Source organism: Rosa chinensis, chromosome 3 (assembly GCF_002994745.2).
Source record: "Rosa chinensis cultivar Old Blush chromosome 3, RchiOBHm-V2, whole genome shotgun sequence".
NCBI lineage: Eukaryota > Viridiplantae > Streptophyta > Magnoliopsida > Rosales > Rosaceae > Rosa > Rosa chinensis.
In genome coordinates, this window is record NC_037090.1 from 20,490,303 (window position 1) to 20,551,250 (window position 60,948).

Below are 60,948 nucleotides of genomic sequence, written 5' to 3' on the forward strand. Positions count from 1 at the left end.
ATGATACGAATTCGATCCACATAGCAGATGTCTCAATCATATGAGCGTGCCTAAGAATTATAGGAATGGCTAGGCTCCCCACAGTTGATGCCCCAGTCAAAAACTTGGCAGCATTTATCCACCTGCAATATAAGGAAGAGGGTGAGGCAGAGGTTATTTAAGGATTTGGCTAATGGATATTTTCCGTAATCAGAACTCATGAGTTATGCAAGTTCCATGAGCCAATAGTTGCAGCTTTTACTCAAGGGCTGTCACTCATTGTAAAACTAGACATTAAATGTCTAAAATGAACAATATTGCACTCAATAGTTTAACAGAAAAACTAATACTCCCATAAATATAACATTCTCTCCTATGTGAAATTTCTAGGATGAACCATATTTCCCTCATTAGTTTGAAAAAAAACAACTTATAGTACCCATAAATACTGCATCATCTCCTCCCATATGTCAACTATCCCTTGTGATAATTTAAATTATAACAGCACTTTTGGCCTTAAGAGTTTTGTCTGCCGTAGTAAGTCATAAATAAATCAATTTTAAACTCAAAATTTACCAGTCCCATAGTATATGTCAATGGAAAAAGCATTCTTGATGCTTTCAGTCGCAAACAATGACTTTAGAAAAAGCTACAATTGACTGCATTTTAAACTCACACCAATTCAACTATTTACCTCAAGAGTCACGACGCGTATTAGAACATCACTCAATCGTGACACAGAGTAAATAACTTTTATATGAGCTAGTTGCAAGGTAGAACAAAAGGTCTAACAAATCATACATGATAGATGTAAAAGTGTATAAAAAAAGATCTATATAGAAGGGCAAAGTTGCAACAATATAATAGGTAGTGTGTGTGTGTGTGTGTGTGAGAGAGAGAGAGAGAGAGAGAGAGAGGAGAGAGAGAGAGGAATAAATTTTGGGGAAGTATAATGCTTGGAAAGACGTACCCATCACTCTCCCTCGTAAATAAAACCTGAGTAGAACCACCACCAAAGAATAGACAAGGCATCGGTACCAGGACGTACATGAGAGCTAAAACAACAATCAGATAATTACATTTTTTTTAATTCTCAATGCAACTGTAGGTCCAAAGTATAAAGAACTTAAATTATCTGCTCTCACCAGACAACATAGGCCACCAATTGTTGTATAATGCACAAGCCTGCGGCACATTAAAAATGAAAAACACAGTAAATGAGTATGCACATAAGTTATTTGAAATCCAACCGGCAGTTAAGTTCTTACAAAAAAAAAAGTAGCCAAGTTCTAAAACCTCTCTCTTGGACAAGCATTCAATTTGGTGATGTAGCTCTAAGCATTATTAGTATGATGTCAAGGAATACAAATCCCCTTTCAGATGCAGGAGATTTGAATGAGTAGAGTTCTAGCTTTTCTATTGGTAAAGCTCCTCTGCCCATGCAGCTGATGAGTCTCATGGTATTATGGGTAATTTGCATCTGAATATTTACTGATGTAAAAAAAAAAAATGGCTACTCTGCCCATCCATATAAATGACGTCTCACTAGCTTCAGCATCATTGAACATAGAAATCCCTAGATCAAATACATTATGCGATAGCGCCTGGGAGTCCCATGCCTAACATGTTTTGGGAGCTCAATAGAAAGCATAGCATACATCAGAAAGAGGAATAGGCAGAGTACCATAATGATTATTAGTTGTGTGTACTGGCTGATGCAATATTACAGAAGTCAATCTTGCGCTCCCATTCAAATTTGAAAAACATCTTCCATGATGTTGAGCTTTCCACGAGCTATTTTAGGAAAAATATTCTGCCCCCCTTCTGTATTCACTAGTCATTAAGGATGGTGGCTGGTGCATGGTTTTGACGGTTTCTGTGGACTTTCAGACAAAGGTAATTTGGAGCAGAAGGAATTGTGTTACCCTCTATCAGTCTACTTCAATAATAGTTTCTGATGCAAAATATGTCTGTGCCCATGCTCTCAGCCTTAGCTTTTGTCAGTTCTACTAATTGGATTGCAGCAGTACGTGATTTTATTTTAGGAGGTGAAAAGTAATAGATTATGATCCTGACGTGTCCGAAAGGCCACCCCTTTGAAGCAAGAAACATAAGATTCATAAAATAGGTTCAAACAATCACTTCAGGCAACGGAAATAACATAACTTGTCCTTCTTCATACTTGGGCTGTAGAACCGATTCAATCACACCCAAATTGATTATACAGAGTCTCTAGCATTTTTTGGATCCTGCTTGTTTCCGGCAAAGCTTCTAGCAGTCTAGCACTAGATACTAGCCATTTCTTGTACAGTAAAATATACTTATATAGGTCGACCACTTCAACATAGGAGACGAGGAAGCTGTATAAAGGCAAGCAGCCCAACAGCAATAGCAAACAAGGAAGGAAAGACTGTGAGAACACCCACTATATAAAAATACTGACTCTCCAATGGCTGACATTTAAGGTGATAGGTCGCACCACAGGCCCCAGGGAACTATAGCATTTGTGGGAAGGGGGAGAAAATCTAATCCTTTTCCAATTAGATGTCTTAAATGAGACTCAGGTTATTCCTCACAAAATCATCTCAGTTCCTATCTGAACATGTCACCATCATAATACTCATTCAGACTGAAGCCTAACTTTCCTGCAGTCCCAACTTCAAGCTTAATTTTTAGTCTAAAGTGAAAGAATAATCATATTATTTACATTGCTCCAAGAACTCTACCATTCAAAAGCCTAATGAGAGCTTGAAATACTAAAGTGAAGGAATAATCATATGAAATGTTTAGTTTCAGAGAGCACCTTTTACATTGTTTTTGTTTAGTTGAACAAATTTGTTGAAAAGCAACAAGGCAACCCATCTGAATGGGGTGCTGCATAACATAATTAGAAGTGTAAAAAAACAATGGATCAACATATATCTATATACCATCTTCCTTACTCAACATCAACAGTACTAAATAGTAAATACCAACAAAATACGAATACACTCCCCAAAAACAAGCATATGGGTCGTCTTACATAACTTTTAACAGTTTACTTACCAGAACCTGTAGCAAGATGCTCGCTGAAAACATAAAAGCAAGTCCTGCAAGCCTGCACGTTAAGAAAGAGACTTCATAAGTATGCTTCAGAGAAGCTGAACAACACAGCCAAAATCACAAAACTAGATTCTCACTTACACTGCAAAGAGCACGAAGCGTCAACAATTTGTGGAGCAACAATGCACCAGAACAGAAAATAGTTAGCAACCAATGTCATGAAAATATGACTGAAAACTGAATAACAACACAATCACACATCTTCTCTTACATGTGTTCACATGAATTATCATCATTGCATATAAAAAGTCGAACAATGGAACCCTTCTCTTTCTGAGCCAAAGTGTCTTATTTACATGATCAAACAAAAGAAATTAGAACTCCCCACTTAACGTTTCCATCAAACAAACAAAAAAAATGCCCCTTTTGAGCAATTTTCTTTGCTTAAATCTTTCCAAGAACCAAAGAGCAAGATACCCAAATACAACAAATAAAATTAGATCCCACGACATGAAACCCTAAACCAAAACCCAGCCTTTTTCGCTCTAATTGACCACAACTCTACAACTTTCAGCTCAATTTATCCAGTTATCAGAGTTCTGCAACGGAAATCGATGAAACAGAATAGCTTAATTCAACCTCTCCTTTATTTTCTAACTATTTGTCAAACCCAAAACAACAGTTATTGAAGAATCACGATCAGAGTGCATCAAGAATCGTACGTACCTTCTATGGTCATCGCCATTGAAGAGAAGAGAAGAGAGGAGAGCTTTCGGTGTTGCTGGGGTGAAGGTCGATGGGGTCTCTTGAGCGAGAAGAAGTATTGGGAGTTGAGAAATTCCGAAAGGGTCAGTAATTTCCGGTTCAGGATTAAATAAAATAAATCAAGTGGTGTTTTGGTATTTTTGCTGCTGAATTTAGCGGGCACTAAACTGTTAAAACTTAAGAGAGTCGACTCTAGATGAGAAATATCTCGTAGTTTACATGTCCAAGTAGTAAATACTCGATTGTGGTATAGATGAAGCTGGAAACATCTGTAAAAGTTTATGGAAGCAATCTCTAGACGAAGATGCTTACTGCCTATGCTGAAAAATTAGGATTAGAATAGAGAGTATAAGTGCAGTTTACACTAATAAGAATAGATGGCTGGATAACATTAAATATATTATTTTGTTATTAAAAAAAAATATTGTTTATAAATATCAACGACTGAAATCTTCTGGATCCGTTAGTTCACTTACACCGCTAGTAAATGTTAGAAAGGTTTTCAAATTATAAAAAAGAAAGAGAAGTAGAATTTGAATTGCTGTATAAATGATATATATACAACCAAGAGGTGCGTATATATAAATATCACCAAAATATTACAGATCTCTTCTGCTTAAGTATTTCTTCCTATAAAAAGGCGTTCTCTCTCTGACGAACGCGGCACCCAAAACCCTAATATGGAGGTTTTAGCATGGAATTGTCGTGGATTAAACAACCCGGTGGCGGTTCAGGCATCGAAGGTTCTCATTCAACAGCAGCGTCCTCCCATTATCTTCATCTCTGAGACCAAAGTGGATGATTGGGAGTACATGAACAGTCTGCGACTGCAGCTAGGGTTTCGCAATTGCGAAGCGGTTTGGAGTGAGGGGCAATCAGGGGGGATTGTTATGTTCTGGGCGGATGATTTGGATGTTGTTCTTCGCTCGAAGTCTGCCCACCACATCGATGTGGAGATTAGGGCTACTGACGGTTCGAGTATAGCCTGGAGATTGACTGGTTTTTATGGACATCCGATGACGGCTTCTCGTCATCTCACGTGGAATTTGCTTCGCTCTTTGGGTGAGGAGTCTGCCTTACCGTGGGTGGTGATCGGTGACATGAATGAATTGTTACATGCATCGGAGAAGGAGGGAGGGGTGGTGCGACGTGAAAACCAGATGCAGCCTTTCCGGGACGTGTTGACTGAATGCGATCTGATTGATCTAGGGTTCACTGGTTCTCCTTTCACCTGGAAGGGGCCGGGGATGAGAAGCAGGCTGGACCGTGCAGTGGCCACGACCACCTAGTCTGACATCTTCCCGGCGGTGCGTGTACGTCATCTGGCGCCGATCCATAGCGACCATGTTCCGCTCCTGTTGGGTGCTTTCCAAGTTCCGTCGAGGCAGGTGGTGAGGCAGAAGTATTAGTTCCGCTTTGAGAGCTGCTGGACGCAGCGTCCAGACTGCCTGGATGTCGTGCAGGAGGGGTGGATGGTTGATGTCCCTGGTTTTCCTATGTTCCAGGTTTGTAAGAAGATTACACAAACCCGATTCTTTCTGAATGACTGGCAGAGACGGGTCTTTGGAGTTCGTAAGCAGGAAATTAGGATGTTAAGGGATAGGTTGCAATTCCTACTTTCTCAGCCTCTATCTGAGTCAAATCAATAAAAGAGTATCCTGTTGAATTCAAAGTTGGATGCTTTGCTCGAAGAGGAAAATGCTTATTGGCGTCAACGCTCTAAGGTGACTTGGTTAGCAGAGGGGGATAGAAATATGAAGTACTTTCATCGAAAAGCTTCGAACAGGAGAGCGAAGAATCGATTGCAAAGGCTTTTTAACCACAATGGTTTGTGGCAAGAGTCAGCAGAAGGGATGGAGTCTGTTGTGCTTCATTATTTTTCTAAAATGTTTAAGGCAAGTGAAATTGATTACGGGCATATGCATTCTATTATTGATCTTTTGCAACCTAGAGTTACGGAAAATATGAATGTCGACCTTTGTGCCCCTTATACGGCGGTGGAAATCAAGGCGGCATTGTTCCAGATGTACCCTACCAAAGCACCGGGTTCGGACGGTATGCCTCCTCTGTTTTTTCAGAAGTATTGGGATGTTGTTGGGGGAGATGTTGTTGATGCGGTGCAGAATTTTCTTCATTCTGGGCAGCTGTTAGGTGAGGTCAAGTTCACTCATATCTGCTTGATTCCGAAGGTTAAGAATCCTCAGTCTGTTTCTGATCTTCGTCCCGTTGCCTTGTGCAATGTTGTGTATAAAATATGTTCTAAAGCTATAGCTAATAGACTTAAGAAGATTTTATCTCAGATTATCAGTCCCTTTCAGAGTGCTTTCATTCCTGGGAGGATGATTACAGATAATACTTTGGTGGCAAATGAGGTATCACACTACATTCACAATTGTCATTCTCGTACAGATGGTGTTTTCTCTCTGAAATTGGATATGAGTAAAGCATATGATCGTATGGAGTGGAGCTTTCTTGAATCTGTTTTACTCCGTTTGGGTTTTGATGAATCTTGGGTTGCTTTGATTATGCAATGTGTTACCACCGTTAGATATGCGTTCTTGCTGAATGGGCAACCTAGAGGGTATCTCACTCCTACTAGGGGACTTCGTCAAGGGGACCCGCTATCACCTTACCTTTTCTTACTTTGTGCAGAAGTATTTTCTGCTTTACTAGAGCGTCAAGTATTGAATTGGGAGTTGCAAGGTATTAGTGTCTGCGAAGATGCGCCTGTTATTCATCATCTATTATTTGCAGATGATAGCTTGTTATTTGGCAGAGCTAGTGTAACTGAGTGCTTTCATATTAAGAAGGTGTTGGAGGATTATGAGTTGGCATCCGGTCAACAGATTAATTTTTCTAAAAGCAGCATTGTTTTCAACAAGAAAGTTCTAGAGGCAGACAAACAAGCTGTTAACGTTAGTGATCCATGGGATCTCTAGTTAGCTTTAGAGAGAGAGAGAGAGAGAGAGAGTGACACAAGGTGTATAGTGGTTCATCTCCCGCCTTAGCGGGAAACTACGTCCACTTGAATGCTACACTAGTGTGTTGAGCCTTGCGGCCCAAAGGGGATTACAAAAGATGTAATGGGATCATGAGTAAGTGGGAAGGAGTCTCCTTTTATAGGGGAAGGAGGCTCCCTCATTTACATTTTCTTAGATGTGGGACTCAAAGTTATTATTCTAGTCTAAAAAAGCATATTGTGGAGGCAACTTGGCAAGGCCGGAAAGGTGGCTTCTCGGCGACGGATTTGTGACTTCCGGATACCGTAGCGTAGCTTGAACATAGGGCTACAAGATGCAAGTAGCGGTTGGGCCTCATCATGGCTTGTGGGTGTCCCAAAGAGCGTGTTACTTATGCTTGGTGAGATAGCAAACTAGTCTTGCTAGTAGAGGTATCTACAAGTCCCCGAAGTCCCCAAGTAAGAGGAGTTTCTTGGTTGAGGAGTTATAATCATGAAGTCATCAAGCATAAGTAACCGGGCGGCACGGAGCCCCTACAAGTCCCCGAACTCCGTAAGCAAGAAGGGACTCTTTAACCTGCAAAACAAAGACAAAAAACAGGCATATGTAGGATGCACATTGCATTGGGCAACAAATGTGAGTTGCACCGATATGCGTTGGCATATATGAAAATACGGGGTGCGTGATACATGTTGATGTATACAAGCGAATGGCGCCGAGTACAATCGCTCATGACGTACAAATTCGAGAGCGCGTATGGTCGTGTGAGCATATGGATTGCATATGATAAATGTAAGTTGCATGAGCGCTGCGAAGGTAAACGTTTGTAATTCGTGAACGCTTGTGTTTGTTTGGTTGTCTCGTATTAATGGAACGCGAAAATAATTCAATTTGTCGCAAGCGACAAATGGTAGAAGAATTCAATGTTCCATTAACGTGTGGTGTGTCGAGTAGACATGTGTAAAGCTCGAGGATTGCCAGGAAGGCATGAGCGGTAATCTCGGGGGTGCCGGGAAGGCATGAGCGGCAATCTCGGGGGTGCCGGGTAGGCATGAGCGGAAGCTCGGGGGTGCCGGGAAGGCATGAGCGGAAGCTCGGGGGTGCCGGGAAAGCATGAGCGGTAAGCTCGGGGGTGCCGGGAAAGCATGAGCGGTAAGCTCGGGGGTGCCGGGAAGGCATGAGCGAAATCTCGGGGGTGCCGGGAAGGCATGAGCGAAAGCTCGGGAGTGCCGGGAAGGCATGAGCGGTAAGCTCGGGGGTGTCGGGAAGGCATGAGCGGTAAGCTCGGGGGTGCCGGGAAGGCATGAGCGGAAGCTAGAGGGTGCCGGAAAGGCATGAGCGAAAGCTCGGGGGTTGCCGGGAAGGCTTGAGCTGTAAGCTCGTGAGTGGAAGCTCGGGTGCCGCAAAGGCGTAGCTCGTGGGTGTCGTGAAGGCGTGAGCGGTAAGCTCGTGAGCGGAAGCTCAAGGGTGCCGCGAATGCGTGAGCGGAAAGCTCATGAGTGGTAAGCTCGTGAGCGGAAGCTCGTGGTGCTGGGAAGGCATGAGCAGAAGCTCGTGAGCGGGAAGCTCGGGGGTGCCACGAGGGCGTGAGCTGAAGCTCGTGGGTACCGCAAAGGCGTGAGCGGTAAGCTCGTGGTGCCGCGAAGGCGCGAGCGGGAAGCTCGGGGGTGCCGCGAGGGCGTGAGCGGTAAGCTCGGGTGCCGCGAAGGCGTAGCTCGTGAGCGGAAGCTCGGGGATGCCGCTGGGGCGAGAGCATGACAACTCGGCGGTACCGCTGCGGCGAGAGCGTGAGAGCTCGTGGATGCCGCTGAGCCGAGAGTACAACAGCTCGGCGGTACCGCTGCGGCGAGAGCGTGAGAGCTCGAGGATGCCGCTGAGGCCTTAACGGGTAGCTCGAAGGTGATGCCCTGAGGCATGAGCGTGACCGTTGCTAATTATGCTGGGCTGTATGTACAAGTCCCCGAAGTCTCCAGTCAAGGAGGGTGTTCTTGCAGGTTGATACCAAAGCGTAGCTTTGTGCCGTATATCAAGCATAATTAGTGCAAGTGCGTCGTCCATCTAGAATTGGTTGGAGCGAATGCTTTTGCCCTTTCGGGTGGGCCCTTGCTAGGCCCGCCAGGGAGTCCCCCACTCCCCAGCCACGACGGACCTCCGGATGGTCGGTAAATTGTTTGTTGAGGGGGAGCTGCACGGAGCAGAAGGTGTTAGGTAGCGAGCCCAATCTTTGGTACCTAAGCGTCGGGGTTAACTGCTGGATCAATGGCTGCCGTGGGCTGTGTTAACTAGTCCCTTTACTATTTCTAGGAGGAGAAACTTGACTGCAATGCCGCGTAGTGGTCATTGTCATTATGAGTCGTTGCCTTACCGCCTGGCGGTGACCACTGACTCGCAAAGTTTGTACTTGTATGAAACATGACAAACAAATAGAGCAAGTAATAAAATTTTGTTTGAGTGTTCCATGTTTATCTAATTGAGTTGCAATTAAAATAGAAGCATGGCATATCTAGCATGTGAGGTCTAGAAAGTGTTGCCAAATCTACGAAATGTTGTTGGCATGCTCAAAAGTTTATGGAAGCATGTAAAAGCATATCAAGTGTGATATATTGTAGGCATGCTTAGAAGTAGTAAAAGCATGGAATTGGCATTGCACTAGCTCAAATTGAAAGAGCGTAAAGGAAGATAGTTACTTATCTTATGCCGATTTGGTGGCTAGCGGAGTTGGCCGAGCATGGCGGTCCATTGCTTGTGGCGGATAAAGTATTCCGATAATGGACGTCAACTCATAGTTGTGGTTGAATGCTCAATAGAAATAGTTGAATTTCCTTGAAACAAAATAGATGATTAATATGTAGATTTGTAAAATCAACATAAATAATTTACATGTGAGTTTTGCATATGTACTTTGATAAAATTGTAAGCAAAGTATATAAGCAAATGTAGTTTTTGATGCCAAATAACATGCATATATATCTATTTTGAATGTGGAATTTGCTGAGAACATACAAGCTCTCATTATAACATAAAAATGCATCGTTTATATGATGCAAATGAAATAATCACATAGCATAAGTGTGATGATTGGATACATAGCGGCAATGTGTATGTTTGCTTTGATAATTACAGTACGTAGTTGAATATGCTCATTTTTGGACATGTGAATGTGTGAATCAGTAGCCCTAAGTGGTCACAAAATAATGTAAAGATGGAGCATGCAAACTCACATCTAGCCTCACAGTCTGTGATCAAGTAGAGATGGAGCATGCAAAATCAATATAATTTTTAATTTGGACACGAAGGTATGCAATACTAATATTTCTATTGATGATGCCATGTGCCAAGATGTATAGCCGAGCCCGGAGGCATATAGTTGAAGTCAACCATGCAGCTAATCTAGGAGATAAGGAATTTAGTCAAAGCACCAGCATGTTATCATATTACATGGACAAACCGGCATGGTTTTGAGCTTTTTGATGGTTGGTTTCAAAGACATGTAGCATAATTATGAATATCCAATTAACAAGCATGCAAAGCATGTGGCCGACACAAGCATAAGGTGAAAACATCACATTCTTGATCTATGACCATGCTCAGTTGATCACATAGGAAACATGCACACGTCTCTATAGTTACATGCTGTCGTGGGCTTGTAACTGCCATGCATTTGGAGGCATGTAAGGGCAAACTATAGGATATAATACAGCGTGTGTATATGATAATCAACCAGAGATAATGATTTAAAGAAAAAAAAACTTATCTGGGTGGTTGGAGCGTTGCCATAGAGTTTAATCAACTGAGAGCTAGTGGACTGATAGGAGTCAAGCGTCCAGCTGCGATGAGTTGATGGAGGTCGAGTTAAGTTTCGAGTTTTGCTTGCCAAGAGTCATCTTGGCTGGTTACTGGGACCTTTGTCCACATCTGTTTGCCCTTAGTATGGGTAGCGGAAGTTTGGGCAGTGGAGTGGAGCTTGGCCAGCGAAGCTGAGTTTTGGTGCTCAGTGGAGGTTTGCCCGGATCGAATTTCTGGGTATGAGGAGGTTGCCCAGCGGAGAAGGCTTTGTCCAGCGGTGGTAGCCGGCGGAGGAAACCTTGGTCGGCGGAAAATGTGGCCGGCGGAGAGGAGCCTTGGCTAGCGGTTACTCCTAGCGACATGGTGGCTAGCGGAGGAAACCTTGGTCGACGAAAAATGTGGCCAGCGGAGCTGAGCCTTGGCTAGAGGTGTTTAGATGGCGGAACTTTTGGCCGACAGAGGAAACTGTGGTCAGCGGGGGATGCTGGAGCGTCGGAACTTTGCTAGAGGGAGAAGCGCCGCTGATGGTGCTTAGCGGAGATAGTCCGGCGGAGCAGAGCATTTGGCCGGTGAGTTGGGCGGTGGTTCCGCTTGGTTCCCAGCTGAGGAAGTTGGGCGGTGTAGCCTAGCAGTGGTTGCTTGACGGAGATAGTCCAGCTGTGTTGCCTGGCGGAGGCTGCTTATCGGTGTTGCCTAGCCTGCCGGCGGAAGTGGCTAGCGGTGGTTCTGGAACTCAGCGGAGGCCGGCGGAGCGGAGCCTAGTCCAGCGGAAGAAGATGCCGCTGATGGTGCTTAGCGGAGGAGAAAGCTCAGAAGCTCAGTGGAGCGGAGGTGATGATTGCAGATCGAATGGGTGCCCAGCGTGGATCTCTGGGTGTCCAGAGTAAATTGGCACCTGCAAAATATATATATATATATATTTTTTTTGGTTTGCCAGCTTTGACTTTTTTGAGTTGGGCGTTGACCAGCCTTTAAGGTGCAAGTTTCTGCACATTTCTGCTCTAATTGTACCGCTGGAGTAGTGTTTGATCATGCCTTGGCAAAAGTTGCCGCCAAGAAACACAAATTCAAACATGAACTCACTGGGAACCAATGAAGACTCAAGAATGACTAAAGAGAAACGGTTGACCAATGAATTTGAAATGGCTCAAAGAAGGAGGGAAGAATTTCTTTGAGTTCCCCTAAGCAGACTTAGCTCATGGTAGGTGACGAAGCCAATGTGTTGGCTTCCCACAGACGGCGCCAATGTTAACGTTAGTGATCCATGGGATCTCTAGTTAGCTTTAGAGAGAGAGAGAGAGAGTGTGACACAAGGTGTATAGTGGTTCGTCTCCCGCCTTAGCGGGAAACTACATCCACTTGAATGCTACACTAGTGTGTTGAGCCTTGCGGCCCAAAGGGGATTACAAAAGATGTAATGGGATCATGAGTAAGTAGGAAGGAGTCTCCTTTTATAGGGGAAGGAGGCTCCCTCATTTACATTTTCTTAGATGTGGGACTCAAAGTTACTATTCTAGTCTAAAAAAGCATATTGTGGAGGCAACTTGGCAAGGCCGGAAAGGTGGCTTCCCGGCGACGGATTTGTGACTTCCGGATACCGTAGCGTAGCTTGAACATAGGGTTACAAGATGCAAGTAGCGGTTGGGCCTCATCATGGCTTGTGGGTGTCCCAAAAAGCGTGTTACTTATGCTTGGTGAGATAGCAAACTAGTCTTGCTAGTAGAGGTATCTACACAGGCTATGGCTGGTTTTTTGGGAGTTCCTATTGAAGCTAAACATGAGAAATATTTAGGCCTCCCTACCTATTTGGGGCGTAACAAAACTGAACCTTTCTCTTATATCAAAGAAAGTTTGAGTAAGAAGTTGGTAGGTTTGCAAGGTCAATTACTAAGCGGTTCTGGTAAGGATTTGCTGATAAGGGTTGTGGCTCAGGCTCTTCCCTATTATGCTATGAGTTGTTTTTTGTTACCAAAGGACTTTTGTGATTCTCTTCATCAGATGTGTGCCCGATTTTGGTGGGGGAGTAAAGCAGATAACCGGAAAATTCACTAGATGTCTTAGGAACGCTTGTGTAGGCCCAAGGATGCAGGAGGGATGGGGTTTCGAGACTTGGATGCGCATAATTTGGCTCTATTAACTAAGCAGGGCTGGAGAATTTTGCGTAACCCTAATTCTCTGGTTGGAAGGTTGTTTAAAGCTCGTTATTTTCCTCATAGTGATTTTTTATCTGCTTCGTTAGCTCGTTCTCCTTCAGCTTGCTGGAGGGGAGTTTATACTGCCCAGTCAACTCTCAGGCGTGGTGTGAGGTGGCAGGTTGGTGATGGTGCTTTGATCAGGATTTGGGAGGATGCCTAGCTCCCTAGACCAGCTCTATTTCGTCCTATACGACATGGCAACTCTGCCTTGATTTTGGTTAGTGAGCTATTGCGTCATGGACAGTGGGATAGCGATTTGATTGCGGCTAATTTTGATGAGGGTGATGCTTCTCTCATTATTTCTATTCCTCTTAGCTCTAATCATGTAGCAGATAGATTGGTTTGGCATTATGACATGAAAGGAAGGTTTACAACCAAAAGTGCCTATAAACTGGCAGTCAGTTTGCTGCACCCTAATGTCGCGGCTAGCTCTAGTTCTATGGAGTCCACTCCTATCTGGAAATCAATTTGGGCAGCCAAGATTCCAGGTAAAATTAAAGTTCACATTTGGAAAGCTTGTGCTTCAATTTTACCTACTGTTTCTCAGCTTCAAGATCGTAGGGTTTACCTCCAGGATGGTTGTTATTTCTATAATGACGCAGAGGAGTCTGTTGCACATATTAGCAGGGAGTGTGCATTTGTGAAAGACCTGTTCGGTCTATTTCCATCTCTGCAGCCAGTTATGGTGGCACCAGTGAGCTCTATTATTGATTGGTTGAGCTTCTGTCTGTCTTGCTTGTCGCATGAGGACTTCGAATTATTGCTTATGCTTATTTGGGGAGTTTGGAAGGAAAGAAATCAGAGAGTTTGGTTTGGGAAGTCTCATTCTCTAGCTCAAGTTCAACTCCACGTGTTGTCTTTATTTCATAGCTTCAAGGCAGTTAGTGTGAAGAGTAGATTCAAATTGGGTAGGCAGATCAAACCTTGGTCACCTCCTTCAGCTGGTTGGCTAAAAGTTAATGTTGATGGTGCTTTTGACGAGAATCTGCACAGGGGAGGACTAGGTGTTGTAGTCCGTGATTCCTTGAGTGTTTTTGTTGCTGGTGCTTGTTGCCGATGTGATTATGTAACTTCTCCCTATATGGTGGAGGCTTTGGCTGGTCGCTTGACTTGCCAAATAGCCTTAGAAATTCATTTGTCACCTGTTACTATTGAGACTGATTGCTTACAGTTGGTTCAGGCTATTCAAGCAGAGGGTGAGGATACTTTTGTGTTTGGGAGAGTTATTGATGATATCTCTCTGGCTTTGACCTCTTTGGCGAATTCTTTCTTTTGTCATGTTTATAGGGAATCTAATAAGATTGCTCATAAGCTAGCTCATAGTGCTATGATTTAAGGGTTGCAAGTTTCTTGGAGTGGGGATGTCCCTCCAGCACTTGATGAAATCCTTTGTAACAATTAGGTTTTATCAATAAAGTTTGTCGTCCTTCCTTTCAAAAAAAAAAAAAAAGAGGTGTGTATATATTAAAAAGGTGTTTCAAATTAATTGCTATTGTATATGCTGATTTTGAACTCAATTCAAATTGAAAATATGACTGTTGGCAATTATACATAATTCTTGGTGAAGAGATATGATATCATTTCAAAAGGCATGACTACTCCTGTGTATATAGGGGATAGTTCTCTGCAAATTAACATATCAAGCAACCTTATTTTCTCTATTCACTACTTGTTTCTTTCAAATCATTCAATCAATCTTCCTCTCTCTTACACAGATAAAATCTAGAAATTATAAAACTGCAGATATAGTTTCTAGCAACCTTGAGCCTCTTGAAAACCTTTGATCGAGTGTTGGGTTGATCTTCGTAAATGCAAGATGCCGATCAACAATAGCAAGATTGCTAGGCTTCATTGTATCCACAAGGGTTATTTGTTGTTACAATGTGCCTTGAAGCGATAAGTTTTCTTAATTTGCCATAACCTACAGATCAAGATTCTTACTTTCTCCAACAGTACATAGAAGAATTTAATGGGAAGAGTTCATTTCGCTTAGGATCAGAATCTGTAGCCTCATTTGCATCCAGAAAATTTTTCTTTCTTACCTTTGGTCTTCTTATTTCCAATCTCAGTTCTCTTCTTCTCGGCTTTCTACTTCTGCATTATGTTGGGTCATAATTTATATCCTTACATAATAAAATTAATTTATGTCTTTGCTTTACTAAACACACCAAAACTGTATATTTATCAATACTCAAGCAAGATGGAGGATGCCAATGGACTACCTGGAACTTTGTTGGCAGTCTGGGATTTGAGGGATCAGCTATCGATTACAAGTTTGGAGGGTGATCGTTTTCAATTCCTATTCTGACTGAAAGAGGATGGGTAACGTGTTTTGCATGGAGGCCCGTGGCACTACAATGGCTACATGTTGCTTTTGGTGAAGTATGACAGTCTTGGATGGTGGAGAAGGTGTCGTTGCATTTGCTAAAGGCATGGGTGGTGGTGCACTAGTTGCCTTCGTTGCTGCTTATGGAAGAGTCGCTGCTTCTGATTGGCTCCTCAACAGGGACATAGCCAGGAATGACAGAAGGGTTGGGCTAATTTTATACATATAAAAATTTTGCCAAGAACTCTATTTTTTTTTATTTTTATTTTTTTTAGGTTTGGAACCCAGTATTGCACAGAGCACCTGAGTAGACCCAAGAATATTTTGAACTGAGATTGACAACTAAACAAGCCCAAATTCAAAACTAGTTGGTGACTTGGTGTTGTAAAACACCATTTTTTTGAAAGAAAAAAAAATTCTAATCAGCCCATTCGGCCATTCCCAATTATCAAACATCATCAGGCATCAGCAATGACAAATTGACAATCAATTATCAAATATCAAGCATCATCAACAAGTCAACAACCCATTCCAAACCATTACCAAACATCATTGTAGCTGGACAACCCATTCGGCCATTCCCAATTATCAACCCAACATCAACAACCCATTACCCATCGACAATGACAATCAATTATCAAACATTCAACAAGACAACAACCCTTTCCCACTACAGCAAATCAGCAATGACAATCAATCAACCAAAAATCCAAAACATTCCCAATTATCAACCCATCATCAACAACCCATCAGCAATGACAATCAATCAACCACAAATCCAATACCTGGGATCTGAGATTGAAGCCTTGAAGGAGTCGCAGTGCGACTATCACAGACTCGCAGTGGAGCTATGGAGGGGGCTCGGTGGCGGAGGAGGTGGCTCGGCGGACTGCCGGGACTCGCTAATCAAACCTAGAACTCTGGAAGGCTAGAAGGTTGAAGCAAAATGGGGACAGCGCCACAGGGGGAGAAGGGGAGAGTCTGAGAGTCGACCTACAACCCGCAAAGCATCAGTGTGTGTGTGTGTGTGTATATATATATATATATATTTTTTTTTAATTGGGCTATACCCATACTTGGTCGATTTTGGCCCAAATTTTCCTTGGGCTGTAGCCCAAGTAGCCCTTGTCTTGGCTACGTCCCTGCTCCTCAATGGGTCGCTTCCTCAAAGCAGATTAGTTTTCCATACAAAGAAGTCTTCTGGAGCAGAGATTTTGAGTGCTATTAGATATTCGTCGGCGGCTGTAGGAGCGACAGACGTTCAAGTTCGTAACGTTTGCAGTAGTGGAGATTGTTAGGGTATGGGAAGGTTAAGGGATGGTGCAGAGACTGTGGACTCTTCGATCATGGAATGCTAGGTTGCAACCAGGTTCTGACAAAACAGTTGACTAATTTAGTGGCTGCTGCAGCGGCGGAGGTTGGTGTCGATAACTCGGTGGTCTAGAAGTAAGCAGTGTCAGTTGTGTAAAACCAAATGATGTAATGAATCATAATTACAACATATCAATACCAAGTCATGAACTAATCCACGAGAACCATCTGCACAATCAAAGAACTTGAGTCTCCAGTGTTGTCTTAGGAGATTACCATTGTTATAAAGATCAATGCTTTGTCCTGCCATCTCAGCTATAGCTTCTACAACTAGGATCCTTCTTCACAACAAGATAAGGACAACAGTAGCTTGATACCATAGAAATCACCAAAAAACTCGAGCAACACAAAACAAGAACAGTAAGGAAGAAGATCTTCTATGTTATACTACTAGAGCTTTCAGAATAGGACTTATCTTAATGCAAGTCATAGTTAACATAGGGACTTTTCCTGATATATATATATATATAGAGGCCTAAACTGACCTTGTGCTCATCCCATAAAGAGTCCAAGGTTTGCATAAGAGTTTATCAGCAGAAGCTTAATGTTTATCACATACACTCGATGTCAATCAGGTTATTTGACAGATAAGATTCCTACTTCAATCGAGAGACAAATACCTCAGTTTGATAATAGGATAGAGTCCTAGATATGTATTTCTATTGTTCAATTTTCAAATTAAATCAAAGCTTATTAACTTAATGCATTTTAGATAATGACAAGTCCAATATGTTTTCCAACATTCTCCCACTTGGACTGACAGTATCTTTATGCACAGCATTTGAACCATAGTGAGAAAATTAAACAACAATGAAGTGTGCACTGAAATACAAGAACAAAACTCATGTCTTATCCAGCTTAGTCAATGCATAGAATTAATGCAAAATCAAAAACTGATTTTGATCAAGACAGTTAAAACAGTTGAAGATCACTCACACAAAATTCTATACATCACATAAGCTCAAAATGATAAACAGAAGAGCAATTGAAAATTTAATATGTCTACCTGCAAGTTTCATTGCTCAGAGTCCAACAACATGATTTTGAAGAATTTCAAAATCTTATCAGCAAGTACTTGAAGTGGTGAATCTCTTACTTGCTACTTCACCTTAAATCGATTCACTTCATAATACACATAATCAATAACTCAATAATTCCAGAAAACAATACCAGAATATAAGTGATAACTAGAATCCAACTTTTATTGATAACTTACAAACAAAATCACAAATAAAGTTAATAATTGGAGAAATATCTATGAATTGAAAGTTTATTACATAAATTAAATTCTAAAAATGAGAGGTGACTCCCACTAAGCTCAAGCATCCAACTGAGATAAAATTTCCAACTTCTTGATGTGTTTTTGAAAACTTGCAACTGTTAAAGCTTTAGTGAATGGATCTGCATGTTGAGCTTCTGTATCAATGTCCAAAACTTCTATGTCATCAACATCAACTCTTTGTCTCACACTATAGTATTTGAGATCAATATGCTTAGAATTATTCGATCTCTTGCTGTTCTTTGCAAAAAAGACAGCAGCCTCATTATCACAGAATATTTTGAGTGCTCCTGAGACTATAGACTTGAGGACTTTAGTTTGCATCAAAAAATTCTTGATCCATGCATAAGCCTTTACAGACTCCCTCATATACAGCTATGTATTCTGCTTGCATTGTGGAGGTGGCAATTAATTTTTGTTTCATGGTTTTCCATGCTACAGCACCTCCAGCAAGCAAAAAAACATATCCACATGTGGACTTCATAGAGCTGGGATAGTTACCTGCAAAATCTGAATTAGTGTATCCCAACAGCTCCAAATTTTCCACTTTCTTGTAGACTAGCATGTGAGACTTAGTTTTATGTAAATATCTAAGGACCTTCTTGCTTGCAACCCAGTGTTGATGAGTAGGGTTGGGTTGAAATCTGGAGAGAATGCCTACTGCAAAAGATAGGTCAGGTCTTGTACAGACCTGTGCATACATCAAACTGCCAATGAGCCTAGCATAGGGTCTGCTTTCCATGTCCCCACTCTTCCCCCCATTTTTAGAATTCTTAGTAAATTTATCTCCTTTAGACATAGGGACCTCACCAGTTGCATAGGATTCCATGCCAAATCTCTTCAAGACTTTACAGATGTAAGCATGTTGTGACAAACCTAATAAACGTTGTTTTCTATCCCTCTTAATTTCAATTCCCAAAACAAAAGATGCTTCACCTAGGTCCTTCATATCAAAATTATTTGATAGAAAAGCTTTAGTGTCTTTTAATAATTTGATATGAGTGCTAGCTAATAGAATGTCATCTACATACAATATAAGAAAAATGAAGTTATTTCCAACTGTCTTTAAGTATACTCACTCACACAATGTTTTCTGTAAAACCAAAAGATGAAATTACTGAATCAAACTTCTTATACCATTGTCTAGAAGCTTGTTTAAGTCCATAAATTGATTTTTTAAGTTTGCATACATGATCTTCTTTTCCAGGTTTTACAAAGCCTTCAGGCTGTGTCATGTAGATTACTTCATCTAATTCTCCATTTAAAAAGGTTGTTTTCACATCCATTTGATGTAGTTCCATATTATAATGTGCTACAAGAGCCATTATAATTATGAAGGAGTCTTTAGTGGAAACAGGAGAAAAGGTTTCTGTATAATTTATGCCTTGTTTCTGTGTAAAACCTTTAGCTACAAGCCTAGATTTATGTCTTTCCACATTTTCTTTTTCATCTCTTTTGGTCTTGAACACCCACTTACAACCTATAGCTTTGTGTTTTGGATCTGGTTTCACCAACTCCCACACTAAATTTTGACTCATGGAATCCATTTCGGCTTCCATGGCCAACTGCCACTGCTGAGATTCAATGCTTTCAACAGCTTGTTTGAAGGTAGTTGGATCATGATCCTCTGCAAGAATTTCATCAGTTTCTTGCAAATACACAACATAATCACTGTTTTCTCCAAAAGTGGGTTTTCTTTGTCTTTGAGATCTCCTAGGTTGGGGGTCATTAAACTCAGGTTGCTCTAAAGCTAGATCCTGATCTAAAACTATGTCATGGGGCATCTCAACTATCGGTTATGCTAATGACTCATTTTGTGGTACCTCACTTATTGGATTAGTTAGATTTTGATCTAAATCTGTATTTTCTATGGTTTGAGCAGCCACATATTGGTTCTGTAGTAAAGGTAAAATTTCTAAATTCCCATCAACTGAAATTTCATCAAAATCTGCAGACAAGTCTTCAAAAGATGAATTGCACGCTACTTCATCTAGGAATTTTGCTTGATGTGTCTCAAAAATCCCAGGTGTGTGATGAACTGCATAAAACTTAAAACCCTTAGATTTTTCACAATATCCTATAAAATTGCAACTTACTGTTTTTGACTCTAATTTATGTGTTAGTGCATTTGGTGTTTTTGCTTTAGCCTTGCATCCCCACACATGGCAATGATGCAGGCTTGGTTGCCTACCACACCAAATCTCAAATGGTGTTTTCTCTACAGCTTTGCTAGGTGCTCTATTGCAAATGTAATTTGCAGTTCTTAAGGCTTCACCCCACAAACATTTTGGCAACCCCAAGGTGCACATCATGCTTCTTACCATGTTTAAGAAAGTTCTATTTTTTTTCTTTCTCCTACTCCATTTTGTTGTGGATTATATGGAGTAGTATACTGAGCTTTAATGCCTTGTTCCTGAAGGTATAATGCAAGAGGACCCTTTTGCTGGCCTGCCTCAGTATACTTTCCATAGAATTCCCCACCCCTGTCAAATCTCACAATCTTAATTTTAGTTTCCTGCTGCAGTTCCACTTCAGTTCTAAAGATTTTAAAGGCTTGAAGTGCTTGTGATTTTTCTGACAGTAAAAAAATGTAACAATATCTAGAACAATCATCTGTAAATGTAATGAAGTATGAGTTTCCACAAATAGTTTTATGCTTAAAAGGTCCACAAATATCCGTGTGTATAAGTTCTAAGAGTTTTTGACTTCTTACTGTAGTTTTCTTTCTTGAGTTAGTCAATTTTCCCTTATAACATTCTATAAAGTCTGCAAGATCATCAAAATCTAGTTCTGGTAAAATTTTGTTCTTAATGAGTGTCTTAAGTCTTTCCTTAGAAATATGTCCTAGCCTTCTATGTCATAGGTATGCAGACTTGTTATTGAATAATGATCTTTTGACACAATAACAGTGTCAGTACTTAAGGAATTTTCTCTATTTTCAATTAGCATAATTTCTTGTTTTGCAATAGAACAATTTAATTTTAAATAGTCATGCATAAAAGTACCACATCCAAGATAATCATGTCCTTGAAAATTTTTTATTCCACTAAAGTCGATAACGAGTCTGCAACCAAGCCTAACTAGCAAAGAAACTGAAAGCAAGTTTCTTTTCAAATAAGGAATGAAATAAACACTATCTAAAACCAAAAACTTTCCTAAACCTAAGTCCAACTTTAAGGTGTCAATGGCTTTGACTGCTACCTTCACGCCATTGCCAACACAGACCGAGTCTTCATGCTTCCTTGGAGCTCTCCTCCTTGTTAAACCCTGCAAGGAATTGGTTATATGAATTGGTGAGCCTGAATCCAACCAATAAGTATGTGGTTCAACATTTATGAAGTTAACTTCCAAGGAAAAAACTGAATTTGGAAAAATAGAATATGAATCAGAAAATAAATTCTTACCCTTTTTGATCATCCATTTCTTGAAACCCTCACACTGCTTCTTCATGTGCCCATACTTCTTACAGAAGTAGCACTTGATCTTCAGTAGCTTTCCAGCTGCAGCCTTTTCAGTGGGTGCTTTAGTAATGGTCTTCTTTGGTTTGAGTTTGTTCTGATATTTCCCTTTGTTTTCCCCATCAGGTTGACAGAAGTAGTGGGTGTACTCTCCTTCTTAATCCTCTCTTGCTCATCTACACATATTGAGATAAGCTTATTAAGTGTCAATTTTTCCTTTTGCGCATTGTAGGTTGTCCTAAGATGGCTGTAGGCATTTGGGAGGGATTCTAAGGCCACATGCACCACTTGTGCATCATTCACTCCCATGTAAAGTTCTCTCAGCTTATTGTTGATGTCTATCAGCTCCATGATATGGGTTCTCACACTCCCATTTCCACTGAACTGAAGGTCATTGAACTTCCTAGAGAGTCTGGCACCTTTAGCTTTGTCACTTTCTCTGAATTTCTGAGCAATGGCTTCCAAGAAGTCAACTACATACTCAGGTTCTTCGATACAGCCTCTCACTGTATCCGACATAGTAGACCTGATAACATTTTTTGCCATCTCTCACTTTCTTGTCATCTTCAGTGCTTTCTCCATCCAACTCATAAGGTTGTTCATCAGTAAGGCATAGGTCCATGGCTAAGTAGAACTCTATTTGGTTTCTCCATTTCCTGTAGTTCCCTCCACTCAACACTTGAATCTGCCCTAGGGTGACAACTTCAACTCCTAAAGCAAAACAGAAAATAAAAATGTAAGTACATGTGTATTATTTATTCTGCAGAAAATATGTGCATCAACCACCAGTAACAAAATGTATGGCATAAACACAACTGAAAACAATCCCTTGTTCTCAAGATATATCAGATAACACCTTTGTGGTATAAAAACTGATAACTAAATTTCATACATCATTATCCCATGTTTAATAGTCTTAATATATATATATTGAAAGCAGTCAACATCTTTAGATAGAGAAAAGTTTCAATATATCAGAAGTTAAAACTGTGAAACATGTATAATGCTATTACTGTATAATGCTATTCACACATATGAACACTCCTTTGGGAGTCAAGAATAATGCAATTTAACAACAACAACACAATATTGTCTTGTTAGGCATTTTCTAGAATCTGCAGTGAAAGTTACTTTGTGCAACATAATCGATTAATTCCAGAACCTCATATGACAATACAATAAAACGGTAAGTTATATTTAATTTTGTTGAATCATTTTAACTCTTAATTCACTGTGAAAAGGCATTAAGGCTGCAGATTCCAAAATGGGAGATATAGGTGCTTTGTTCTAAAATCACAGTATTATAAAACACAGACATCCACATGTGTACGGGTTTAAAATCACAACCATAATATATATATATATATATTCAATACAGGTCCCAGCAATCAAAAGTTATCAATTTGAATATGAATCATTATACAACACTTTCCATATGCAATCGATGAGAATCAATCAATTTGTTTCATGAAGTACATACCTGGGCCCTTTCCATGATCATCAGTAGAGACTAAAAACGGAAGCAAAGAAACCAAGACAAACAACAATTTAAAGTAGGGCCGGCCTTACTATATTTTTAAATAATGGCAGGCCGGGCAGGCCCTTGCGGGCTTTTTTGGGATGGGCCTTGTGGGCTTTATTTATAATAAATATTTAAAGACACTAATTTTTTTATAAATCTATATTTATATATAATACATTCCAAAGAGCAACCTCTATCAATTCAAAGAAAATAGGAAAACCGACCGTTGGATGTGATTATTACAATAAATTATGCATGTGGTTAAAAATTTAGTCAATTTCACCATAGTTTCGATCCCGATTAGTCATTTGTATGTTTTCTTGGTTGACCGATAGCATAACGACCTCGCAACGTGCTTATTTTTTTACATCACATTTGTAAATATTTCATCGATGGATGTGTGTGGACATAAGATAAAAATTTCAATTTAAATTACAAATACATTGGTCTATACCAATTTGCCTCCTAAAGTTATATAACTTATACATTGCATTTAAATTGTTGAGGTTCATTCTAAAGCAAACATGAAGTGAAAAATGAATTTAGAGAAACCAACGCTCGATGGAGAAATTGTAATGTTTTATGGTGCTTGTAAAAATTTCAGCCAATTTGGTTCTCGTTTCGAATTCGATCAACTAGGTCAAACTTAGTTACTCTTATAAACCTATATTTATATATCACACACTCTAAAGAGCAACCTCAGTCAATTCAAAGAAAATAGAAAAACCAACCGTTGGATATGATTATTACAATAAATTATGAGTGTGGTAAAAAATTTAGCCAATTTCACCATATTTTCTAATCCGATCGAATTGGTCAACCGTCGTCACTTGTATGTTTTCTTAGTTGACCGATGACATAACGACCGCGAAACGTGTTTATTTTTTCACATCACATTTGTAAATATTCCATAGATGTATGTGTGTGAACATAAGATAAAAACTTCAATTTTAATTACAAAGACGTTGGCCTATACCAATTTGCCTCCTAAAGTTGTATAACTTATACATTGCATTTAAATGGTTGAGGTTCATTCTAAAGCAAACATGAAGTGGAAAATGAATTTGAAGGAACCAACCACTCGATGGAGAGATTGTAATATTTTATGGTGCTTGTAAAAATTTCAGCCAATTTAGTTCTCGTTTCGAATTCGATCAACTAGGTCAAACTTAGTTACTCTTATAAAACTATATTTATATATCATACACTCTAGGGGTCGTCAACGGGCCGGGCCGGGCCGGGCCGGGCCTTGCCATATTTTTAAATAATTGCGGGCCGGGCCGGGCCGGGCTTTATTAAAAATCAAAGGATCCAAGCCCGTCCATATAAAGCGGGCTTTTTCGGGCCGGGCCGGGCTTGGCCTTGCGGGCTTTTTTGGGCCGGGCCTTGCGGGCTTTATTTATAAATAAATATTTAAAGACACAAGTTTTTTTTTTTAATCAAGCTTTGGAAATTCAATGGATAATGATCAAATACAACCAAAGATAATAGATCTATATAACTATATTGTACCAAAAAAATCTATATTTATATATAGATACTAATTTATTGATAAATGAATTTTTAAAGACACTCATTTTTTATAAACCTATATTTATATATCATACACTCCAAAGAGCAACCCCTATCAATTCAAAGAAAATGGAAAAACCGACCGTTGGATGAGTTTATTACAATAAATTATGAGTGTGGTAAAAAATTTAGCCAATTTCACCATATTTTAGAATCCGATCGGATTGGTCAACCGTAGTCACTTATATGTTTTATTGTTTGACCGATGGCGTGGCAACCGCGAAACGTGCTTATTTTTTCACATCACGTTTGTATATATTCCATCGATGGATGTGCGTGGACATAAGATAAAAAAAATTAATTTTAATTACAAACACATTGGTGTATACCAATTTTATTCCTTTAGTTGTATGACTTATACATTGCATTTAAATTGTTTAGGTTCATTCTAAAGCAACCATGAAGTAGAAAATGAATTCGGAGAAACCAACCGCTCGATGGAGAGATTGTAATGTTTTATGGTGATTGTAGAAAATCTAGCCAATTTCGTTATTGTTTCGAATTCGATCAACTAGGTCAAACGTAGTTACTCTTATAAACCTATATTTATATATCATACACTCCAAAGAGCAACCCCTATCAATTCAAAGAAAATGAAAAAACCGACCGTTGGATGAGTTTATTACAATAAATTATGAGTGTGGTAAAAAATTTAGCCAATTTCACCATATTTTCGAATCCGATCGGATTGGTCAACCGTAGTCACTTATATGTTTTATTGGTTGACCGATGGCGTGGCAACCGCGAAACGTGCTTATTTTTTCACATCACGTTTGTATATATTCCATCGATGGATGTGCGTGGACATAAGATAAAAAAAATTAATTTTAATTACAAACACATTGGTGTATACCAATTTTATTCCTTTAGTTGTATGACTTATACATTGCATTTAAATTGTTTAGGTTCATTCTAAAGCAACCATGAAGTAGAAAATGAATTCGGAGAAACCAACCGCTCGATGGAGAGATTGTAATGTTTTATGGTGATTGTAGAAAATCTAGCCAATTTCGTTATTGTTTCGAATTCGATCAACTAGGTCAAACGTAGTTACTCTTATAAACCTATATTTATATATCATACACTCCAAAGAGCAACCCCTATCAATTCAAAGAAAATGAAAAAACCGACCGTTGGATGAGTTTATTACAATAAATTATGAGTGTGGTAAAAAATTTAGCCAATTTCACCATATTTTCGAATCCGATCGGATTGGTCAACCGTAGTCACTTATATGTTTTATTGGTTGACCGATGGCGTGGCAACCGCGAAACGTGCTTATTTTTTCACATCACGTTTGTATATATTCCATCGATGGATGTGCGTGGACATAAGATAAAAAAATTAATTTTAATTACAAACACATTGGTCTATACCAATTTTATTCCTTTAATTGTATGACTTATACATTGCATTTAAATTGTTTAGGTTCATTCTAAAGCAACCATGAAGTAGAAAATGAATTCGGAGAAACCAACCGCTCGATGGAGAGATTGTAATGTTTTATGGTGATTGTAGAAAATCTAGCCAATTTCGTTATTGTTTCGAATTCGATCAACTAGGTCAAACTTAGTTACTCTTATAAATCTATATTTATATATCATACACTCCAAATAGCAACCCCTATCAATTCAAAGAAAATGGAAAAACCGACCGTTGGATGAGTTTATTACAATAAATTATGCTTGTGGTTAAAAATTTAGTCAATTTCACCATAGTTTTGAACCCGATCTAATTGGTCAACCGATTACCGATATGTAGAATATATATATATGCACATATTCTATATAGAATAATAGAAGTATAAGAACTTCCACACACACACACACACACACACACATATATATATATATATATATCTCTATATATATTATTATATTATATATATAAACACACACATATATAAATATATATACATATATATAAACACACACACACATATATATATCTCTATATATATATTATATATATAAACAAACACACACACACACACATATATATATATATATATATATCTCTATATATATATCCTCTATATAAACACACACACACACACACACATATATATATATATATATCTCTATATATATATATATTATATATATAAACACTCACACATATATAAATATATATATATATATATACATATATATAAACACACACACATATATAAATATATATATACATATATATAAACACACACACACACACACATATATATATATATATATATATATATATATCTCTATATATATATATATATTATATATATAAACACACACACACATATATAAATATATATATACATATATATAAACACACACACATATATAAATATATATACATATATATATAAACACACACACACACACACACACACACATATATATATATATATAAACACACACAAATATATATATATCTATGTGTGTGTGTGTATATATATTTATAAACACACACACACATAACTACAAATATATATATATATATATATATATATATATAATATTTTACGGGCTTTTACGGGCCGGGCCTAGAGGGCTTTTACGGGCCGGGCCTAGCGGGCCTTTGGCGGGCCGGGCCTACGGGCCGGGCCGGGTTTTTGCGGGCTTTAGGCGGGCCGGCCCTCGGCCCACCAAGGCGGGCTTTTGCGGGTTTTTTGACGGGCCGGGCCGGGCTAAAAGCCCTCTGGGCTGGCGGGCCTCCATCGACCCACTTGATTCGCGGGCTTTTTGATGAGGCCTAATACACTCTAAAGAGTAACCTCTATCAATTCAAAGAAAATGGAAAAACCAACCGTTGGATATGATTATTACAATAAATTATGAGTGTGGTGAAAAATTTAGCTAATTTCACCATATTTTTGAATCCGATCGAATTGGTCAACCGTCGTCACTTGTATGTTTTCTTAGTTGACCGATGGCATAACGACCGCGAAACGTGTTTATTTTTTCACATCACGTCTGTAAACATTCCATAGATGGATGTGTATGAACATAAGATAAAAACTTCAATTTTAATTACAAAGATGTTGGCCTATACCAATTTGCCTCATAATGTTGTAAAACTTATACATTGCATTTAAAATGTTGAGGTTCATTCTAAAGCAAACATAAAGTGGAAAATGAATTTGGAGAAACCAACCGCTCGATGGAGAGTTTGTAATGTTTTATGGTGGTTGTAAAAATTTCAGCCAATTTGGTTCTCGTTTTGAATTCTATCAGCTAGGTCAAACTTAGTTACTCTTATAAACCTATATTTATATATCATACACTCCAAAGGGCAACCTCTATCAATTCAAATAAAATGGAAAAACCGACCGTTGGATGAGATTATTATAATAAATTATAAGTGTGGTAAAAAATTTAGCTAATTTCACCATATTTTCGAATCCGATCAAATCGGTCAACCGTAGTCATGACATGTAGAATATATATATGCACATATTCTATATAGAAGTATGAGAACGTCCAATTTCACCATAAGCCAAATTACAACAAATTCACACTCACACAAAGAGACACACACACACATATAATGATGATGTGGCACACTGAAGATTTCCAAATATATGTCCTGGGCCTTCTAGACATGAACTTGTAAAAGATGTTGCAGATTCCAGTCCAAGCAGAACCGCCTTCACTTAAATTGCTATAAATCCTTCTAGAAAAGTCAGAATCGCAAACCGTAAAATTCTTCAGAAACTAGACACATGGGGATTTCCGTGCATATAGGGTACAACTCTTAATTCCGTTCGAGAATTTCCCAGTAATTTAGCAAAGTTAGGTGTTCTACACAACAGTTTCTGCGTTGCAGATTCTCGTTCAAGTTGAACTACCTTCACTTAAATTGCCATAACTCATTCTAGAAAAGTCGGAATCACAAACCGTAAAATTCTTCAGAAACAAGACACATGGGGATTTCCGTACATATAGGGTACAACTCTTAATTCCATCCAACCTAGTCCCAGTAATTCAGCTAAATTAGGTGTTCTGCACAACAGTTTCTGTGTTGCAGATTCTCGTTCAAAACTGCCTTCACTTAAATTGTCATAACTCCTTCTAGAAAAGTCGGAATCACAAATTGTAAAATTCCTCAGAAACTAGACACATGAGGCTTTTTGTTTATAAAGGGTATAGCTCTTAATTCCATCCGACCAGTTCCCAGTAATTCAGAGAAGTTGGGTGTTCTGCACAAGAGTTTCTGTGTTATTTATATAATATTTTTTGTTTGCGGGCTTTAATGGGCCGGGCCTAACGGGCTTTTGGCTGGACGGGCCTATGGGTGATGCTACCCAGCGGTGCTGCTATCCACCGGAGGTTGCCCGGCGGTGATGCTGGTTGGCGGAGCGGATCTTTGCTTGTGGTTTTGCAACTTGGCAGAGCCGCTACACCGAACACCGACGCTTAGAGCCATGCCTTGAGATTTGAGCGCTGCAATTGATCGAATAGGTCGGCAATTTGATTGAAGTTGGCGCTAGCCGGTGTTTGACAAAGAAGATGATCGTTGATCATGGGTGCCCATATCAACTGCAGTCTGATGTTTTGTGGCCGGAGGAGATTTTGTCCAGAGGAGGACGTTCATCAGAGCTTGACAAGAGAAGCCCAACGGAGGCTGCCCGGTGGTGCAGTCCAGCGGTGAAGAAAGCTCAGCGGAGGAGAAAACTCAGCAAAGGAGCTCGGCGCTAATGCCCAGCTGAAGCGAAACCTCAGTGGAGGAGAAATCTCAGCGGATGGGGGGTGGTCGCTGATCGTGTTTAGCAGTGCCACGATTGGGGGTGGGGCGTTCGGCGGTGCCGTTGACAGAAGTTTGGTGTTACCGCTGAACCAGTATGGCGGTGCCGCTGATGATGTTTGAAGAGTGTTGGTGTCCAGAGTAAGTAAGCGCTAGATTTTTTTTTTTTGGTGAGTGTAGCGTTGACCACTCCTATCAATGTTAACCGCCCATTGACCAGGCGTTGACCAACCTTGCCCTGCGTTGACCAGCCTTGTTCAACGTTGACCGGCTCGATGGGCATTGACTGAGCGTTGAATTGACGTTAACGGGCCAAAGTTTAAGGCACGTGACAAAGCCTTTGTGTTGGCTTCCCACAGACGACGCCAATGTTAATGTTAGTGACCGAGGGGTTTAATTAATGTGAGAGAGAGAGAGAGAGAGAGAGAGAGAGAGAGAGAGAGAGAGAGAGAGAGAGAGAGAGAGAGAGAGAGAGAGACAAGAAGTATAGTGGTTCGTTTCCCGCCTTAGCGGGAAACTACGTCCACTTGAAAGCTTTAACTAGTGTTTGGGCCTTGCGGCCCAAGGGGATTACATGAGTGTAATGGAGTGTCTTGAGTTGTGGGAGGAGGCATTCCTATTATAGGTGAAGGAAGCCATCTCCTTTACATGGTTTCCAATGTGGGACTCAAATACCACTATTCTAGTATAGAAAAGCTATGTTGTGAGGACAACTTGGCAAGGCCGGAAAGTTGGCTTCCCGGTGACGTATTTGCCACTTCCGGATACCGTAACGTAGCTTGAACATAGGGTTACGGGATGCATGTCTCGGTTGGGCCTCATCATGGCTTGTGGGTGTCTCAAAGAGGGTGTTACTTATGCTTGGTGATGTAGAAATTAGCTTGCTAGTAGAGGTATCTACAGTGTCGAAGGTTGCAAACTCTAAGTCTGGGAAAGGGTTAGGGCTGACGTCAGTATCCCAACAGATCAAATACTAGTTTAGCTACCATTGTTGGGCAGTCGCTAGAGTTGTTGAAGGAGGTGTTGGGGTAGAATGTGGTGGCTCTATACATTACTAAACCGATAGTGGTGACTATGGTTACTGAGGCGGTATAGTTAAGTAAAGCAAAGCAACTCGCTGGGATTGATCATACTAGGCCTCGGAAAAAGTCCAAGTAATTCGTTAAGGTTCTCTTGCTCGGATATTGATAAGGGTTTTGGTTTGTCTAACACCAATGGAATGGTGATGGTGTCTCCATCAAAGAATAGAAGAGGAATGCCTAAAGGATCGAAGAATAAAGTCAAATGCCCAAGAGTGCGTAGTAAGAGGGTGCTTTGTAAGCTTGAAGAAGTTTAGGGCTTTGTAGAGGTGGTGACTGTGGAAGAAACCAGTGGTGCTTCTACTTTGATGGAATCTAATGTGGAGACGACATTGGAGGAAGTTGATGCGGAGGTAGCTGAGGAAAGTGAGGCTCTTCTTCTATTGGAGATGGGTTCTAGCTCGACTCAAGAATGAGATATGTTGCCAAGAACATCCACTACATTTGTACTTTTTGATTCCCATGGATGTTTGTAGGGTAGCGTCAAGCCCCGATTTTCAAACACAATTAATAAAAAAATTAAACAATTACAAATACTCTAGGCAAAATGGTTCAGACATCAACACTAAAAACCTAGAAATTTTTCTTCTTCTTTTAAAACAAGTACACAAAGATGCTCTAAACCCACAATGTCAATAGAGACTCATTATGTAGAGTTATATATTACATTACACCAAGTTTTCAAATTACCCTGAAATAACAGTTCAATAAGTAAACGTATCTGCCACACTCACTACACAACAAAAGACTAACAAGTACAAAACAATAAATAAGTTTCTAAACCTACAACTGCAACAGCAAAGGACCCCTCAACCTCAATCACGTTCACTCTAACCTACAGGATAAACCCCTACACCATCGAATAATGCACCAGGTTACAACAACAAATCTGGTAACCTTATGAAGCTCGTGTGAGTAAACTCAAACCAAAACAGACAACACATGCTGAAGTCATATCAACCTAAACAAATCGATATGCATATATCACAACAACAATCATCAATTTCACATCCTTCAATAACAAGCTTAAGTAAGCCAAATCGTAACTAACACCCACATGCTCTGACTCTCAACTCAGCATTCAGTTAACAAAACTATAGCCAAAATAATTCCACCTCAAGTAATGTTAAGAGTGAAAACAATAATTAGTGCCACATAGACCATGACTCCCTTCTCGGAAAACAAAACATTTGTTACTCTCCCAACATTTTAAAATGCAACAACAATTTTGCGAAGCAATAAACATCTCAATCCATCACAACACTCACAAATTAACAAGTAAAACCAGTAATCCATGTATAGAATTTAGTTCAGGAGATCATCTAAAATCACACAACCAAAATCATAGTAATCCGTACATATAGTTTAGTTTAGGAGACTACGTACATTAAAATCATTCAATCAGAATCATAGTAACCCCTACATGAAATTTAGTTAAGGAGATTACATTAAACAAATCGATTCAGAACATAATAATCCCTGCATATAATTTAGTTCAAGTGATTATGAAGAAATCATACAACTCAATAACCAAATAATGTAACTCCACACAACCAAAATAAACGTTCTTTTATCTTAAAAGAAAACATGAGTCACCATAGTGACATTTCAAAGTAATTTAAACTTAATAAATCAATCTGAAATCAGCATCCTTCATGGACAATAAAAGAAAGAATACACTCGATTACCACACAATTACCCTCATAAGATACATGTGTTCATGCAATTACCACGCAATTACACTCTTTTAAAAACATGTGTTCATGAGTCGCCATAACCACACAATTACCCTCATAAGATACAATGGCAGACTGGATTGAACCTTTCATTGAGGGGCTTGCTTTCCCATATTGCTCGCCCTCGGTCACTACTGTGGCCATCAGTCCTTAGACACTTAGTATAATGACCAAAACATTTAAATATGTCACACAAGACCCAAAAATGTTGCACAAAAAACTCAATAAAACAATTTCACACTCTCGGTCACCACCGTGACCTTTGGTCCTCAGACCCTTGGTGTGGTGACCCGAGAGAGGGGTCCCACAGCGCCGCGACCCCGAGCCAATAAGAAACCGAAATGTCATGAATGACATCCCGATAACTCATCAACCCGAAATCGCAAGGCCTTTTGGGTTTAGACTGTTGGTTTACAAAACACTTTCTTGGACAAATCATTCTAGCAACCGAACAACATATTTTCAAAAGCGGAATTTAAAGTGGGCTAAAGGATTTGGGCTTACAATAGGAGCCCAATTTGTGAAATAACAAATCACTATGTCAATACAAGTATGAGAGACACGCCCCAGGGTTACGGGTCTTCCAAAATTTTGTAAATAAGCGAGTATAAAATAAATAAATTAAAAAAAAAGAGTAAATAAATAAGTTACTTCAAAATCTGATAAGGGACCAAAACCCTCTTTTAATAACGTCAAAGAGAAATGCGTCAAACCGAGTCATGTGCCTCCTCTGTACACTCCTCGACCACATGCTCGAAACCTGCACACTGTTATAGGGGTGAGCTTTCGTCCTCGCATGCCCAGTAGGAGCCGATCCAACCATGCTAGGTTTGAAAAACAATATACTCAAAAATATTTACTACATATTATTGTGCACGTTTATCGAAAAATGCTTTAAGAAAAAGGCAACCACAAACATTTGTTTCCTTTATAAAACATATGCAGTATGCTTCTCACAACTTGGAGCTCCGAGATACTTACCTACCGGCTAAACTCAAACAAATCGGTGACCGACCTGGTTTGTCATCATTCGAGAACTAGCCAACTACTCTGTAGTCCTTGTGACTACAAGTAGCGAAAGTGTTCATTTCCTGGCCCTGAGTCTCCTATGACTAGTTCACTATTGGTACTCACTCTTCCTCGACAAACATAAGAGCACAGCCCCCTCCGAAGGTTCACGGTTATCGACACCGTGGGATCCCTAGGAATCTACGTGTCTAGGTCCCATTCACTTTCAGGTCACAAGTACAAACATAAAATGGGTACAATATCTCAACATATAAGTCTAGCCTCAGTTTTCGCAAACAGCAATTATCAGTTATGTAAACACAGATATCACGAGGCATCGATTAATGATCAACCAAAAACGTACTTGCAGGCAACATATTATTACACTAGAGCATTCCACATATAGAAAAGCCTCTAACAAGGAAGGGGCAGCTCACCCTACCTGGATATGGAGTGCTCGTCCACAATTAGCTTCGTTTTCGACTTTCGGTACTTCTTCCAATTTCATGTGCACACGCTCGAGTCCTTTATAATAAAATTAAACCAATAAGTAACTTGACATCGTAAACTTAATCAATCGAGCACCTAAGACATTCACTTAATTTCCTTAAAGTCCATTGAATTAACCTTTAACATAAAAATCTACTATCCATTCCCAAATAATCCGAATGGTATTGTCTTTGAACCATTTGGGATATGGTGATTATACTTAGCACTTTGACTTCATTTCTTTAACCTTTTTACTTTAGAAAAACAAATCACAATTTCCATTCCCGAACAATTCACTTAACATAGTAAGCTCATTCGGGATATGGTGATCACACTTCTTCCCATATTAAAGTTTCGGTCAACCAGTTTGACCTCATTTTATTTAGCCTTTAAACCTTAAGCAATTAAATAGCAATCACCATTCCCGAATAATTTCATTCTACGGTAAATCCGGGATATGATAGGTTTGGAATATTTTTAATCACGGACCTTAAATTGAACATCCCACATATTAATTCACTTATCAAAATCCGGTCCATTCTTATTTACCACTTTTCTCATGCATTTAACCAAACCACCGATTCCATTCTTATTTTACATTTCGACGTCGATAACAAATTCATCCTTTTAATTCTCAATACAATTCTCCTCTATTCAATAAGCCGATTCATACTTATTCATGCCAAGTTTCCAACATAACTGTTAATCCACAAAATCCTTTAATCACTCAAGTACCACAACCAAATTTATATCACACATACTCAATAAAACCACAATACACGGCCAAACAGATTCCAAAATACACAGTCCCTTACCATTCTTCTTTTTCCCCAGCCAGAGGCTATTTCTAGTTACTGCAGTCCATCACTATCAACCCATTCGGACCTCTAGCAGAAAAACAATACTATCAATATTCGACACTCAACCAATTTCACATCCAGAATAGAGTTTGAGGTCCTTAGTTCCTTACCTTATTCGATTTCAACCAAAGCTACTCCAGTAGCTCATCTTCTCCGATACTCCAATTTGCAGAAATCCAAGAACCTCGAGTCTCCATCTCCACAACAGAACAACAACTTATTTAATTAGTCTCAAAGTCCAAACAACAATCAAACTCTTAAATTCATAGGCAGGCATTCCTTACCCATTTTCAATTCTGCCGAAACCACAACCTCCATAACGTACTGCTTCTTGCAGTCCTTCTAGATTCTTCACCATCCCATCAAAACTGAACTCGATTCCAAGACTAGAAGCTCCCCTCTCATTTCAATTCCCATCCTCCAAGTACCGAATTCAAGAACATCAACCAAAAGAAGTGAACATCAGCAATCCACTACTTTGGAACTGAAACTCAACTAAATAACGAAAGGAGGCTTCGAAAACGGCTTACCAGAATACTAGGACTACTCCGGCAGAGTTCACGGCGGCATCAAGGTTTCTCACGCGCCAGTGGCGGCTCTGGTCAGAATTGGAGGTCGGGTGTTTGGGCTATTGAAAAACGTGCGACTATGCTTCCAACCATGGAGATGGTTTAGCTCGATTTGCACTAGAGATTGGAGAATGAAGGCATGCAGAGCCTCGAGCTCCGACGATGCTCGTGAGGCATCGTGCATCATCAGTCAGTGATGGGATGTTGGGGGCTTGATGGTCGGCGGTCTCTAAGCTCACTGGAGGCGGCAATGATTGAAAAGGCACCCGGAAATTGATGGAAGTTAAGAGGCAGCAGTGTCGCAACCTTGGGTGGTCGAGGGTGGAGGCCGGAGGCGGTGCATGTCAATGGTGAGGCTTGGGCTTGGGTCGGATTTGGGTGCTGGATCTATTGGAGGTGGCGGTTTTGCGAGGTGGTGGCCAGAGATGGGGTTTTCCGGCGCTACAGTGGGAGGACGAGAAAGAGAGAGGTCGGGGGAGAAAGAGAGTGATGCGGCCGAGAGAGGAGAGAGGAAGAGAATGAGATTCTAGGGTTTTCTCTTAGGATACTTTCTATTTATACTTGTGTCCATGAAATACCAATTTTTCCCTTCCGACGAATTACAAAACTCCTCAAACTAAATGTTTTCGGTTTTGAGCTCGTAACTTTTCTTTAGTTCGCTTTCCGTCGGAAACTTCCTAAATTAATTCTTGACTTCGTCCTAGGCCCAAAACTCAATTTCGTTAAAACTAAAAATTCAAATCTTCACTCCAACTCAATTTATCATATTCGAAACTTCAACAAACGGTCGCCTCACTAAACTTCGGTGACCTTCTAGGCCCAAATGAAAGAATCTCGGCCCAAACTTAAATCATGAGGTCCAAATCGAAGTCTCGACACCGAATTAATCTCCAAGGTCCATTTCTTCACTTAACTCACCTTGCGGAAAAATCTTATTGGCAAGAAATTACTTTCGGAAATTAACTAAAATTTTCAGGGGCTCACACTTGGTACAAAGACCAAAATATTCAAAGAGATCGCACAAGACCCAAAAATGTTACACACAAATCAAAGCACCTTTTCAAAACAATAAAAATCATCATTCTCACAATATATTGTTTTCCTCAAAGAGTCAAGTTTCTAAACAATAAAATTGTTTCCACTGCAAAACAATTCCACCAAGATATATATATATATATATATATATATATTTATATATATACACACACACACACACACGTAGTCATCCACCCAGGGAAGCCACTAATACCAGCTATAGTTCACCAATTTATAAAACCTAAAAAATTATTCTATAACAAAGCTTCGTTTTAACTTACCCATGACGATCAAGTTCATAAATTTCAAGCAATATTTAATTCTCAAAATGATTTCACAGTTTAATAAATAAATTCAAAACAATAAAGTAACTCCGTTCATAAAAGAACATCGTAAGAATTACCTTTAAATCTCGCTGCGTCTTCATACACAAAACGAGATAAAACACATAACTATCAAACGTACTCCGCTCAAAGCAATATCGTCAAACACCTAATCACATCAAAGTCAAAACTCAATACAACGCAAGTACAAAAGCGTTTAAAGTTCAAACCACATAGGAACTAAAAACCGAAGTTTATGCCAATGGAGACAAAACTTCACCTGAGATACCACAAGGTCTTCAAAACACTTCTAGAATCAAATTGTCCAAACGAAAGGATGATCCAACGGTCGGATTCTCACAAATCAAAAACTGAACGAACAAAATTTTACATTTCTCTTAGAGAAAGTCCATCGGGTGAGTTTTGTCAAGTCTCCACCTCATCAAGTGATTAAGGTCACTGAAAATGTCCAAATCCAATTTCCACCGAGAATTGTAGCCCATTCTGACACTAATCCAAGTCGGGAAAGTGACCCAGTCGCGACCCATAATGCCTGGGCTCCAGCCAGGCCCAAGACAAAGAAGCTGATAAGTCAGTTGGGTCCCCAATCCATGGAGGAGAAAAATGAAAAAAACCATGTGCTTGTGCGTGGGAAGATAATCAAACTCATGCTCTTCACGCTCATGTCATGGGAATGCAATCTCAACACAAGAGTGCCAATTGGACTAACCAACCAAATGGGACTTTTGTTCACTTTCATTTTATTTGTACTCCAACTGAATTCATTTTATAGAGAAAAAAAAAAGTCTCATACTAAAACATTTTAATAAATTCCAGAAGCTTTTTTGAGAATGTTCATAGATATTATTTACCAATTATCTATTTAACTTATACCAATATATTCGAATAAAATTAATATCAAGACAATAAACAAGCTAACTAAATATTTTAATATATTATTTCTCTTAAATAAACAAATTAATAGAATATTGAATGAACAGTATCCCAACCTAGAGAGCTGACCTAAAGGATAAAAACAAACATAAAAAAGTAAGTGAACAATATTCTGACCCAAAAATTCAGTGATCCAACATGTGAACTTGCTCATAGTCAAATTAGTCACCATTTCATTTCCATTAGTAATTACACAACTCTAGCTACTGTTACCACGTAACTTGGAATTGCCATCAAACCTTTACCATACAATTATTCTAAACCTTCAATAGCTGCAACTTGTTCAAGAAAGCAATGGCAACCCAATCCAACTCCACAGGTGACCACCGCACTTGATTAATCTGAGCCGTCACTCCATACCACATCTCCGGCTCCATGTCCGCCCCATCGGATCCAAATCCGGATCTCACCACCTCCCATATCATAGCCCTTGAATCATCACTCACAGAACATAGCTGGTGCCCCATGCGTGGCGACCAAGAAATGGCATTCACACTAGCTCCATGCTTTTTGAGCTCCATCAATGGTGCTGTGGGAAACCTAATGTCCAATATCACCACCCTGTTGCTGTCCATTCCAACCGTGGCTATGAACCTTGGGTCTTGTTTGTTCCATTCTAGCCTTAACAATGACCCATCTTGAGCAGGGTTCTCGTATACTATGGTCGACCTGTTGGAAAATTGTATATATATATATATTTAATATCTCAACTAGACAACTAACTTGGGGAGTTTAAAGGTCGCCATTCTTAGAAATTTATCGTGCATTTCAAAGTGAATAGTATACTGTTTTCAATCTTTCATGCACAGTAGAAATCTTAAATCTAACGATAGGGAAATAATTAGTTAAAAGAAAATTTTACAAGAGAAACTATAACATATACTACACTCTACGTACGTCTCTACTATTTCTGGTGTTCTGACATATATGTCTCACTCCTAGGATACAATTCATTCTTTTCAATGCTATATTCCAATCAGAGTAATTAAATCCAGAATACTCGCGACTGTAAAATTGCAAACTAGTTGGAGAAACTCGCCAACTACATAAGAATAGCAATCAAAGGCTTACCTCTCTTTGTCTCTTAGGTCAAATATCCGAACAGTGCCATCCCCAGAAGCAGAAGCAAATACATTGAATCCACCCCAAGAAATGTCATACACTTCTTTGTCATGAGCTACGAGTTGGGTGTCCACGGCCTCCCTTTCAATGTCCCAAATCGTACAGGTTGTGTCGACACTTGATGTTGCCACACGTCGAGTGTCAAACTCGGCCCAATCAAATGATGTTATGGCCGAGTTGAACTCGCTGCTCATGTTCCCATTGAGCAGGGACCTGAGCTCAATTCGGTCGTCATGGATCTCCCAAATGCGTAAGTAGTCACCGGAGGTGGCTATGAGGTCTGGATTGGTGGCCGCCCCGGAAGGGAAGAACATGATGTTTGTGGGGGCATAAGGGTGGTCGAAAATGAGGCGATTATCAGTGGTGAAGTCGGAGGTGGACGGGTTGAATTGGACTAGTTCGACCTTGTTGCTGTACTCTTCGATGAAGCTTCCTATGGCGAGGCGTGAAGGCTTGTCTTGGCGAACTGACCAAGCCAAGGAGTAGATTGGCCATTGACTCACGTAGGTGTAGACGCCTGGTTTTTTCTCTGCTGGACTTTGCATGATGGTACGTGGAGTTCACTAATAAGCAGTTGGAAATTTGTGACGACCTTTCTGCATGGTAAATTCAAATATTTAGTGAGAACTTACTGAAGCACTGAATTTGTTGACACAAGTAACAAATTTATTGTTTTGGCGAGTCTTCCTTTATGCACTTATAGTGGAATGATTAAAAAAAATTTATAAGACTTTTTCGTAAAACTAATCTTTAAAGAGTAATATCAGACCTAAACAGTTCGAACAATGAAATAACAAGGCAGAACACATAATGAATATAAAATTGAAGGAGTTTTGTGGGAAAGATTTCTTGCGTTGCGTTCTCTCTTTTAACTTCTCAGTCCTCCACAATGCGATGATAGTGATGATACACATGCTTTTACTATCATGTTTTACGTAATACATGTAGACATGCATATAAATCATAATGTATGGAATTAAAGGAACATTTAGGCAAAGATGGTGTTAATACACATCACATAACAGAATTAAGTGCCTATCTGTGCTGATATATGTATCACACACAGAGGATCAAAAGCGAACGTCCACAGTGCCGCAAAAGTGCGAACGTCCATGCTTTCTTAGTGATCAAGCGCTGATTGCAGCGCGGCTCTTGCCCAAAGGAGACCAGGGGTATCCCGGATGGCTTCACCATGAAGATGAAGGCCAAGGAGATCGAGGTCGAAGTTTTTGGGCAGCGACCTCACCCGAAACTTCAAGCCCGATCAAGGTAGACTGCAAACTAGTAGCCGGTGAGTCCACCGGCAAGAAGAAGCTCAAGATTGAGGCCTGACCTCCGTTCGGCAAGAACCGCGCCACCGTTGGCTCCTGATCACTGAGAAAGCATGGACGTCCGCACTTTTATGGCACTGCAGACGTCCGCCTCAGAACAGGCCTAAACACACACATATATATATACATATGGCATCTATACTAGATATTATTACCTCCACTGTGAAGAATGACATATGAAGGTGGTCCTCGGCCTAACAAACTGGAAAGTGAAAACGGTAGGCTTATCATCATAATGTTCTATATACGTAATCAAATTGACAATCAAAATCCCTAAAAGTCTCTTATTATAACTATTTTATTATCAAATGGTATTTTTGTATAAAAAAAATACTATTTTATTATCAAGCATTCAATAAGCTATGCTTTGCCGACTTATCGGAACCCACTTTTTCTGGAAAAGATTCATGAACTTAAGCCACATCAATGAACTCTCATCTGCAACATCTGTGGCTACAAGTTTCTCTTGCATGCATAAAATGGAGCTGTGGAACTCCTTTAACAACTAAAATGATTCAGAAAAGGGAAAACTAAGTTTGAAAGTAATTTAATTAATGACGTGAAAAAAAAAAAAAGATGCATATATAGCAGCGCTGCACAACTTATGTTTGCTATGAGATTAGTGTTCTCTAGAGAGAGAGAGAGAGAGAGAGAGAGAGGGAGAGACTTACACTGTTCAAAGGAAGTTGCAGTAGCTATGGGATGGCTCATTACAGAACATGTGATATTTCTTATCACTTCCAATTAAAGAGGGAGCAGCTATAAGGTCATTAAGAATGGGGTGTCTGAAAGTTATGGGAATTGGCACGGGTTTTATTATATGGATCGGTGGTTGAAAGTTAGCAAAGCTATTGCTTGTGTATAAAGATATAAGTAGGTACTGGGATATTTCAAACATGAGATCGAGAAGGGAAGGTGAAGATGTGATGAGCTAATGGTCGTCGAGAAGAAGGTTGGTTTCATTTACTGTTTCAAACCAGCCTCTTCCAACTTTCCAAGGGTGGCGCGTACTATTTAATATCTAATAGCGACTCTTTCGAGCACGTGGTATCGTTCTCATCATTATTTGATTCCACACGCATGATACTTACTGTTCTTAATTAGCAGCCACGCATGCACGGTGTCCGAATTTCTTATGACAAAATTGCATTAGATAAGTGTTTGTGTACTTGTTTAATCTTGTGTGAACCGCGTTTTGGAATCTACTGTTTGGGACAGGTTAAAGAGATTATACATGACGGATATGAAGTGTAAATTCGTAAATCTGAAAGTGCAGACAATTGTTAATATTATCCACCGAGAGTATTTGTCCGTATTGAAGTGCACAGTAAAAAATGAAAGTCATATTGATCTCAAATGTACTGTTTAGACTTTAGAACGAGCAACTAAGATGAGGTAGATAGGTTTAACTTAGAATTCTACAGCAAATTTTAAAGTTCAGCTCAACAAGCAATTAAGGACAACTTGGGTCAGTTTTTATATTCCATTGCATTAATTAACAATGACTAGCCGACTAGGCAACTAGCCATAGCTCAGCGAAGATTAATTCCATGACTATAATAAAGGACGAAAATGTTCACCTGATCAGTTATTGACTAAGAAAATAATGTTCAACCATCTTTGGATGTAAATCAAATGGTAGAGATAATTATTATTAAGTTGAGTTGTTTTGTTTTCCACCATTAGATGTAAATCTAAGGGTTATTGAGCATAAATTATTTGGTCAGCAACTGACCAGGTGAACATTACTGACTGTGATAAAGGATATGCATGCAAAATATTACTTCTAAATTAATTAAAGGTAAATACTATTATTTCCTTGAACAATATTGCAGCATATAAATTTTTTTACCTCAGATTATAGTTTCATTTATGTAAGTGAGCATATATGATAGATTTAAGATGTTCTACAATTTAATTACTTTAGTCATTGTTAAAGTTAAGACTGAGAATAATAGAAAGTTGTGATCTATAGTGAAAAAATTTCAATCAAAGTAACCAATGCTTTATTTTAGAAAAAAAAAATATATAAAAAATTACATGTAAGTGTCATTTTGAAACTTTAATTAGCCATAAGGTCATCTAAGTTTTTTTGTACACATAAGGCCACTTCTATATTCAAATTTTTAACTTTGACAATTGTACCATTCCACAATTTCTGACCTCTCAATTTATAATATCTCTCTCTGATTTAAAAAAAAAAAAAAAAAAAAGCGGCAGACCTCATGAGCTTACCAGCGACGACCTGGAGGCATGGCGCGACTCTCCCTAGCAAACCAAATCGATGCCATTGCTCACAGGCGACGACCTAGAGGCAAGGCGCGACTGACAAACTGATGATTGTTGACTTTTTACTCTAGTAAAAAATTGTTTGAGTAGCATAAAATATCAGCCTAATCAAATTTTAAATCTTGGCTCCGTCCCTAATAAGCCTGATGAATGTTGACAAAATTGTTAGATTTTAACTTAAATGACTTCAAAAGAATTGAACGAGGAGCCGTATGAGGTGAAAATCTCATGTACGGTTCTGTAGAGTGGCAGTAAGGGTGACTTATATGTCAACTTTTCCACTATCACCCCCAAAAAACCAAACTCTGCCTTACGTAAAGTTGCCAGAGTACGCTTAACCTCTGGATTTGAAATCAGAAAAAGAAATTCATCTACCAATTATTTACTATACAAAGACACATGAGAAGGTACAAATGTTTTGTTTTTTATAAAAATAAAAAGAACTTTTTCTTCAATGTGGCTCTCCCTCGTGAGAACCCTAGTGACATCATCTTCAATGTCAAGCACGTTAAATATAATTTTGTCCTTGATTTTATCTGCTGCGATTACCAAATCGATTACGAGTTCCAACATGAAGTGCAACATCCTTGCTCTCATGGTGGTTCCATCGTCTGCCAATGGTCAATGGATGTGGGTTTATTATGGAAGGTTTGGTGGTTTGGTCACTAACTGCTATAGCAGGCGAAGGCGATTACCGTGGAGGAAATTGAAGGGCGGTCATCTTTGTCATTGTGGTAGATCACATCAGATGACATCAAAAGTGGTGCTGGCATCACACTCATGGCTGAAGATGAACCAGACTTGGTTGACAACGGCAGCTGCAGGTGGTATAACTCCAAAGTGGTCCACGATCAAATATGATGGCAAAAGAACGGCCCATGGTGGTGCTAAGGCTCTGATTCACCGTGCAGCACCTATCACCAAATACCACCGCCACCCAGCCAAGAGCCAAGCAAGCTGCACCATCAGCACTAGAGAAACTAGTAAGGATAACAAGAGGCAAACCAAAGACCACAAATGACTCCATTGAGCGGAGTAGGTACAAGGTACGACAAACTAAAGAGGTCTTGTTTTCCTAAAACCTAGCAGAGCTAGGTAAAAAAGATTTTTTTTCCTATATGAGTATCACGTCTCGAACCAAGTGGAGGTGAGATTAGATACCTAACAAGGAATCCGAGGTGTGAGTGTTACAAAGCAGAATGTAAATAAGCTCTTCCTTTTAGGCTCGTCCAACCCATTTATGGCTCGATAAATTCTTAGTACTTTTCTACAAAAGATATTAGAGATGGGCAGTGGCGGACTCATAAATTTATTTATGTGGGGGCGAACTTGAAGTGTAATAGCCAATAAAATTGAAGACTTTACTACCACATAATCGAAAGATAAAGTTTTGTCATTTGAGAAAATCTACAAAAGAAGCTATAAGAAAAGAGTAATTAAAATGAACTTTATACACAAACAACATTTAACAATAAAGAGAAAAATCTACAGTATTGATAAATTGTGTATAAGACTGCATGTTTGTTTATTTATGGAATTTGGGAGCTTTCTTCACGTCATTAATCATCTCTATAAGAATATAGGTCAAGCTTTTATGTTTATTCTTGTACCTACATGTGCCAGAACGAGCATAATTAGTTATAATGAGCCACGCTCATTGTATCGCCAGAGGTACCGACTCCCACCAAAGGGGTGACCTGCGAAGGCACGGCCGGCCGGGCTACCGCTCGAGCCCTGGATCGCCTCCAGATCACCGCTGACGCGCCGCCACGCGCCGCGTCAAGATAGCATCAGAAGCTCCAGACGCTGGGAATCGAAGCACATCAGTCCCACATCGGAAACAAGAAAAAGATCAACCTTTTCCTCACCTATAAAAGGTTCTCTCCTCTCTCCCCTCATTAATTATGCAATTACTACTCATTTATTGTTATGCTGCCCATATACAGTGACTGACTTAGGCATCGGAGAAGTGAAGACCGCCCAACGCGGTCTCCCTCTGACGCCCTGTCTCTCGTGTTGCAGTAAACGGAAGTCACCTAAGCCTCGGAGTAGTGGTCCGCCCATCGGACCCGAGTTAAACAAAGAGCCGGCTACCGCCGGACTTGAGCATCAACATTGGCGCCGTCTGTGGGAAGCCTTGAACAAAAGGTCATCCCGCCACAATCACCATGACTAACGATAGCGGGGGAACGCTGAAGAGCAGGCAGATCAATCCGCCATTCCCCAACCCACCAACCCAGCGGTAGGCATCAACCGTGTGTTATTCACCACCCCGGTCAACCCCGGCGGTGAGACAAACCCAAGTAGCAGCCGCCCACCAGCCCAAGACCTCGCCTCTCTATATGAGCTGGCACTGGCGGATCTGCACAAGGCGAACAGAGAGCGTGAACAAGAACGCAAGGAAAAGGCCGAGGCCCAAAGGCAAGTGTCCACGCTTGTGTCCCTCTTTGATGTGCTAAAGAAAACGCTGGAGGAAACCGCCAACCCGGCACGAAGCGAGCAGTCACGAAGCACCAGGCACAGCCGACCTGGTACAGGAGCATTGATACCAGCACCAGTTGTGCATATGCAGGTCCCGCTGCACCCACCAGAGCTAGCAGGCATGGGACCACCCCCTATACCCCAGCTAATGTTGGAACAGGAGGCAGAGTCATCACTGCACACCCACCGCTCGAGACCTCGGGCAAGAACAGAGGGAAACCCACCCGCTCCCAGGCGAGGATCAGTTCAGTGGAGTACCCGGCTAGACCCCGCCGGCTATGCAACCGCTCAAATACTAGAAAGGATGCAGCAGTTGGAACAAAGGTTAATCCGGGCGGAATCAGGGACCCCAGCACCAACTTCAAATCCACTTTTCGAGTCTAGGCCAGGACTATTCACCGCTACAATTTTGCTGGCTGTCAGACCGGCGTATGCAAAGACCCCAAAAATGTCACATTACAGCGGTAAGACTGATCCCTTCGTCCATATGGACACCTTCAAGAAAGTCACCAACAACAAGGGATTCGATGACGCCACCCTGTGCCACTTGTTCAGCGAAACGCTGGACAATGAGGCAATGAATTGGTTCTTCGAATGCCCCTCGGGATCCATTGACTCATTCCAGGCATTATCGCACGCTTTCCTTTCCCGGTTCATCCTACTGTCCGCCGGGCACCACAATACAAGCCAACTGTTCAACGTCAAGCAGGGTACGGAGGAGACACTGAAGGCATTCGTCACAAGGTGGCGAGCAGCAGCATCTCAGTGCCGTGATCTTGATAAAACAATGGCTTCGGCAGCTTTTAAGCAGGGACTCCTCAAAGGTCCATTTCTCTATCACCTCAACTACAATCATCCAAATGCGGTATACGACCACCTCATGAGTGAGGCGGTCATTCATGCCCAAGCAGAATTCATCACATACGGAGAAACCCCACCACCACCACCAGCACTAATAAAGTCGACACAACCCTCCTCCAGTCAGCAGGGGACCACTAACAAAACCTCCACACCGCCAACTGACAAGAAGAGGGAGTGGCAGCAGGGCCAGTACCAGAATAAGCGGCAGAAGGACCAACACTACAAGGGAAACCGCCCATCCCATGGGGACAACCGCAACAAACATACGGAGTCTTCCCAGCGGTATGCAGTATTTACAGTCCTCACGGCCTCGTATGAAGAAAATTACAATCAGTGCAAGGATCAGATCCCACCGTTGCCCCCGGGAAAATACCCAAAAACGAGAAAGCCAAGAAACACCGGCAGGTGGTGCAAATACCACGAGGACTGCGGTCATAATACCAACAGCTGCAACGCCCTCAAAACAGCCATTGAGACCTTGTACCGTGATGGCAAGCTTGAACAGTTCAAGGTGCGCCAACCCCCACCTGTGATCGCCGACATTGAGCCCATGGGCCGCATCAACACAATCGACGGAGGTGCTCCAATCACCAACATGTCTCACAGAGCTAGAAAGCGTTATGCGCGAGCTAATCACCCAAAGGAAGTCTGCAACATCTGCTACGAAAGATCCGCCAAACTCCCAAGGTCTGGTTGGGAGCCTATTACCTTCTCAGAGGAGGAGGAACGCGGAGTACATCTGCCCCATGATAATCCCTTCTTGATCGACGCTATTCTGGGCAAAATGTCAGTGGGAAGAATCCTAGTTGATAGCGGGTCCGCTGTTAACGTTATATTCAGTGGTTGTTACAACGACCTCAAGCGGAATAGAAAATTGCTCCAAGATCATGAACCACTGCTCAGCTTCTCCGGTGATGTCACGCAACCGCTGGGCTCTGACTATATGCGGCTAGTTATCGGTGCTAGTCCATGTATGGCCGAAATACATGTGGAGTTCATAATTGTCGATTGTTTCAGCTCATATAACGCCATCATTAGTCGGCCAGCGCTCAACAAACTCAAGTGCATCATCGTCGGGTACATGCTGCTCATGAAGTTCCCCACACCCAACGGTACAGGCTGTGTCAGGGGAAGTCAACAGTTGACACGCGAGTGTTATTCTACTACTATAGCACAATCAACCCGCCGCCATGAGATCCTAGCGGTAGGCTGTCAGGCACCGCCACCAAACATTTTTGAGGACCCCAGGGAAGACGAAAAGAAGTACGTAAGGAAGGAGCCGGTCAACCCAGAAACATCACTGAGGGTTGTCAGCATCTCGGACGAGCACCCTGAGCTAACAGTCCGCATAGGCGCTCAATTCGACCCAAAGCTGGCGGCGGAGCTCACTCAGTTCCTACGTGACAACGCTACGGTCTTTGCCTGGTCATATGCAGACATGCCAGGTATCTCCTCTGAAATCATCTCACACAAGTTGAGCATCAAACCATCCTTCTATCCTATCAAACAGAAACACAAAGCCTTCGACGAAGAGAAGTACCGTGCTATAAGAGAGGAGGTTGCCAAGCTCCAGGGCATTGGGTTCATCTGCCAGGTCATCTATCCCCAGTGGATTTCCAACCTGGTTATGGTCAAAAAGGCCAGCGGCAGGTAGAGGATGTGCGTCGACTTCAAAAATCTTAACAAAGCATGCCCGAAAGACAGCTTCCCACTACCCCGCATCAATCAACTCGTTGATGCAACCGCTGGACACGAGCTCCTCAGCATGATGGATGCTTTCTCCGGCTATAACCAGATCAGGATGCATCCTGATGACCAGGAGTGCACCACCTTCACCACCGACAAAGGCCTGTATTGTTACAATGTGATGCCTTTCGGTTTGAAGAATGCAGGGGCAACTTATCAGCGGCTGATGAACGCCATGTTCGCCGAACATCTGGGCAAGATAATCGAGGTCTACGTAGACGACATGTTGATCAAGAGTAAAAAGGCCAGCGGACATGTGGCAAACCTAAAAATCATAATAACCATCCTCCTGACCTATGGCATGCGCCTCAACCCAGAAAAATGTTTCTTTGGCGTCACCGCCAGCAAATTTCTGGGGTATATTGTCAGTGAGCGGGCCATCGAGGCCAACCCTGACAAGGTGCAAGCCATCCTCAACTTGAAGAACCCGGAATGGAAGGTGCACGTCCAATGCCTCCAGGGCAAGCTAACCGCCCTATCTCAATTCATCTCCAGACTGACCGACAGGTGTGCCCCATTTTTCAAAGTCCTTAAAACAACCCACAAGAAGGTCATCGATTGGAACCCAGAGTGCCAGGCGGCGTTCCAAGGCCTGAAGGAATACCTGGCGGCAGTTCCACTCCTCTCCATTCCTGTCCAAGGAGAAACATTATACATTTATCTAGCGGTATCTCAGTCAGCGGTGAGCTGCGCCATCGTCCGGCGGGAAGGCCAGGACTAGCTCCCAGCCCAAAACCAAGATCGCTGTACCGCCTGGAACGGAAATAGTTACGGCCGAGGAGCCGGCTCCCCAACAATCAGACTGGAACCTACATGTGGACAGTTCCGCTTCCGCCAAGGCCAGCGGCGCCGGAATCATCTTAATAGGACCAGGGGGGCTTAGTGTCGAATACGCGTTGAAATTCAACTTCAAAGCTTCTAACAACATGGCGGAATATGAGGCACTCATTGCCGGCCTACTCCTCGCCATTGATTCAGGGGCCGACAGTGTCAACATCTTCAGCGACTCTCAGTTGGTCGTTAACCAGGTCAACGACAGCTTTCAAGCCAAGGACCAGCAGTTAGCGGCATACTTAGGGTACGCCAAGACGCTGCTAAAAAAATTCAAGTTCCACACCATCACACAAATCCCCAGGGAAAAGAACGCCAAGGCTGATTCTCTAGCAAGACTGGCAACCGCCTGGCCACACCAGAGTCCAGCGGACACAAGGGTAGAGTCTCTGGACAGGCCAAGTATCACAAAAACCCTGGCGGAGATCTTTAACATTGAGGCCAATCCTAGCTGGATGGACGAAATTATTCAGTACAAGCGCAACGGGACATTGCCAGAGGACAAGATCAAGGCGCGACAGCTCCAGCGGAGAGCAACCCGTTACAACATGCAGAGCGGCGAACTTTATCGCCAAGGATTCACTCACCCCAACCTCCACTGTTTAACCCTAGAGGAGGGAAAGGTCGTACTGGAGACAATACATGGCGGGGAATGCGGAAATCATTCAGGCGCCAGATCCTTGGCTAATCGCACAATGCGACAAGGCTACTTTTGGCCTACGCTTGGTGATGACGCCCGGCGGATATCAAAATCTTGTCACAAATGCCAACAATATGCTGATCTTCCACATGCCCCGGCGGAACCTCTGTCGGTTATCGTCAGTCCCTGGATTCACTCAATGTGGGGCCTGGACTTGATGGGAAAATTCCAAACCGCCAAAGGTCAGTTCAAATACATCATTGTCGCCATCGACTACAACAGCAAATGGATAGAGGCGGAGCCTTTGACGGTAATAACTACCGCCAAGGTAATTCACTTCCTCTGGAAGAACATCTATTGCCGCTACGGTATCCCGCATGCAATCATCACAGACAACGGCACACAGTTCAACAATACGGAACTCATCTCTTTCACCGCCAACCTGGGCACCAAGATGCGTTTTGCATCAATCGCTCACCCCCAAACCAACGGCCAGGTCGAAGCGGCAAACAAGATAATCAAGAAACTGTTACAGAAGAAGCTTGACAAGGCCAAGGGTTTGTGGGGGGAGAAGCTCCCGGAAGTTCTATGGGCCATCAGAACAACCCCAACTTCCGCCACAGGTGAAACCCCTTTTTGTATGATGTTCGGAACTGAGGCTGTCCTGCCTATCAAGGTAACCCAACCAACCGCTAGGGTCGAAGGCTACTACCCCGAGACCAACAGCGACGACGTTAACCTCGACAGGGATCTCCTAGAGGAAAAGCGAGACGCAGCCCATTTGCGCAATCTCCAGAACAAGCGACGGGTATCGCGTTTCTACAACGCCAGGGTCAAAGCCCGCAACCTCCAACTGGGGGACTGGGTAATGAAAGAAGTCATACCACCGCCAACAAAACTCCGCCCAACTTGGGAAGGTCCATACAAAATTGTAGAGGTCGTTAGCCCAGGCACCTTCTACTTAATGGACAAGGATGGCGTCACAATGACCCACCCTTGGAATACCGAACACCTTCGGTATTACTACAAATAGTCATTCCGCTACCCAAGAGCATCTTGACTTAGCTAAATTTTTGTTCAATATTTAGCTAAGGGAAGCTACCCAACGGGTACGACCTCGCTTTTGTAAACGCTGTTCAGACAGCTATCAATGAAACGAGGAATTATTCAAACCATTGTTACCAAGTCTAGCACTGGGGGCAACTGGCAACGCCAGTCAGCGGACTACGTCGGCTACATTGTGCACTTGGACCAATTTTAATTCCTTTAATGTTTCATTCATGGCCAAAAGCAAGTGTCAAGACCTCTAGCGGTACACACATTATCACAAACAAAAAGAAAAAAGCAAAGTATAGGAGCTTAGGTTCCGAAACTTCATTTATATCCCAAGTGAAGTACATCAAAAATTTATGCCTTAGCGGCTACAACAACTTTCCTACTCCTATTTTCAGGGGTTGGCAGGGTTGGCGAGGTCGACTCCGCTACCTTCGGTATCTCCACTGACGGCCTACGGCGGATGGGAACGGCTCGTCTGGTCGGACCCTCGGGCTGTGGGACTGGGGGTCTCTATTATGCCATCCGCCTGGGTGTGGGCCGCCAAGAACCCAGCACGAGAGACCTCAGACTGGGAAGGCGTCCGCTGAGAGTCGCCCTCTGGAAGTCCGCCACTCTCCCCGCTACCCGAGCAGGCTCCTTCAACCTGACCAGGGGCGGTGCTTGTTGTAGGCGGAGCTTCCTACGATGGCTGGATGACCGGCATCGACGCTTTCGCCGAGTCGATGGCCCCCTTCTGCTGCAGCATTTCCACATTAGCTAGGGCACCGGCCTTTGCTGCTTCGGTCAGCTCCTTCTTGTACTCCGCCGTCTGCTTGTATGACTCAACAGCGGCGGCTGCAGCACGGCTCCCCTCAGCCTCCAGGCGAGCGACTTCACCTTCTAGCCGCTTAACCTCGGCCTGTTTGGCGGCGGACTCCCGCTGAAGAATCTCAACCTTCTTATCCTTGGCGGCCATCCGATCCCGCAACAGGGACATGTCTTGCTCCAACTTGGCGAACTGTTCGTTCCGCTCCAAGTGCCGCTCAATGGCAACGTTCAGCTTGCCACGGGCGTCTGCCGCATCGCAGTCGGCCTTTGTCAAGCGTCACTCGACATCAGCCAACTTTTCCTGGGCCTTCCCCAAGTCCCTCTGTAGGCCCGCCACCTCCTCCCTGAGCTCCCGCTCAACCAGGGGCTGTTTTGACGCCTCCTGGAACATCTCATGTAGCCCAACAACGACGTGCCCAAAGGCTGTGCTGAAGGGCGATTCGCTGACGGCAGTCGACCGAACAATACCCTCCAGGCCGCCGAACCCCAACCGCTCACAAAGGTGATACAGGAAGTCCTGTTCACCGTCGTTGAGGAACTCGGCGTAAGCGGCAAACGAGTCCAAGCCGCTTGTACCCACCGCTTTCGCCACGTCAGCGGGAGCCTCGGGCGGAGCCTGCCTCGACTTATTCGGCTGCTCGCGGGCCTCGGTTACCTCCACTTCCTCCTCTTCCTTGCCCGAGTCGGGTTGACGGCGTTTCCGCTGAAGCACCCGCTTGCTTCCAGCAGTAGCAGGCCTCGAACCCCCAGTCGGCGGCTCCAACCCCGCTATGGTGACACCCTCCGTTGGGCGCGCTGCCTTCTTCGACACCCCGCGCCGTATTGCCGGCGCTCTCTCTTTCCGCGGCGCCGCCTCGCTCGCCACGCCGGTCCCCTCCTGAACAGTGGGCAACCCGTCACCACCAAGGTGGGATTGGTGCGACATTGGCAGCACCACTGGAACCTCGGACGGGCTCAGCGCCAGCGTCTCCGGGTTCACCACCTTCTTCTGAGCCGCCAGCCTAGACGCATACATGGATTCCAGGAAGTTGTTGATTTCAGCGCGGTCCATGGCTTTCGCGAAGGCGTCACGGCTCGCTTTGTTCCCCGGCGGAGTTTCTAAAAAAAAAAAAGAGAAGTAACAAACCAATCAGCATGACAATATCACCAAGGGTGTGATCTAGTGGAGGGTACTTACCAACGGCACGAGTTAGTTGCTGATCCACCAGCAACTCCCAGCCTGTAAGGAGACGGAAGTCCAGCAAGTTGCGATTCCACCAACAACCCCTGATGCGTGCCACGCGGCACTCTTCCTCACGAGTCAGGTTGTACCGCAACCCCGCTACACAAAAAGGTCATTATCAGTACAGGATACAAGGCTGTGTAAAAAAAAAAAAAAAAATTAGAGGAAACCCCGCCAGTGAAGTTCAGCGGAAGCGGCAAACAACCTCGAATGGGCTGAAACTCTGACTTAATTCTAAACGTCGGCTCCCCCTCATTCGACCCCACTTGGTACTCCCACCCCGTCGTGGCAACACAGAAGGTACCCCGCCAGTAGGATATGGAATCCCTCAGATTCTCGATCAACTTAGGCGCTCCTTGGAGGCGACTCAGGTTTACCTGCCCTCTGCAACCATGGCGTTTCACATACACCAGTTCGTAGAAGTGCAGCACCTCCGCCACAGTCGGTCCCTCACAACCGGACAACCGCCACAGCGAGTTCAGCGCCAGCATCAACCGCCACATGTTGGGGCAGATTTGCCCAAAAGCAACGCCAAACTCGCACACCAGGATATGAAGGTTGGGCACCAGCGGGAAGGTCACTCCCTCGCGGAATATAGCCTCGTGCACGGCGGCGTGGCCCACTGGCAGGATCGAAGCCTTCTCTTCCACCGTTGGCGGACCCAGCTTCACCACGCCGGGCAACCGGAACACCCGCTTCAGCCTGTTGACGGCAACAGCAGTCATCCTACCTCCCGCCTCGTCAACGGGGTCCCGTCCTCGAACACCCACGCCGACTCGGTATCCTCCCCCGCTACACCTCCCCCCCCAGCGGAACCGCTGGCGGCACTATTTCTTTCTAGGCGCTCTTCGTGCATAGTATGAGCAGTGGCAGCCTCCCCCGCCCTAGAACTCTCCGGACGCGATGCACGACCCATAACTACGTCCCACAGTATGGTCTGTAGCGGCTCGACCTCTAGCGGTTCTGGCAGTGAGGTTCCTGCACGGGTAGATGGATGCAACGAGTCAATAAAATTTCTATCCGCCGCGCTGAACGACACTTCAGATTCGGAATCCTCACTGCTCGAAATCTCTATGACGCCGGCCATCCCGAAACCCTAAAACCCAAATCAGTTAGCTCACACAAGATCTAACCTATCCCTATATCAGTCAGTGCCCAAGAACATCAACAACACTCAACCTAGAAAATACCAAAACAAGAACAAACGCACTCAAACCCAAATTCAACCATCTAGAAAATCCCTAAAAACCCCAATTCTGTCAAACACAGCAACCCATCCCCAAACCCACTCACACCCTCACAGGACGTCAACAAAGAACATATCACAGGAACACCCAAAACCCAAAAAATTGCCATGGCAGACATCCAATGAAACAGGGATATAAGTCAGAATACCAACCTCAACGATGGAGTCTCTGATAGCGGTGACATCACTTGTCTTCGGGGCCGGAGGTCGTCGGTTCTTCCACGTACGAAATCTCGGCAATATTGCCTCAACCTTCTTCTCCGATCTCAGACGCAGAAAGCTTGAAGACGACGAAGTACAGTTCAAAGTTTAGAGCAAAGTGTCAAATATGCTAACTTCCCCCCTTTTATGTCAATGTCAAACAGTCCTACGCCGTCCGTTGAAAAACGACATCAGATGTCAGCCGTACACGTGTCCCACAACTACAGTTACTCTCCGGATTAACCGAGGCGTCGCCTCAGTTACAAAATCCATCATTACTCAACATTAATGGCGAGGAGACGGCTAGGCGGAGGAGACACGCCTCCGCACGCTAACCCTTTAGGGGTTCGCCACGTGTCCGCACGCTAACCCTTTACGGGTTCGCCACGTGTCAACCACCATCAGACGAAGTGCCTAGTAGAAGCCACCACTTTTGGGAAGAAGAGGCCAATCGTCGGAGGAATCCGCTGAGCGAAACCCCGCTAGCGGAACTTCTCACTAGTCATCTTCCAAGTGTAGAAGTCAGCTGAGCGAAACCCCGCTAGCGGAACTTCTCACTAGTCATCTTCCAAGTGTAGAAGTCAGCTGAGCGAAACCCCGCTAGCGGAACTTCTCACTAGTCATCTTCCAAGTGTCGAAGTCCGCTGAGCGAAACCCTGCTAGCGGAACTTCTCACTTGTCATCTTCCAAGTATCGAGATCACCGCTGAGCGAAACCCCGCCAGTGGAACCTCTCACTTGATACTCGTCGAAGTCTCCTATGAGCGAATCCCCGCTAGGAAAACTTCCACTCGTCAACTTGCAAGGGGCAGCCTCAGCTACACGTGACACTACCGGCAGAACCCCCTCCATCTTGCAAACCCCGTGTGTTGCTAAGCGCAACTCTGCTCAATAACTACCACCAAACACGTCTACACGACGCTGTTTCCTGCTACATCCAGCAGGGGGTATTCGCCAGCGGCGAATCCCTAGGCTACGCCTCCCTCTGACAATGACCGCCACGCGGCGTTACTGTCGGATCATCCCTACGGGACACGGGGACTTGTCAATAGTCTACGACGACCCTGATCAGGTACGTTGACCCCTGTCACCCGGGTACTAAGATTGGGCTCGCTACCCAACACCCTCAACAAATAATTTACCGACCATCCGGAGGTTCGTCTTGGCTAGGGAGTGGGGGACTCCCTGGCGGGCTTGGCACGGGCCCACCCGAAAGGGTATAAAGCGTTCGCTCAGTAAATCCATGGTTGACAACGCACTGACGCTAATTATGCTGTTGCAAGTCTAGCGGAAGTAACGCTTCACACCGCCGATCAACTCCCCAACCAAGATTGCCCTCCTTGACTGGGGACTTGGGGGACTTGTACCTACATGTGCCAAAACGAGCATAATTAGCTATAATGAGCCACGCTCATTGTACCGCTAGAGGTACTGACTCCCACCAAAGGGGTGACCTGCGAAGGCACGGCCGGGCGGGCTACCGCTCGAGCCCTGGATCGCCTCCAGATCACCCCTGACGCGCCGCCAGGCACCGAGTCAAGATAGCATCAGAAGCTCCAGACGCTGGGAATCGAAGCATATCAGTCCCACATCGGAAACAAGAAGAAGATCAACCTCTTCCTCACCTATAAAATGTTCTCTCCTCTCTCCTCATTAATTACGCAATTATTACTCATTTATTGTTATGCTTCCCATATACAGTGATTGACTTAGGCATCGGAGAAGTGAAGACCGCCCAACGCGGTCTCCCTCTGACGCCCTGTCTCTCGTGTTGCAGTAAACGGAAGTCACCTAAGCCTCGGAGTAGTGGTCCGCCCACCGGACCCGCGTTAAACAAAAAGCCGGCTACCGCCGAACTTGAGCATCAACAATTCTTTTATTAAATGTTAATATTTCTTTTATTATTTAAAAGCTCTCTGTCCAAAGAAAATGTATTTTTGGCTGCCACATCTTTTAGACTTATTTTATCAATTAATATTATATCTTATTAAAGCATTGAGCTTAGTGGGTACATGGCACATCTCTTTAATTTAAGTTGAAAATGATTGGCTGTGGGGGCATATATACTATGTTAAGACCAAAACTTTGTCTGCTAGATTATACATCATCACTGAATAACACTGTTAACAAAAAGCTAGTGGGCGCGTCAGCCCCCAGTTGTCCTATGCTAGGTCCACCAATGGCGATGGGTGAGTGAGCAAAACCACGCGCTCAGTGAGTAGATCATATAGTATGCCAGTAAAGTCATGTCATTTTACACACGCTAGAAAGTAATTAATATATCTTATACACATAAATTCATCACATCGCATCATCCATTCTTATTGATTATCGCTAAATTTAGTGTACCCAACGGGAACCCTAATGGCTTTCTCTAGTCCTATACCATCGTGTGACACATCCTTGTCTTAGCATAATCAATCAAGAAGTTCATATGTTCCATGACTAGCTAGTTAAACAATGGATCTAGCACATAATATATATAAACTCCGCATATTTCACAAATAGACAGTCTTTACTAGAAAATAGAGAGATATTTAGTAAATTGATAAAATCATGTTTTTCCACCATCTTGATAGAAAATAAGAATATTTGAAACATATTACAAAACCCACTCACTTCAACAATACGAATCGCCTCTCAGAATACCGATCATATGTAAACCGAGCCTCCTAAAATGTGTCTCCTAGAAATAAACATTGGATTAAATCAAACCTCCATGGATAGAAAGAGGGCATCAAGACGAATCCGTAGCTTTTCGAGGATCTTGAACCGGAATTACGGATCAAAAGTTATGATCAGTTGAAGTTTTAGAGAGATAGATAGAGAGAGAAAATGAGGAGAGACATAAACTCTCTCGGAAAAAATTGAAAAATGTATGGTGATGGTGGCTGAAATCCTATATATATGGAAAGAGAACCAATAGGAAGCAACCATGTGTCAAAACCTAAGCTATCCACCAACCTCATTATGCGACTTGTCAAGCATTTACCAAACCTTGTCCTATCAAGTGACAAGTGTCCCATGACTATTGTAATTGCAATGGGCATGTATGGCATTTTATTTTATTATTTTTTTTTTTTTTGAAACATGAAATTTTATTACTAGAGGTTAACCTTCAAAAAAATTCAACAGATACAAGTATGATAGATGTTCATTGTGGTTCATCTACAGACATGAAGTTTGGGGATCATAAGCGCAGTCCTACAAATGTCGAGGTGCACTGCCCAAATAATCATGTCAAATAAAAAATACATATACCCATTTAATGAAGAAGTGGAAAAATATCTTCACTTCTCCTAAAAACTCTCTACTCCTAAAAAGTCTCTTAAGAGATAAAACCATGACCAAACATTGTGTTTGGACTTATCCACAAGGGAACTGTCTTCAAATCCTATCAACATGCAATTATTCTAATTGGTTTTAGATAACTGCTTCTAATTAGACAGAAAACCATCTCCAAAGAAACTACTAGCATCCATCTGCTCTTGATTTGGAGAACTACAACACTACTTGCAACCGCTCTTGCCATCCCAATGCTATTTACATAGCAACATTACCTCTAGAATATGAACTTTGCCATCACGCTACCTCATTATTTCATATTTCACTGGTGTATCATGCAAAGAAAGAAAAAAGTCATTAGAATCAATACACCAAGTCCTATGAATAGCAAAACAAAGGGAAACCCAAAATAAAGTATACACACAAAGAAACCTATATAATCAAGAAAATAACATAACATAAGACAAAGTACATACCAAATCTGAAGCAAAAAAAAATTGATAGACAAATGTAAAATTTGACAAACAACAAACAAAATTACCCACGTTTGGTTACCAAATTGTAGAACATGAGAAGTCCATCTTGAGTAACTCATTTAGATCTGAAAAGTGTTAAAAATAATTCGAGGAAAGATGCCAAGGGGCATAAACTACAACGCAAAAGTGTCAAAGCACTAAAAAGGGCTCAAGATGCAAAAGCATATCTTAAAAGCCAAAAGGTGGATTGTTGCCCACAACAAAACAATTACCATCCAAAGAAGCAGAAATTCTCAACAAGCAAAACAGAGGAGTCCTTATGAAGATCAACTATGTTGAAGCGTCATTGGATTAACAAGAAAATTATACAACCAAGTCAAAGCAAACAATCAACACAAAAATGTGAAGGACAAGAAACAAAGTGTGTGTCACAGTGAGATTGGACAGAGAAGAGCCAAAACTCAATTGGGATCAATGCAGTACTCACAAAAATTGCCCACATTAAAAGACCCATGACAATTTTCCAAACAGAAGTGTAGAACCAAAAGAAAACAAAACTGAGAAAGATCGCAATTGAAATTCCAAAAATATGGTAATTGCATGTCATCTATGTGGAAAAGGATCCAAATGGTTCAACATCAAAATCAAAAGTGGAACAAGGATGATAGACAAATTTGGTTGTGATCATAGGTGAAGGCAGTGGGTTGGGTGGCGGTTTACAGTGGGGAAGACGGGAGAGAGAGTGGGTTGTGTGGTGATTTACGGAGGGGAAGACATGGGATAAGGAAGTTTCTTCATTTTGAGTAATAAAGAAAGGGGTCCCTTCCATTTTCAATTTGATTGTCAAACATTTTAGATGTCACAACATTAATAGGCATGTATGGCTACTACTCCTTCAGTCCTTTGGTCAGTATGTAATTCCTATCAACCAAGCAGAACTCGCCACGTCAGCATTTATATTTTCTTCCCATTAAACTTTAAAAATTCCTTAAAAATAGCTCGGGAATCAGAGAAATTCACTGAAAAATGCTGCAAACTCGTGGCGACCTCTACTTTCCACTTCCAACCTCAAAAATAAAATTTGACAAACTTCAAAATTCAGGATCTAATAATGAGTAATATGTTAGGAAGTGGACTTGATCACCTTTGTCAATCAATATAATAGTGTTAGTTGCGAGCCATGCTTTTTGTCATTTAACGTGGTAGTAGAGTGAATCCCTCTCTAATCACATCATGAACCTAGATTAGGGTTTCTTAAATTGGTCATATGAAAGAATCTGATTATATTGTAACTTGATTGACCAAGTCAATCAAGTTACAATGCGAGATTTGGATCCCAATTTCCAATGTGACAATTGGTTGCATGTGCAAACCTAATTTAGGTTGCATGTGAAAAGGCGTGATGGAAAGTAGAGATATCACATCAAAAAAGTGACAATATAACTTATAAGTAGGTGACTTGCTCTCAACTGTATCATAGTCTTTTAATTTAAATCCCATCACTTAATAGGTAATTAGGTTTGGACAATATTTTATTGTCATTTACCATAAACACCCCATATGAAAAATATAAAAGGCTGTGGCTATTTGCACCCCACATACAAGTCTTAACCATTGATGTTGCAGAAGTGATGAAACTTAGCTAGTGTTGGTTTGTAGTGTTGGATGGTTGTGAAATTGATGGGAGGTGAAGTTATGGAGGTGGAAATAGTGCAGATAGAGTTTGGTGTTTGGATTTGAGAGAGGTGGAGTTGTATAAAGAAGATATAGCTAAAATTAAAAGAGAATAAGTTAATGGTGAATACAGGTGGAGATAAGACATTTTATCTCATAGAGATCTCTAGGCTAGGAGACGAGGAGAGAGGGAATCTCTTACACCATTGGGCAAAATGGGCCAAGATGCAAGCTAATGCCCAATGGACATAAATTTGGGGGGAAATTTAAATTTCAAATGGTGCGGAAAAAAGTTACTTGGAATTCAATCTCAGATACCTATTTAAGTTATAGAAATTCCTTCAAATTATTACTTAGAATTTTAATTGGGTGTGTGTTTTTGGAGAATTTGACGTTGCTCTATTGTTATGAAAATTATTTGTGGTATCCCCAAGTTTTCAGCTTTGCATTTCCTTGAACCGGTTCAGCTTCTAACTGTGTCTGTATCTTCCCAAGCTGATTCGGCCAGTGATTAGCTAATTTTTGTTGGGCTTCAACCTTTATGGATAGTTGCACAGCTGTTGCTAATGACAACAAAGTTATAGCTCAACCAGGTTTCTATTATGCAACCTTAGACTCATTAGATATCGATAGTGAATGATATCACTATTTCTGGCAGTTGCACTCGAGTTCTAATCTTGTAGAACTCATTTGTATACTCTCGAACATAACGGTTATCTTGCTAGATTGATTGATATTATTGGAATAAGATTCCTTCGTAGTTCAAGGGAAGGAACCGACCACGAATTAGCTTATGCATCTTCATCCAATTTTGGATTTTCTTTTTTCCAGATTGAATCCTTAACATTTGAACTTGTTCCTACCAAGAAGAAGCGTACCCCTTCAATTTGATAGCTACAGCCTTGAGCTTCTTGTGCTCTGACATCTCTAAGTACTCAAAGACTATTTCTACTACATTCAACCAATCCAAGACCTCCTCTAGTTATTTCTCACTAGAAAAATAAGAAATTTCCACCTTCAGCCTAGGATCTTGATCCCGTTCAACTGACCTATTGAATAACGATGGACGTCTCATTTGGAAATTTCCAGCTTCTTCTTTATTTGAAGAATAATACTCTAAATGTTGTTATTGATACATTTCAAAAGCTGGTCGATTCCTCATGTTCCTTCATTGGTATACATTTATTTGGGGACCCCTTTGCCTCTTCATATTTTGGTCTTGAGGAGCAAAAATTCCTGACTGCTTTAGCCTCGCACACATCTAAGTAATTTAATTATCTTGCAGTTGCTTTTGTTGTTGCTGCAAAATTTCCAGATCCTCCCTTGTCGCCACATCACCAGTAGCTACTTGATTGGTCTTTGATGAGGTGTTGTTTCCTTGAGCAACACCTCCTCACCTAGCATCCATAGATCTGCAATAGTCATAGATCTAGAGCGGCTCTGATACCACATAATGCAAATTAAACAAGATAACCCAGAAGTTAAGTGTAAAATGGCACTTAGAGCTAGGAAAGATTACTCTAATCACTATTAGAGCCTATATTTCTAAGCAAAATCAGGAAAAGCCTTGAAATATTTTAATCTGAGAATACTTTGAATAAATATGCTTCAGGACTGCCTTTTACAGGTCTGGGCTAAACCCTTTTTAATCACCACCAATGATTCTCTAAACTTTTTTAGAGACCCTTTAAACTCCCCACAAACGACATTAAAGACTCCTAATTCCCAAATTACATTAAATGCTAAGACAACTATCAGACCTACCCCCCCCCCCCCCCCAACATTTAATAAAGATACTAAAACAAAACAAACAACTACTAAGGATTGCTTCTAGTTACTTGCGTCAGCAGGTCATCGTGATCTTAGAACTAGTAGCCACTACATTAGCTGCAGATAGATTTGCAGCCCTCAAAATCTTCGACGCCATGATCGATTTACAAGTCTTGGTTTGAATCAAAGGTGCAGAGAGAGAGAGAGAGAGAGGTTTTGCAAATCACAAATAGATATAACTTATAAAGAAAGTCAAAGGTCAAACTTTTTTCCTCAAAGGGAAAGTAAGGCACTATTTGGACAAAGGTTTTAGTTTTCTTTCTCAATCTTGGTCTGAATAAGAGGTGCACAGAGAGAGAGAGGTTTTGCATATCACATACATATCTAACTTATAAAGAAAGTCAAAGGTCAAACTTTTTTTCTTCAAAAAAAGTTGGACACTATTCACACAAAGGTTTTAGTTTTCTTTCAAAAAGTAGTGTCATATTTGATGAACACCTCTTAATGATTTTGTGGTTTTTAAAAAAAAAAAAAAAAAGATTTTGTGGTATGTTAAAACAATGATTATGTGGTATGTTAAAAAAAAAGATTTTGTGAGGCATAATCCATAGACACGAAGAACACCAAAATCAGTGTTTGTATGAGCAAGTTAAACTTCTTTTTAGTTTGGAAACTCATAGATTATCAGAGTCAATCTTTTGTGCATCAATCCTTTGTATCTATGCCTAGTAAAGTGCAGGAGGCCTAAGGAGATTCTAAGTGGACCAAGATGATGAAGGAGAAATTGAAAAAAAAACCACACTTGGGAACTTGTATCACTTCCACGTTGCAAAAAGAGTTGAGTGTATGTGGATCTTCATTGTAAAACA

The 60,948-nt window shown here is 41.7% G+C and overlaps 2 protein-coding genes across 4 annotated transcripts in view; both read right to left on the minus strand.

The window, feature by feature from the left end:
* The window catches only part of LOC112193804 (vacuolar protein sorting-associated protein 55 homolog), a 4,280-nt gene extending 376 nt beyond the window's left edge, over positions 1-3,904 (minus strand). Inside the window, exons 1-5 of the mRNA XM_024334047.2 lie at positions 3,748-3,904; positions 3,025-3,076; positions 1,125-1,164; positions 950-1,034; positions 1-122 (exon numbers count right to left, since the gene is read on the minus strand). The exon at positions 1-122 is cut by the window's left edge and continues 376 nt beyond it. Coding sequence (XP_024189815.1) covers positions 1-122; positions 950-1,034; positions 1,125-1,164; positions 3,025-3,057 — 280 coding nt within the window. The 5' untranslated portion in view covers positions 3,058-3,076; positions 3,748-3,904. The remainder of the gene's footprint in view (positions 123-949; positions 1,035-1,124; positions 1,165-3,024; positions 3,077-3,747) is intronic.
* A 33,262-nt stretch (positions 3,905-37,166) lies between these two features.
* On the minus strand, positions 37,167-40,450 carry LOC112193630 (WD repeat-containing protein LWD1). Of its 3 annotated transcripts, none has more exons than XM_024333840.2 (4): positions 40,167-40,450; positions 39,651-39,697; positions 38,114-38,756; positions 37,167-37,711 (listed from the first exon to the last, which is right to left on the minus strand). In XM_024333840.2, exons 3-4 carry the CDS (start codon positions 38,707-38,709, stop codon positions 37,300-37,302), a joined length of 1,008 nt encoding a protein of 335 aa, XP_024189608.1. In that variant the 5' UTR covers positions 38,710-38,756; positions 39,651-39,697; positions 40,167-40,450; the 3' UTR covers positions 37,167-37,299. The 3 variants fall into 3 exon arrangements, with proteins under 3 accessions (XP_024189608.1, XP_024189606.1, XP_024189607.1); XM_024333838.2 differs by having other exon boundaries at positions 38,114-38,760; XM_024333839.2 differs by lacking the exon at positions 39,651-39,697 and having other exon boundaries at positions 38,114-38,760; positions 40,167-40,449.
* Positions 40,451-60,948: the final 20,498 nt, after the last annotated feature.

Excerpts from the sequence above, each read along its gene's own strand:
- LOC112193630 (XM_024333840.2), bottom strand. The coding sequence starts at position 38,709 with ATGCAAAGTCCAGCAGAGAAAAAACCAGGCGTCTACACCTACGTGAGT. Across the intron at positions 37,712-38,113 it reads GACCTAAGAGACAAAGAGAG|GTCGACCATAGTATACGAGA; the intron begins GTAAGCCTTTGA and ends ATTTTCCAACAG.